At 39.9% G+C, this 71,678-nt stretch overlaps 6 protein-coding genes across 8 annotated transcripts in view; 2 read left to right on the forward strand and 4 right to left on the reverse strand.

The window, feature by feature from the left end:
- Positions 1–1,543: 1,543 nt before the first annotated feature.
- On the reverse strand, positions 1,544–4,810 carry cybrd1 (cytochrome b reductase 1). Its single transcript, XM_080413073.1, has 4 exons — positions 4,501–4,810; positions 2,578–2,786; positions 2,203–2,357; positions 1,544–2,054 (listed from the first exon to the last, which is right to left on the reverse strand). The coding sequence occupies exons 1-4, from the start codon at positions 4,685–4,687 to the stop codon at positions 1,796–1,798; spliced, it is 810 nt and encodes a 269-aa protein (XP_080269199.1). The 5' UTR covers positions 4,688–4,810; the 3' UTR covers positions 1,544–1,795.
- Positions 4,811–5,999: 1,189 nt separating this feature from the next.
- Positions 6,000–15,088, reverse strand: dcaf17 (ddb1 and cul4 associated factor 17; the record flags this gene model as incomplete). 2 transcript variants are annotated; one of them, XM_080456505.1, is made up of 14 exons in its annotated part: positions 6,000–6,453; positions 6,556–6,711; positions 8,679–8,762; positions 8,994–9,084; positions 9,378–9,487; positions 10,355–10,500; positions 11,652–11,754; positions 13,072–13,176; positions 13,263–13,352; positions 13,696–13,774; positions 14,246–14,382; positions 14,507–14,600; positions 14,711–14,814; positions 14,915–15,088. In XM_080456505.1, the coding sequence occupies 14 exons, from the start codon at positions 15,086–15,088 to the stop codon at positions 6,346–6,348; spliced, it is 1,581 nt and encodes a 526-aa protein (XP_080312631.1). In that variant the 3' UTR covers positions 6,000–6,345. The 2 variants fall into 2 exon arrangements, with proteins under 2 accessions (XP_080312631.1, XP_080312630.1); XM_080456504.1 differs by lacking the exon at positions 13,696–13,774 and adding an exon at positions 13,963–14,041.
- Positions 15,041–22,572, forward strand: mettl8 (methyltransferase 8, methylcytidine; the record flags this gene model as incomplete). Of its 2 annotated transcripts, none has more annotated exons than XM_080456508.1 (10): positions 15,041–15,142; positions 17,104–17,266; positions 17,611–17,702; positions 17,803–18,131; positions 18,263–18,312; positions 19,261–19,321; positions 20,397–20,536; positions 21,414–21,520; positions 21,678–21,743; positions 21,833–22,572. In XM_080456508.1, 9 exons carry the CDS (start codon positions 17,109–17,111, stop codon positions 21,982–21,984), a joined length of 1,155 nt encoding a protein of 384 aa, XP_080312634.1. In that variant the 3' UTR covers positions 21,985–22,572. The 2 variants fall into 2 exon arrangements, with proteins under 2 accessions (XP_080312634.1, XP_080312633.1); XM_080456507.1 differs by having other exon boundaries at positions 15,056–15,142; positions 17,124–17,266.
- A 388-nt stretch (positions 22,573–22,960) lies between these two features.
- Positions 22,961–43,985, forward strand: tlk1a (tousled-like kinase 1a). Its single transcript, XM_080456503.1, is given in 25 exon segments — positions 22,961–23,371; positions 23,373–23,398; positions 23,400–23,442; positions 23,445–23,451; positions 27,677–27,798; positions 28,236–28,307; positions 33,630–33,668; positions 33,780–33,855; positions 33,964–34,007; positions 34,588–34,683; positions 34,776–34,862; positions 34,991–35,083; positions 35,325–35,435; positions 35,565–35,701; positions 35,951–36,139; positions 36,449–36,515; positions 38,380–38,477; positions 39,590–39,671; positions 39,761–39,852; positions 40,084–40,173; positions 40,518–40,687; positions 40,873–41,008; positions 42,274–42,385; positions 42,476–42,583; positions 42,848–43,985. Coding segments are annotated over 25 exon segments (2,310 nt in total). The 5' UTR covers positions 22,961–23,329; the 3' UTR covers positions 43,019–43,985.
- A 150-nt stretch (positions 43,986–44,135) lies between these two features.
- LOC308105648 (Golgi reassembly-stacking protein 2-like) lies at positions 44,136–52,223 on the reverse strand. The gene is made up of 10 exons (XM_080456506.1): positions 52,075–52,223; positions 49,047–49,127; positions 48,725–48,928; positions 48,510–48,596; positions 48,260–48,390; positions 46,591–46,723; positions 46,303–46,429; positions 45,993–46,079; positions 45,717–45,830; positions 44,136–45,204 (listed from the first exon to the last, which is right to left on the reverse strand). Exons 1-10 carry the CDS (start codon positions 52,135–52,137, stop codon positions 44,948–44,950), a joined length of 1,284 nt encoding a protein of 427 aa, XP_080312632.1. The 5' UTR covers positions 52,138–52,223; the 3' UTR covers positions 44,136–44,947.
- A 9,098-nt stretch (positions 52,224–61,321) lies between these two features.
- The window catches only part of gad1a (glutamate decarboxylase 1a), a 15,493-nt gene continuing 5,136 nt past the window's right edge, over positions 61,322–71,678 (reverse strand). Inside the window, exons 6-16 of the mRNA XM_080457064.1 lie at positions 68,543–68,655; positions 66,227–66,342; positions 65,924–66,003; positions 65,682–65,736; positions 65,094–65,210; positions 63,965–64,029; positions 63,626–63,704; positions 63,062–63,211; positions 62,834–62,941; positions 62,292–62,381; positions 61,322–61,497 (exon numbers count right to left, since the gene is read on the reverse strand). Of these exons, the coding sequence (XP_080313190.1) occupies positions 61,324–61,497; positions 62,292–62,381; positions 62,834–62,941; positions 63,062–63,211; positions 63,626–63,704; positions 63,965–64,029; positions 65,094–65,210; positions 65,682–65,736; positions 65,924–66,003; positions 66,227–66,342; positions 68,543–68,655 (1,147 nt within the window). The 3' untranslated portion in view covers positions 61,322–61,323. The remainder of the gene's footprint in view (positions 61,498–62,291; positions 62,382–62,833; positions 62,942–63,061; positions 63,212–63,625; positions 63,705–63,964; positions 64,030–65,093; positions 65,211–65,681; positions 65,737–65,923; positions 66,004–66,226; positions 66,343–68,542; positions 68,656–71,678) is intronic.

The following is a 71,678-nucleotide window of genomic DNA, read 5'->3' on the forward strand; positions in this document are numbered from 1 at the left end:
TCTTACATAAGACCACTCAAAAAATTGATTTATAATACAGAAATGTAATTTATCTGAAAAGTATGTTAATTTAAGCACCAAATACTTTTGAACAAATTACTTAATCAAAGGGCTTGGCATGAAGGTGATCAGCCTGTGGCACTAGATGTTATGGAAGCCCAGGTTTGCTTTGATAGCAGCCTTAAGCCCATCTGTATTAGTGGGTCTGGTGTTCCCCATCTTCCTCTTCACAATACAACATAGATTATCTGCAGGGTTCAGGTCAGGCCAGTTGGCTGGTCAATCAAGCACAGTAATACCATGGTCAGTACAACAGTTACTAGTAGTTACTGCTACTAGTAGGCACTGTGGGCAGGTGCCAAGTCCTGCTGGAAAAGGAAATCAGCAACTCCATGAAGCTTGTCAACATACGGAAACACAAGTGCTCTAAAATATTCTGATAGATGGCTGTGTTGACTCTGGATTTGCTAAAACACAGTGGACCAACACCAACAGATGACATGGCACCCCAAACCATCACTGACTGTAGAAACTTCACACTGGACTTCAAGCAACTCTGACTTCTCCTCCAGACACTATGGGTCCTGGATTTCCAAATGAAATGCAGAATCCAAGTTGCATGAAGGTGTCATGGGTGCCATGTTGTCATCTGCTGGTGTTGATGCAATCTGTTTGATCAAGTCCAGGGTCAACACAGCCATCTACCAGGAGATTTTAGAGCACTTTGTGCTTCCGTATGTTGACAAGCTTTATGGAGATGCTGATTTATTTTTTCAGCAGGACTTGGTACCTGGCCACAGTGCCAAAAACTAACTGGTGTACTGACCATGGTATTACCGTGCTTGACTGACCAGCCAACTGGCCTGACCTGAACCCCATAGAGAATCTATGTTGTGTTGTGAAGAGGAGAATGGGGGACACCAGACCCAAAGCAAACCTGGGTTTCCATAACACCTCAATGGTGCCACAGGCTGATCACCTCCATGCCACGCCCCATTAATGAAATAATGTGTTAAATAGTAGCCCAGACCAAGTATTGCATGCATAAATTAACATACTTTTCAGATGGAGGACATTTCTGTATTATAAATAAAAAATTTTAGTGGTCTTATGTAATATTCTAATATTTTGATTTTCATGAGCTGTATGCCATAATAATCCAGATTAAAACAAAAAAGGTTTGAAATATTTCACTTTATTCGCAATGAATCTAGAATATATAAAAGTTTCACTTTTTGAATTATATCTTTTTTCAACAATATATATATATTTTTAGATGGATCTGTATATATCAAACAGCTCCCAGTGACCCACGGCACCCCTGAAATACATTGTTACTTTACACACACACACACACACACACACACACACACACACACACACACACACACACACACACACACACACACACACACACACACACACACACACACACACACACACACACACACACACACACACACACACACACACACACACACACACACACACACACACACACACGGAATGTAGAGAAATACAGAAAATAATAAAGCAAATAGACAACAGCTTATTCTTTTATGAAAATAGTATTTTTCTAGCAGTAGCATTTAGTAACAAGAAATGTTTAGGTAAACAAAAATTGACTGCAAAAAGAGACGCAATGCCAAAAGCATTTAAGGTGCTATTTAGAGATAAAGCAGCATTTAAGGTTCTATTTAGAGACAAAGCCATTTAGCAAGAATGATATCTGCCCTTTTGCCTTTCACTTTCCCTAAACCTTGTAGACGGAATGAGCTGGTGGGTTTGCGATGCATCACTTGTCCTGATCAAAATCATCAGATTTATTACTCCTTCTCCTGACGTGTTCAGCGTCTTCAGACAGGACTGGACCGAGTTTATTGTCGGCTTCCCCTCCCCCATGCAGAGAGTCCAGGATCTGCTGGGCATTCGGGCGTTTCCAAGACGATCGAGTGGCAATCCAGAGGACGAGAGCTCCAAACACCACAATAAGAATGCCCAGAATGTTCACAAAAGTAGCCTCTGGAGGGGAGTCCTTGTACTTTGGGTTCTGCCTTAATAATAAAGACCGCCACCCCACAAAAAAAGGTGTCAGTTTCATAATAATATATTATAATACATTATATTATATAATAATAATATAATATAGACAATGGGGTTCTGTTATTCTAGAAAGGTACTTTATTGTATGTCAATACTTACAGTCCAAAAATAAGTTTCTCTGTGATGCCCATTAAAGCAGTTGCTATAACACTGGCAAAGATGAACAGGCCACTGTAGATGTGAAGGGGCATAAATGCTGCTCTCAAGGCCACAGGAGTAATAGGTATCAAGTATATCCCTATACCTAGAACAAGCTGTTCATGGAGGGAGGAAAGAAACATTCACAAATTATGTGAGGTAGTAGCAATGTCCACTATCTTCTAGATTGAAAATGTGTTTTATCTCTCGTAATCACATCCGTAGCATTGCCCCAGTAGAAAATGGAATAAATTAAAGCACAGTAACACAATTAGACTAAAATGTATGATAACAAAAAAAGTCTAGTATAATGTAATACTATTGTGATGTAGCTACCTGTAGAGAGTATAAGATGACAGCGGCCAGTCCCACCCAACTATGTAGGCTGTACATATTGGGGATCTTTGCAGCATTATGGAAGTCAAATACTGCTGCTAGCGCTATCACGGTCAATATGAAGGCTAATAAGTGTAAGCCAGCATGAGTAAACTTCATCACCAGCTTACTGTACTTCCACGTCCATGGGAGTCTGTACACGATAATGGCTGAAAGAGAACAGATAATTTGTCATTTATCTAAAAGTAGCCTAAATGCGGATTATTATTGTCCCAATGACCAGACCGCACCAATGCAACTAGTCACAACTTTAGCTGACCTTGTATTGAACTGTAACTTAAAATACAAGGTCAGCTAATGGGAATAAAAAAACAACAAGAAAGCCATTGGCTTGTTTCCATTGGGGTCCTTTGTACTCAATTCATAGTGACATTAAATGACAGACAGATATACACTACTATGCATAACATCATAAAAACAGTTTAGTTTCCAGTGGTGGAAAGTAACTAAGTACATGTACTCAAGTACTGTACAAATAAATACAATTAGAGGTACTTTTACTTTACTGGAGTATTTCCAATTTTCTATACTTTTACTTCTACTCCACTACATCTCAGAGGCAAATATTGTACTTTTACTCCACTACAATTATTTGAAAACTTTAGTTACTAGTTACTTTGTAGATTTTGATTAATATTACAAAACATGCATTAACCAGATTCAGCCCTATGCATACTTAGGCTATTTGAAATCTCTAAGCGACGCGTTGTGAGCTTGTAGATCTGCTATTTTCAAAGCAGTTTTATACATTTGAAACTTGTGAAATGGGACATTCTGCAAAATGAGTACTTTTACTTTTAGCACTTAAGTATATTTTAATGCGAATACATTTGTACTTTTACTCAAATACATTTTGAATACCGGACTTGTAACAGAGTATTTCTACATTGTGGCATTGGTACTTTTACTTAAGTACAACATGTGAGAACTTCTTTCCACCACTGCTCCTTGCAAAACAGTTTTTAAGGACAGTCCAGTCCACACCAATGCAACTCGTTGCAACTGCCATTGGGGATTATGGTTTATTTATTTATCTATCAGGGACAGTGCACATTAATCAACATGTCAGTTTTCACATCCACTAAATGAGCCAGAGTTATCCAAAGGCTAAATTTCAGTAGTAAACATAGTTACTGTGAAATATGAGAAAAGACACCAGTGACAAATGAAGCTGAATTACCCATGATTACACATTTGGTTAGCTTTAAGCCATCTCTTAAGGTTGAACTTGAAGGTCAAATAGTTGGTGCAAGTAGTTGCATGTTGCAACTTGCGAGTTGCATTGGTGTGGACTGGACCAGTGGTTCTCAAACTTTTTCATGTCAAGGACCCCCAAAATGATATGTATTTGGCCGCGGACCCCCATCTAAAAATATTTTGTTCCAGGGACCACCAGAAGCAAAGATTTGAGTTACAAATGTTCGCTTTAAAAATATATATATTGAAAGATTTGCACAAAGGTTCAAGATTTTTCTAAAATAGCAGATCTACAAGCCGAGTGCCGCGCTATGAGCTTGTAGATCAATATTGTAGATGCAATATTAACACATTTTGCTGGGGACCCTCTGGAACACCCCCACGGACCCCTGGGGGTCCCCGGATCCCACTTTGAGAACCAATGGACTGGACTGTAATTAAAACTGTTTGCAAGGAGCAGTGGTGGAAAGAAGTACTGGATTGTGACATTTTAAAAACAAACGTTAGAGCTACATGAATGATACTTTTTAGGCTCTCGTAGGTAAACCATTATATATTCCGATTCCGTTTAAGAAACGGGTGAAAAATGAACGTCACATTATATTCACGAATTTGGGTTGAGAAATATTCCTTTTCACTATTAAAGAAAAAGACGAATTATCTCACCAATTCCCTGCAAAAATATCAATCCGGTAACGATTAAGACCGGATGCCAGTTGAATTCGGCCGATCCTCCATCCCATGCCAATCCTTCTTTAAACTTGAGCACCCAGATCAACACAAACGTTATACAGGCAAAACCAACGAACGCAGCCGCGGAGATGAGGAACACGAACTGCTTAAAATCCTCCATCGTCAACGACGATCAACACAGGAACTGGAGGAATTCTTCTGGCTGGCGGCTGCTGCTCAAGACATTCAACAAGTCCAGTCTACACTACTACAGCGGGTTGGGTCATTGGTGGTCACATGACAGAAGTTATGAAAAATGTTTGGATTAGTTTGCATATGCTGACGAGGCAAGGTTAGCATCTGCAATGTTTTGTAACTTCTGTGGCAATAAATTACACAATAAATTACACAACAGGATAAGATTTAATCAGAGCATGTCCTTTATGCATGCTCTGATTAAAGCCATTTCAACTGACCGTGACCGACCAGTAGACCATGGGTGCGTTCGGAAATTACGCACTGGAGCACACTCGCCTATTAGTTTGTATTGGCCAGTGCGCTCAGTGCTGTATTTTCGAACGCGCCCTTTGAAACATCATTCAAAAATGATAATACGTATATGGCAAGTACACTTTTACACACACACACACACACACACCTATTTTTTTAGATGCACATATACACATACGTGTCGTATCCATAGAGTTAATAATAAGGTCGTATCAGGGTTTCTCAAAGTGGGTGCCATGGCAACCTACCTAGGGTGCGTGACGCAAGCCCAGGGGTGCCGCTGAAAACTTTAACAATATTTGGAATTTATCAATATCACCTCCGTTTAACCACTTTGACCCTCTATACTTAATAAAAACAGACCTGAGTTGCAATGTACTTGGTGAGTTCTTTTTTTTACCTACAATAAATCCCCTCGCCAAAAATAGCCGATCTACAAGCTCAAAAGTGTGTGAGCTTGTAAATAAAGGTTATGATGCTTGTAGATCAGCTATTTTTGGCAAATGTTCGGCCCAGAATAGGGATGCTGGCCAGCCTGGCCTGGTGTTCAAGTGGTTAAATATCAAGTTAGTTATGTATCTGTCCTAATGGGGAGTGATATTCTCTCAAATTTTCAGACAAACTGCATTTAGGGGGAAATATTTACAGATTTACCTACTGTAATATGACAAATGTAAGCAAGGTGCTATAACTAAACAATGTAATTCAGGGGTGCCCTGAATGAAAAAGTTATTTACAGGGGTGCCCTGAGCCCCAAAACATTGAGAACCACTGACACTGATATGATACACACACTAGGCTATATATCATTAACATACAATGCATATTTTCAGATACATCAATCTTCTATCATAAAAGGTTTGTACAATATTAATTGTTAGTTTAGCTTTTTTGTGTGGCAATATTAGCCTTTTGAAGAATTCATACAGTAAGCTATATAAAATAAAAGGCACTCTCCCAACAATCAAAACTGCAATCCTGTTTTAATTTAACTCTTACGTGTACAAATGTAACCAAAAATGCACTTCCAATCTGTATTTCAGTTTGCAATAAAACAACAAATTTACAGAAATTTGTTTTATTTTAACAGTTGCTGCTGTACACTGGATAGCCAAAACATAGCTTTACTATTAACAGTGTGATTAACATAAATGCTGTAATGAGGAAGGCAGCTCCAAAGGTAATTGACAACACAAGTAGTAAAAAAAAAGCTGTTCAGAAAAAAATCTGCAATATAAACATCTACAACATCCTAATGATAGAAGTCCATTGTATATTTTGACATTCATTTCCAACAATTCCAACAATTTTCACTGAAGAGTTACAGCCTTACGATCCATTAGGCTGGAGTTTGTAGACATGGCAGCAGAAATGATTGTTCTTTTGTTCAATATGAACAAGTGTCTCTCTGTCAAAGTACAGCTCATGTTGGTAGGTCTGGAACAATAAAAATGTGAGTAAAAAATATACGTAAATGAACAAATACACAACAGACTTCAAATGTCTTTGCACAAGGCTGGAGAGATGTCAGCCACTCACCTCATCCCAAGGTTCCTCAAGAGGAACTGTTCGTAGCAATTCTCCAGTCTTGTTGTCATGAAGTCTCATACTAGCTCTTCCTTCACCCCCTTCGTCAGACACTGCAACCACTGCAAGAAGGTCCAGCTCATCCTCATACTCCAACATACGGAAGGTCTGTTAAGTAGAAGGTTTTTCTTTGTTGAGCGGGGTAATATTTAATGAGTCTTGGATTTTAAACTTGTGTAATAAAATAATAACCTCTACCAAAGTGGTAGGTACATTATCATAGAGTAAATAAACATCCATACATATTTCAAAATGTGTGGCTTGTATTGCATGTTTAGTCTACTCTATATGATAGTGTGTATGTGTATTATAAACGGTGTGTGTATGAGTGTGTGTGTGTATACATATATACTGTAGTAATGTGATCAAGATATATCTGTCAGATCATTCCGATTCCATTCTGATTGACTACGATTGGCTTTCAAAGTTTGCGGGAGTGGCCTGCTTTGAAAAAATGCCACAAATCATGAACCGATGGCCGTGAAACTTTGCACGCACACTCACTGTAGGCCAAGGAAGGAACCTCCACTCCAACTTTTTCAAATCGGCCACATGGTAGCACAATACAAAGGTCAATAACTCTGAAACTGTAGGTCGTACAATCCAAATTTGTTTTCTCCCTGGATTCTGTGGATCATCACGCAACTCTCCAGCTATTTGTGCCATATTACATTTTCACGTTATTTCAATTTCATGTTTTCTTCAAAAAACTATTTGTCCTACTACTACAGATTTTGTCCAAAACTCACAGAAATCGGTACACATTACCTCTGGGATCGTGCGATCAAGATGAATCTTGATACGCCCATTATAGGCATGTTATGACTCAGACATAACCATAAACAAACACAGATCCATGGTCAACCGGTCAACCGACTTCAAAGTAGGCGTGCGCATTGGCAAGGACTCGAGGGAGTGCGGTGCCCGACACCGAGTTGTTCGGATATGCGGTTGTCCAGAACCGCCGATCCGACCGATATGTCCATATATGGGCATATATGGATATCCAGTTGTCCCAAACCGCTGATCCTACCAATGCCAATACACAGGGTTTGGGCATATACTAATGACATCAGGGATCTCCATATATGGGTATAAAAGGGACACAGGTAGACCAAGCCCCCAGAACCCAGTGTTTGCATTGAAGCGCATTGGACATGCTGGCCATTCATAGGTACTGCAGATTAAAACGGCTGGGGCCACTGTACATGAACACGCGAAAACGGTTTCGACCAATGGGCTCGACGCACAAACTTGCGCACGGGGCTGCGCACCTCTCTGACGCAAAACGCGTCACAGTGGTCCCAAATAGGCTACACCCATCACATTTTCCAACCCGGAAGAAGGGGTGAATTCGCCTCATGCGCTGGTGAGCAACTCAATGCAAGTGGATGGGAGGGGATTTCGGGTGCCCTCTCTATTATTTGCCAGACCCAGGGGGTTTTGTTCTTGGCTTTGTCGGTCCCCTTTTGCTATCGTTTTCGTCCATATTTTCTTACATGTCCCTCTTTTTGATTGGCCAAGCTTAGCGTGACGTAGTTTAGAAACCATTCAGATTTCCGGCCATTCAGATTTCAACCACTAAGGGTCTGGCAGTACCAGGTTCCCTGGTTCCCTTGTTTTTAACTCTATGAGGTAGACAGACAGATACAGAGATCTCCATACAGTATATGGGCACAAAAGGGATACAGACAGACGGGTACAACGAGTACTCTGACAAAGCCCCCGACACTATGACTCAGACATATCGGTCAGATCGGCATAACGTAGGTGTGAGGGCCGGGCAGCGGCCCGAACTCTAGATGCAAGGGCTGCGTAGCGGCCCAAACCTCTAGTATGTCAAAAATGCTATATCTCATTCAGACTATGGCCGCCTTCCAGTTTGCAGGACCTTGGTAGGCAACCCCGTCTGGCGGAGACCTATGCTTCGAGGAGCACACTTTTCTAGTTAAATATTACAATAATATGTGTATTATGCGATGAAAAGACTTTGCTTGTACTTGAGGTAAAAAAGCAGTAAAACAGATTATTTGTGGGCCTCCAGTATCAGAAGAAAGATTCATCATGTTTGATACCTCTTGTGCTGGGTCATCATCCAGCTGATGAAATCTCCTTTTTACAGTGCGACCAGAGGAGGTGACAGTGACCATTGAGGTAGCCTACAGCAGATGGAGAGCAGGTGAAATGAGCAATTGTCATTGAAAATATAAGTACTCTTTCCGCAGTGCAGAGATGGTTCTGCTAGGGTTAGGGTATGTTTTTGGATTGAGATTTCACCATAATATCCCTAAAAGTATGTATTATATACTATGGGGATTCTTGTCAGATAATAAATGTAACAGACCGCCCATGTAGTATGGACAAATACAGTAACTTAGTAAAGCACTCACAGTGTTATTTCGACAAGCAGTAATGGAGAAGTCTTCAGCTAGTACTTCACATGGTAAACCACTCTTCAGCTCATGTCGAATTTTTAGCATGCTTAAAAGAAAAATACAGTGTTATTTGTTGTACATTATCAAAACTGGTATAATTACAGGGAAACCTCCCAATTAAAGCCAAATTAAAAGTGTGAATAATTTGATTATTAAATGCTCACAAGAAAACTAATTTCAAGTTTTTCCAACTGATGTAGGCTTTTAACACTTGCCAATTACGTTTAGTTTATAAGTGGTGTGGGTCAAGAAGATTATTATTAGTTTTTTTTTTACATAACCCCAAATGGACATTGGCACATGGCTCACTGCTCAATTGCAGGTGTATCTGGTACTCACTTAATGTTGCTAGGGCCAAAATGAAGGACTCTGCCTGAGAGATCCGTGTGGAAGTAGATTACATCACTCTCAAGGGAATACCCTTCCATTTCTTGTATTCCATTGATTGCCTGTAATAATGCAATCACACACAAAACTATGGTACATAAAATATCACAAATACGTAGTTGACAGTAAGAATACAAGATATTGACAAACATATGTGTGTGTGTGTGTGTGTGTGTGTGTGTGTGTGGGGGGTGACTATTCTGCAAATAGATAGCTATTGTGATGATATTGAATGTTTGGTGCTATTTTATATGTTGATGAATTGAATACCTTGGACCCCAAAGGAAACAAGATCGCAAGGACTTTTTTGTTATCCTTTTAGACAAAGTGTCTAGACATTTCTGTCTAATAAAATATTCAATCAATCAATTCCTACACACTTGATTTAATTTCCATTTGATTTTTGGGGTATTATTGTCGTGTTGTTATACATTTTGTATTGTTGTGTTGGCACGGTCTCTGCGGAACATGTCCCAAAAACATTTTCCTGCTTGCACCTGTATGAGTAAGTTGCAAATAAATCCATCTTGATTTTCATCTGTCTATAGATTTGGGACAGGCTTTTGTTGTTGCATATAGATCTGCAATTTTTGAGAAATATTGAACATTTGTGCAAATCTTTGAATATATTTTAAAGCGAATATTTTTAACTCAAATCTTTGCTTCTGGGGGTCCGTCGACCAAAATATTTTGAGATAGTGGTCAGAGGCCAAATACATATCAATTTGGGGGTCCTTGACATGAAAAAGCAACAATGATGTAAGCAACATACATTTTTCTGATTTAGAAGACATTTTTAGAATCAGCCTCAGGTCTTAATTTAAACAAATGGCATGTTTAAAAGTCTCTAACCAACTCAGTTTTTTTCATGTGCAAAATCAGAGTATACTCTGAATTTATGATGAATGTGAATAATATTGAAAGAATACCAGAGTGCCATCTGCCAATGAACAGATGTGGTGGGTCCCCTTGTATTTCTTCTGAGGCGGTGTATATATGTAGTGCCATGGGAAACCTCCAATCTCCACCATACCGTCTCCACCATATTGTAGCTCAAAAAGCACTGGAAGACATTCTGTGCAATAATGAGGAAGCAATTAATTCTGCATATTATAGATATTAAAGATTAAAGATAACCTAATTTCCTTCAATTGAACTCTCTGACAAAAGTGAAATTCGCATAATTGGATTCTGAAATTATATTCAAAATCTTGCTCATTTATATAAGTGTTTTAGGCCTGTTGCCACAAACCTTGGCGTCTTATTTGATACCAGCCTAAATTTTGAGAGCCACTTTAACCCATTTAGACCTGAGGACGATTCTAAAAACGCCTTCTAAATCCTGACCTAAGTTTTCTGAAAAACTTCAAATATTTATTAAAAAATTACCACAAATGTATGTTGCTACATACTGTACATAGCAACAAGATCCCCAAAAGGGGTTCCCGTCCTGAAAGGTATAGTTACAAATAGGGGTTCCCGCCCAAAATGGGTTAACAAACTTAACTTGTTAAGAGATGTCATCATCATCATCTCAGGACTATATCTAGGATCAGATAATTGTTTTGTTTTTAAGACACCAAAATCATCATACATGCTCTTATTTCTTGACGCGATTGCAATGCTATTTTCTATGTCTTATGCAAAAACACTAATTTGGCACCTATTGCATGCATGTCCCCCTAAGAATTCTTTTAATCTCGTGTTTTGTTTTTATATTAGATCCTTTCCATTATTTACAAGTAATTTTATTGCTGATTGTCTAAATGGTTTTATTTCACACATCTTCATGTTTTTGTTCAGCTTTTTCTTATTTTTAAATTTCATGTAACAGTTTATTTCTATAAGTACTCTGTAATGAAAGTATACAATACTGTCACTGTCAGGCAGAAACCTTGTATCTCCTTGTATTAGTTAGTGCCTCGTCTTATGAGTGTTGCGCGAAAATAGCTCACAACGTGCTGTGAGCACATTTTTAAAGTAAAAGTGGTTATGATCATGTATAGTCATATACATGTATGCCATGGGCTTTTATAAATATTGAACCAATGAAAAGTATTCAGAGCTTGTGACTAAATAATAAGTATGTTGGATGCATTGGAACACAGATAATTTTTTCGGACATACAAGGTTTCTGCCCGACAGTAGCGATATATCCTGTAATATATATTACAGGATATCGGAAAATGCACTGAAGGCCAAAAGACATAAGAAACATTGTCCTACCTTTTATTTGGATATTCACTGGAATACCACAAGGAGCATTTCCAACAATTTCCCCCCCATTGCAAGGGCTCTGCTCTCCAAGTGTCAATTTATTTGTCATGTACTAGGAAAAAGAAAAATATTAAATAATATACAGTACATCAGACAGTGGAATGAGTAGGCAAAAATTGCTAAAGAAAGAACAGGCATCATAAATCCCTATATTCATGGGAGCATCCAGTTTTGCCTTGACCACAATGGACTTACTGTACATCATTACAGTAAGTCCATGTGGTCAAAGCAAAACTGCATGTATTATGCATTACAGTGTAATGCTAGCCCCTTTCGGGACCCTGTTTACCTTTTTTATATTTGGGAAGGCGGTATCCAGGGTCCCTTGTCGCTCAAACCACTCTCTCTCTCGTAGTCGCGGGTACCACTGTCTGGTCTCGGGCTAATAGCTCGTCGCTTAGAAGTTGCAGCAGAGATTTCTCAAAGGTACCCACAAGAGCAATAGTAGCGCGCCAGAAAGCTGCATTAATCCGCACGGATCGGCGATGCCGTTTAACATTTTTAATAATTTAGTAAAACATAAGCTCCTCTCTCACACTCTGCTCCACTGCCCATGTCCCGCCTCCCCGCGGTGACTGACAAGCTGCGCGTCCTACGCATAACTCTATGGTCCGACGTTACTGCCTCTGATTGGAGAGCTCCTACATGCTTGCATGACAATCACAACGCGGGGAGGCGGGACATGGGCAGTGGAGCAGAGTGTGAGAGAAGAGCTTAAGTTTTACTAAATTATTAAAAATGTTAAACGGCATCGCCGATCCGTGCGGATTAATGCAGCTTTCTGGCGCGCTACTATTGCTCTTGTGGGTACCTTTGAGAAAGCTCTGCAACTTCTAAGCGACGAGCTATTAGCCCGAGACCAGACAGTGGTAGCCGCGACTACGAGAGAGAGTGGTTTGAGCGACAACGGACCCTGGATACCGCCTTCCCAAATATAAAAAAGGTAAACAGGGTCCCGAAAGGGGCTAAGTGTAATGCATGATTCAGAAGACATTGCTGTGCCAATATTTATTTAGAATGTTAAGGACTGTGCAGACTTTAGAAGCCTGAATTTCAAATAATGAACATGCAGAATGAAAATGGATAATTCCTCTCCAGAACTGGAAAAACTTGTACAGTACAGGTATTTTGACAAGCCTTTTACTAAACAGACCAAAAATAGCTTACCAAAAAAGTATATTCCACCATTTACCTTGTCTACCTTATAAATCTGTTTTCATATTACATCAATAAACTAGCACTGCAAATGTATCTTTTTCTGTGCTATTCTTTTGATTTCATAAAAAACTAATGTCTAAGACAATCATGTTTTAATTCAGTGAGAAATGTATGTCATTGGCTCTAAAAGGATTACAAATAAACTATGTACCTTATTTATGAGGTTTTCAAAGCTATACAGCTTCACTGACTTGTTTTCAGAGACAGCAAGGATACCTTGAGACAGATTAACTTCAGTAACACCGTTCCCAAATACCTGAAAACAACAAAATTGTAAGTCAAATATAACTCTCATAAATACATGGGGGGGTAAAAAAAAAGTGGGGAAAGGTGGATGCATACCGTTTTGTTGATCTCCATAATGCCCACAATTTGCAAGGGGAAAACATGGAAGATGGCGAAGTGCAACAGCGTATTCTGACTGATACCTGCCTATAAAATGTAGAGATGAAAAGAAAAAAATCACATTGGTTGCCATGCAGTTTTCCACATTATTTCTTTAACATCCATCCAGCTTTCCATCCTGGCCCTAGTGAACTTAAAATGGAAATTATAAAATGTTCTTGGTATGGCTATTCATGGCTAACTAAAACAATTTATGCCATTCTGTGCAATACACCTCTCTCTGTGACCCTTGGGCTCATGCCTTTGTTATTGCCATCGTTATCTTTTTCTTCTGGTTTTCTAAATGTCATTTTCACTGTATGCTCTCTAGTAAAGCAGAAGTACATTACATTAAAAAAGCTTAACAAAATTACTGATTCAGCCCATTTGCCTGTCGTGCTAAAGGTGTTGGTTTATTCAAAACTGACTTCACATAAAATCTCTCTTGAGGAAGATCCCATGCTAGGTACCTGCCAGGAACAGTAAGGTTGCCAAGTTTAGATAACAGGCAAGGAAATTCAGCCCATTTACCTGTCGTGCTAAAGGTGTTGGTTTATTCAAAACTGACTTCACATAAAATCTCTCTTGAGGAAGATCCCATGCTAGGTACCTGCCAGAAACAATAATGTTGCCAAGTAAGGAAATTCAGCTCATTTACCTGTCGTGCTAAAGGTGTTGGTTTATTCAAAACAGACTTCACATAAAATCTCTCTTGAGGAAGATCCCATGCTAGGTACCTGCCAGAAACAATAAGGTTGCCAAGTTTACCTAACAGGCAAGACAAGTTTATTTGTATTGCACATTTCAACAAGGCAACTCAATACGCTTTACTTAAAACATTTTGCAAAAGAAACATTATAAAAAGACATAGAGGACATAAAGTCAAACTGAATTGTTTAACTTCCAATAAGGCAATACAAAACTCAAAAGTGTGAAGATACCTAAACTTATAGTCTGGTGAGAGGTAAACTTTCTGGATGACTTCTCCTGTTTCAGTTGATAGACGACACAACCAACTGTTGGCTGTCAAAGCCAGGAGGCAGGGTTTATGGTCAGAGGGACTGGGCAATGTATTTTCCTATGGGCAAAAAGAAAGTCGGGTAGTAACTATAATCTGCAACAGACATTTATCAATTACAATTTCAGAGCTAAAACCAAAGGAATCAAAGGAATATTCAAAAGCAATGTGCAATTTCACTTACAAGTGGGCTCTGACACAACAACGCATCTTCAATTTTCTCAGATTTAGAAGACGGTTTGGACATCTTGTACAGCACCTGAGGCTCTGAATCAATACTTAAAAACAGAAGATTTATTGTGTGTCAAAATCTAAACGTTGTCCATGTTATTTGCTAAACCATAGAGAAACGACAACCAGAAGAGAAAACACCCAGACATATTCTTACCAGCTGTAGCAACTCTGGAAATTTTCAAAGTATAGTTTTCCAAACTCATAGCGTACAGGAGATTTTGAGGTTTTACTCCAAACCTTGATGAAGTTTTTGTTGTCCTGCAATTCAAAATAGACATAATAATTCAACATTGCCACAATTTTCAGGATATTAAAATAATTTAAACTGCACAAATTATAACGTTGTGCTGCTCATTACCTGGAGGACAAGATCTCTCATAAGTTTCAAATTTTGTATTGCTAAAGTTGCAGCATCGAAGATCCCCCTAGACCTTAGGTCCAAGAGCTCAGTGATACTCATCTTCTTTCTTCGTTTTCGTGCTGGCAGCACTAGGGGGCAATGAGAGCAAGCCGAGCGCTCATGAGCATCCATGTGACGGGGACAAAAGGAAACTTTAGCAGAACCGAGGAACAAAACAAAACTCTGGTAAGCACATTCGGAGACAACAGCCCCTTAACAGTCTGTTTCCAGCTTTACACTTTTAGCAGGATCGTTCAAAACTATGCGGCGTGGCTGTTCTACTGAAGTTTGTAACTACATTCATGTTTACTATTACTGACGGTCATCTCTGAGCAACATTTAGCATTCTCTTCTATTAGGCTTGCTCACAAATGTGTGACATGAGGCAACAACACATTTTAGCGACATATTCGGGTCACTAAATAAACAAGAAATTGGTCACAAAACAACGTAATATCATGTCCACCTCTAGCAGCTAGCTAGCTAATGGTAATAACAGACCACACTTCCGCTAGCTTTCTGTAGTCTCTGAAGCCCATTTCCGAGTGTGTCGCTGGGTTGTATGTCATATCCGTTTATGCGAGCCTTGCTACTGTTAGGCAAAAGTTATTCCACATACATTTTTGCAGTGGTGGAAAAAGTATTCAAATGTTTTACTTAAGTAAACGTATCAATACTGCAGTGTCGTCTCTAGCTGTTAAAGTAAAAGTCCGGAATTCAAAATATACAAAAGTAAAAGTACTCAATATGCAGAATATCCCATTTCACAAGTTTTCAAATGGCCGAAATGTATATAGGGCTAAAGTGGTTACTGTATGTTTTGTAATAAGAATCCAAATCTACAAAGTAACCAGTAACTACAGTTTTCAAATAATTGTAGTGGAGTAAAAGTATAATATTTTCCTCTGAGAAGTAATGGAGTAGAAGTAAAAGTACTGACAATTGGAAATACTCCAGTAAAGTAAAAAAGTCAAAATTGTACTTAAGTACAGTATTTGAGTAAATGTACTTTCCACCACAGCATTTTTGTGAGTCCTTTGAGTCTAGTTACAGTAGCAAGAATCAACACATTGTTTCTGCTGTGAATAGTTAGTACAATTATAATCTCTATTGGAATAACACTACCTCATAGATATAGGTTTAGAAATGAACCCTAAATGTACACACATTTGTCATGATCGGTCTATAGAAAAAATATTATGCTTTAATTTACATTAACCGTAAATGAAAGCATAATTAGAAGACATTCTGTCCTATGCTTTTTTTGTTTGTTATTTGCACATAATATCAAGTTTGAAATACAAATGAGCAAGTATAAAAACCTAGAAAAACCTAGAAAAGTGCGCTCCTCGCCGAGGAGTCAGCGGAGCACAGGTCTCTGCCAGGCCGGGTTACCTACCCGGGGCCTGCAAATTAATTTGTAAGTCAGCTATTTTTATTAGGTGGTATTTATGGGTGGTTTCCAAGTCAGTTTGTCACCATGTTACACCAAGAAATGACATTTTAGAATCTTAACTTAAGCCATTTGGATATTTAATTTATTTGCTCATAATTCTGTTTTTACTAACTTAAAGGTAGGGTAAGTGATATTTTTGGGTTAAAACAAAAAGTATTTTATTAAAAGGTTAAAGCAGTATATTCTGATAGTAATCATTGCTATAGAGTGTTTGTTCAGTAACAGGAGTCTCCCGTCTCTCCAGCTCTTTAACAAACAGAAAATAAATGTTCCGGTAGGTGTCAAAATCTCAGCCAATCAGGAGAAAGTACCCATTTTTAAGCTTCATTTTTATAGTGTTCCAATTTTGCCTGCTCATTTCTTAGTGTCATCACTTCCAATTTCACTTGTTTAATCTATATCCTGATTGAGTTCTCTATCCTGATAGGATAAAATTGGAAATTAAACTGAAACTGAAACAAAAATGCATTTTCTGTTTTATAAAGAGCTGGAGAGACAAGGAGACTCCTTTTACTGAACAAACACTCTATACAGCAATGAGTACTATCAGAATATAGAGCTATTTAACACTATTTTTAACCAAAGAAAATCACTTACCCTACCTTTAAATGATTATTTAGAAGACATTCTTTATGCTTGCTTGTTTGTGGTACTTGTCCTAAATTATTTTACCCGCTTTGTAAATTTACAGATTAAATGCATATATTTCAGAGGCTCTGTTTTGCCTCAGTGGCTAAAGATCTATGCAGATTCAGATTCCCCATGAGACTATATAGCACTGGAAGCAGACCTACTGCTCCCCTGGGAACAAGGATTTTGACCTGCCCAGAGGACACCTTCAAGCACAACATGTGGTTAGTATTGCAGTTCAGGATAAAGGCAGTGGGATAACAATATACCTTACTTTTCTGTGGGTATATATTGTTGTACCTTGCAGTTTACGCACCCATTGGTTTACAATATGTAATCTTGAATCTCTTGAATCTTGAATATGTGTTAGGGATTGGGTTTAATGCATCATAATCAATGTTACTGTGATAGCTAATTAGTTGTTTTTAGTGTATAGCCCAAATGTTTGTGGGCTTTGAGAAATAATAATAATCAAAACATTTCTGTACAGCACGACTGGTAAATTAAGAATGATTCACCACAATAATTGGGAGATAATATGCATTATATATACAGTATTATGTTTTAGGGATCATGTCAAGTGGACCGAGGAGGAGAGACAAAATGCCTGTCAAAAGGCAGAAGAAAATTCTTGTGTAAAAGTTCCACTAGAAGAACAAGGCAAGCAACATTTTCATCTCTCACATTTGAGTTACATGATAAAAAAAAAAAAAAAAACATCAACATCAACAATTAAAATGGATTCACATTACCTCCACAGGTATATATGACACAGAAGCTTACCAATACTGGGATAGATTTTATGAGCTGCATCAGGACAAGTTCTTCAAAGATCGCAAATGGCTGTTTTTAGAATTCCCGGAACTTCTTCCTTTGGGGCCTGAAAACATTGCCAAAGAAGGGTGTCAGGGTGGGCCCCAGACCTTATGCCTACAGCCAAGTGTGTCTGGCAGGGACACAGAGACCGTGTACAACCAGCATAAAGTTCCAACTGAAAGCCAAAGCTCCTGTTATAGAGAAGCTGTAGAAGGAGGTGCCATACAAACGACCTCTTTCCCTGGACAACATGCCACGTTTCGTACCTTGGAGGTTTACTATCTTTATTGACCTTGATTTATGATTTCTGTGACCCACAATGCTATTTCTATTGATACACACAGGCAGAGCATTATACGATACTGTGCTGAAGATGGTCTATGATTTAACATTTATCTTCACAGGTTGGATGTGGGGTTGGCAACAGTGTTTTTCCTATTGTTAGTTCAATTAAGTGAGTATAATTTTTGGTCAGATTTGGGTTATAAACTATAGGCTACAATTTATTTATTTTCTAGTCATTAAATCTACAATTTGTTAATTTAATCTCTGTGGTCTCCCTCTCCCAATGGAGAGATGTAATTGCAAAAATGTCCAAAACTACAAGACCATCTGCTTCAAATAACTTTCCTGACTTTGTCAGCCATTTGTTGTCCTATCCGACTCCAGATTTCTCAATGGAAAAGTAGGGAGAGACTACCTTATTATATTGTATTAACATAATCTACCATACAGATTGCTTAAAATAACGTTTTATTCATTAAAATAAGTTCCAGATTGTAGCTTTAAACATGGTTTCTCATTTCCATTGTTTTGTCTTGGTAAGCAGACATACAGAGAAAATAATGGATCAGAAATCTTTAATCTTAAAGGACGACTTCGCCCATTTTCAACCAATCTTCATATACATGGTTCTCACTAATGCTCATGATAAAATGGTACCATCTTTTTCTACTCTGTCTGTGTCTCATAGGAGGGCTGTGGACACTTCAGAAACACATCATTAGACAGTTTTTTTTTTTTCAAACAAGATTTCCTGGAATAGAAAGCCTGCCGTTTCTATTAGCTTGGATTCCCCATTGATGATGTCACTGGTAGAAGGATTTCTGAACTGTCCACAGCCCTCCTCAGAGAGACAGACAGGGTAGACAAAAATGTTACCATATTATAATGAGCATAGTGAGGACCAAGTATATGAAGATAGGTTGAACAGATTTATTCAATGTACACATATTCTAGATTGTTTGTGTATTTTTGTAAAACCCATTTCCTGTAGCCTGTTGCTTTTGATGGTGTTAATTACTTTAATTTCTGGAGTTGTTTCTCATGATTTTGATTGCATTTGTGTGATTTTAAGTGCTGCAACAACCAGAAGCTGAAGTTGTACTGCTCTTTTTCACAGACAAACTGGGGCATTTTTATACTGTTGTGACTTTTCCCCTCAAGCCATTCAGCTGGTCAAGGTATGTTTTTGAGGTATAAAGTAGGTAGACGGTATACTGTAACATCATCAACGTCATTATCTTCACCGCGCCGGGAGACAGAGAGTTTCTCAAATCTCTCTGTCTGCCCGTGTGTCTGCGTGACTAATCGAACGACTAAACAGCGACAACCTGTTTGTGAACGCTGCAACTAGGTCATGGAAGATATTAATATATTAAAATCGTCCATTTGACCTCCCCGTGAGTTCAGTGCAATCGTTGTGTACATAGATCCACCAGCAAACATAGATATAGCATTATAGTTACTACACAAGTCTATCAGTGTGTATTTACGTCTTCGTGCAGTTCCATCTTCAGCATCCTTCTCAAAAAGGAACCCTTCATCCCTCCTTTGCACATGTCCTAATCGTCTCAACCTTGCCTCTCTTGCTTTATCCCCAAACCTTCTAACCTTGGGGGGGGGGGGGTCTTTTCTGCCTTTATTTGCTGCCTTGTCACTCCTAATGAGAATCGTAACATCCTCAATTCTGCCAGCTCCACCTCCTGTCTTTTCGTCAGTGCCACCATATCCAAGTGGTAAAGCATGCCTGGTCTCACTACCGTCTTATATTGTACATCTTCCCTCTCACTCTGGTACACTTCTGTCACAAATCAGTTCTAGCGCTTTCCTCCATCCGTTCCACCCTGCCTGCACTCTCTTTTTCACATCTCTTCCACACTCCACATTACTTAGTTTACCCCAGGTATTTAAAACTCCTTAACCTTTACCACCACCTACTCCTTGCATCGTCACTGTTCCACTGTTCTACAGTGTGTTTTATCCTTTTGACAGATATTTAAAAATGTACAAATATTGTCTGTATATGCATTTTTATCAATAAAAACAAACAGAATTAATCAATGAACATGTCCCACCAACATTTTGCAACTTGTAGCTGTATGAGTGACAAATAAATCCCTCTTGATTCTGTGAATCTTCAATCCACCTGCCTTACATTAATTTCATGTATGTTTAAGTATTCCACCAATTTAATTTAATTCTAATCGAGTAATGTTTAAAGTGTTGTTTTTTCTCTTCCTCTTTTTGCTCCTATAGAACCATCCAGAATATGATCAGTCTGTTTGTAACGCATTTGTTCATGACATTTGTGAAGAAAATGCCTCCTTTCCCTTTCCACCGCAGAGCCTGGATGTTATTCTGATGGTCTTTGTGCTCTCTTCCATTCATCCAGAGCGGTAGGTGAAGGTTAGAAGACAAAGATAGGAACGACTAATGTCATTTATCGCCTGTCAGACCCCAGAACACCCCAGCCCCCACTCAACCCAGCAACTCATCACACCATCCCCACCCCCTTTCCTGTGGCTTTGTCTGAATGTCATCACTAAACCCGTAAAATCCCTGATCCTATATTACACACTGTTCATTTGCACTGCTTCATATTAATTTAAAATATTGAATCTCTCTCTCTCTATATAGTCATTCATTCATTCTTTCGTTCTTTCAATCTTTCTTTCCCTCCAGTTTGTGTGAACAGTCTGCATTGTAATAGTAGGGCTCAGGTGCAATGCAACTTAATGCTAATTGTCCATGCATCTCCATTTAGGAGCCAGTCTTCTGAGTGTTAATGACTGTAGCCTTTGCACTGTGCTGTTGCAGGTTGCTCTCAGTAACTAGCAGTGACATTTTACTTCATACTGAGCCAGTGAAAGATTGCAGCTGAATATGGACCAGCAGCTAGACAGCTGTCACCAGCCTGCTTGAATACATACTGGTGCTGATTTGATCCAGTTTTATATAGGCTGGCCAACTTAAAATCGTACCGATATTATCTGGAACTGTAGTAAGTGAGGGCAAATAATTAAGATGGCCTCCACTATAATTAACTAATTTATATTTTTGCATGAGATGTTGCTTCCCAGAAATAACTGATTAGCTGGTATTTTCGACCGGCTACATGAACAAGCATGAATTAGAATTTAGTCCTCCATGGATCTTACACTCATACCCTCATAAAATAACAAATGTTATTTACAAATTCCAGGCCAACCACAACCATGCAGCAACATACTTACACTGAATTTTGCCACTTTACATCATTCCTGTGCCTTACAGAATGCAAGGAGTTGTGAACAGACTATCTAGATACCTCAAACATGGAGGTACATTCCTCTTCCGTGATTACGGCAGATATGACCTTTCACAACTTAGGTTTAAGAAAGGTGAGTCTCCAAAGATACACACACACTGTTGCCAAGCTGAAAATATTGCAATGTTTGTCTTTGAAATATGACAGTATTCTATATTCTGTATTCATATGTGTGTACCTTTGGTACTGTATATCTTAATATACTGTGAAATTTTTCCTCCTCCCATCAGGACAGTGCCTATCAGAGAATTTCTACACACGCAGAGATGGAACATGTGTTTATTTTTTCACAAAAGGTGTTTTAAAACTCCTTAATTCTGAAGGATGCTACATTTTTGTCCAAAAACGTATACAATGCAGTACTAATAATGCTTTGTTTTTGCAGATGAGGTTCATAGTTTATTTTCTAATGCTGGACTGGAACAAACTCAGAATCTAGAGGATAGAAGACTACAAGTGAACAGAAAAAAGAAAGTACTAATGCATCGAGTCTGGATACAGAGCAAGTACAGGAAGTTACATCCACCTACATGTTAGCCCCCAAAGATTAGGAACCAGTCCAATGATCCAGAGCCTGTCTACAAACACAAATCTCTACAATTTAAGAAATGGGAGGACACTCAGAGTCACACGCAAAGGCACCAGATGTCGTTCCTCCCAAGAGTATACAAGCTTTACCAGAAGTAATACAAACTTTTTTTTATTGTTCTGTGTTTTGATGTTTGATAATTTTTCGTTTTCTTTTAGTTTTTTTTAAATGTTATCTCAGAGCGGTCCCCTTGAATTGTAAGAAATATCATTCATACTGTTATGCAAATGTTTTCTAATAAAACTTGAACTTGAGAACTTTACTCAACCACAGTATGGAACCTTAGCTTTTCTATTTTACCATTTTAAAGTTATAGCTAGATATTGTTATTTTGTCTCTTATTTAATGAATTTCTTTGGTCAACATTATTGGGGGGAAATGTTAATACAATCAATTCTTACAGAACAAAAAATTATAATTATGCAATATTGCAATTTTAGTGGCCTGCTGTCTTCTTTTAACTTTAACACTGAATTTGTCAGAGCACTTTTCCTTTCAAGTAACTCTCAAATGTGCTACATAGATTAATTGTATGAGGTAAGATGAATTACAAAACAGTTAGAAAATGTCAGTTAAAAAGTAAGAATCACACTATTTAACAGTATTATTACATCATGATTTGTGTGCGTGGGAACTCATTAAACTAGCTTAGTGCTTTACGAGTTATCCAGTTTTAGTAGACCTTGTATTGTGAATTGTACTTCCATACTGTTTCTCATGTCTTACTAAATAAAGTACATCAATCAATCAATCAACCAATCAACAGTAAATAAAGGCCCCGTTATTAAATTATATAGTCATTAAAAGGCAACAAAAAAAAAATCCATCATCCTCGCGATAAAACTTTGCACACGATGTTGGTGACGTTTCAGGTCAGTTCACTGCTCACCATTGAGCTACTGCTCACACAGAGCAGAGGTATAAGCCCGTATACTTCGTCGTGTGACTGTTCCGCACGCCGAAAACAGCCGCTCTACAAGCTCACAACCGGTCGCCGATGCGACTCGTCGGGGGCTTATAGATCGGCTATTTTCTGCGCGCGACACCGTCGTACGGCGGGGCATAAAGCAGGCAGTAGAGAGAGGTAGCCCGGGAGGGATCTAGGACGCACTGCTGAGGTGTGAAGAGGTTTGTGGGCGAAATAAAAAAGGATATATTAGTTAATCCGACTTGACGCTAGCAGCTGCGCCCACGACTAATGCCAATGGTCAATTAGGGGATTTCATACGTACCGAGAAGCATGTTGGGGAGTTAAGCAAAAAAAAAAAAAAATCTATACAAAAAAGTACCTTGATGAGTGTCAAAAGTAGTGGAAGTTTGGAGGGGACGCCATCTTTGGTCCCAGCGCTCCACGTCCCCAACACGGATTGTTTTTTCATCAACATATCACGGCGGTGGTGAAGGCGAGAAGGAAGGTATGGGGAAACGTCACCAGACGCACGAGTCGTGTCTTTATTTTGGCTCTGGAATTCATTTTGTAACGTATAAAAAAGAGGGTGTTAAAATGACGAGCTGGTGGTCTAGCAGGCTAGCTGGGTTGTAGCTAGCTATGTGAATGCTAACGTTAATTTATACCTCCTCGCGTGACCGTGTCGCTCGACAAAGATATACACATTTTCAATTTGTGAAAGTGTCGACGTTCGTCGCGTCGACACTTTTTGCGGCTTTGTATGACTAGTTTCTATTGAGCGACACAGTTGCGCGACCGGTATAAACTAGGCAATGGTTGTAGTATCGCGTCAGCTACAAAGTCCATATTAAAGCCCATTGGCTAGCAGCTAGTAGCAGTGAAGCTATGAAGTAGTACTGTGGTCAGTCAGAGGCCAGTGCAATCATCTCATCATAATCAGACAATGTGCATAAACAACGGACAGGTTAACTGCCATGACCACTGCATCTTAGGCATTGCGATGCCATGGCTTGATCTGAATGGTGTTAAGCAATTTCGCATGGTGGTTGGCGTTTTCATTGGCATGGTAGCTAACTAAACCAAAATAGGCTCGCGATTAGCTCCGATCTAGACTTATATACTAGGTTAACTGTGCTGTTTTCTTGCCAATCTTATCTTAATACATATAATGTACAGTACACACCGGGTGTGTGTGTGAGAAGAACTCTCAACACAGAGAGATCACAGGGGTAGGTAGGTGTGTTGCTATGAACAGCTACTGCTGCTGTGCTGGCAGCTGTAATCAGTGTCTTAATTTGACACGTAGGGATAAGTAGCTGAACTCTGGATTCCCCCCTCACCAAAAGTCAGGTCGCATACATTGGATCCGTGCTAGTCTAGATGTCATATCCTTTGTGTTGTTGTGCACTTAGGATTGTGCGGCATACATGTGCCATCTACATACACGCAAGCATGAACTGATGTTGCCGTTAGTGGTGCAATTATTGAATTAAATTGCCCTGCTAACAATTTTATACACGGAACAACTTTCAGTTTTAAATATAAAGATGGCGAACTTCCACGATCAAGCTGATGCTGGCTGCTTGATAGATCCTTGGCACCTATCATCCATGCATTGATGGATTTAAATCAATCGAGGCTGTCTCTACGACACAGTGAAATCAATTACCTGATTGGCCAACATTGAGAACATGACTTTCTTTTAGTTGTGTGATTGATGTTTTTGTTAAGCCCAGCACAGTTGTGATCACATTCTGCTGGCTCATGGCCAAGAGATTTTAATGACTTTCCAAGTGTCTGTCATAAACAGGTGGTCACTCTGCTGAACAGCAACAGCATGGAGTTAAAATGACATCGACAGCAAGAGTCCTAAGGGTTCAACCGCTTGCTTCTGCAGGGGCTTGATGATAGTTGTGAATGTGTTATTCAAACCCAATTCATGTTTGATAGACTGTCATCCTCCTGGCCAGTAAACTCAGGGCCTTAATGTGTATTGCATTTCAGACATAAATAAGTGAAATGAGCATCATAGACTCTGGCATCAACTGCACTTATAGGGGGATCCTGAATGTATTGTTTATATTTTGTTGTATGTATGAATGGTTTACATTTTACAGTATGCTATTAAGTGATTATGGGGTTAATTTGCACCCATTTTAGTATATTCATTTATCAGATTGTTATATCATTTTTGCTAAACCTTAAGGCTTAGCTGATGGGACTTAGCTGGTGACTTAGCTAATAGGACAAAAAGTATTATGATTTTGAGCTTTTGTTTTTCTTCTAAATTGGAGGCTGAGGCTATTAATCATGTAGTGGAACATAGGTAGCCTAATAGGGGGCCTCATGCTTGTGAATTGCCAGGGTTCACTTTTTAGTATAAAGTAGAGGACAGCTATGTCAATAATGCATAACTGGACATCATTTCAGAGGTGGCAGAGGCCTCTGTGAAAAGTTTTTGATTTACTACTAGACATATGTCTTACTGTGATTTGTTATTGGTTGGTGATGTTGAACTTCTAGTGATGGCAGGAGAATAAGCTAGCCATCAAATAAAATGTATGTATAACAAAGAGTAAATGTTGGGTAGACCTACAATTTTCTTCAGATTTGTTTGGATGAGTAACCAACCATAAGTCATAAGTCATGTATGACAGCAAGGCATGCAAGTTTTATGCTAGTTTGCTGCTCATTGCCATTCTGGGAATATAGAATCTCTCCATTGCAGTTCATAGATTGTGTCCTATTGTCTGTTATAGTGAACAAGATACTTTTTGATTAAGAATGTGATTATTACTTATGGGAAACGCAGTGTTGTATTATTAATCATAGGTATAGGTAAATATAGGCTATTGGTAGCAACATGTTATACATGGCATATTTTGGGTAATAATAAACAGTGTGTTATTACGAATGCTTGAACAAATTATTAAAAGACCGGTCTAAAAATCCAATTACTTTACATTAAGTCTGTTCTATGCAGTTGTGGTCCCTTTTTTATTTATTATTTAATCATAGCTTGCATAACTTTGGATACTGTCTCCCTTGAGTGCTGTATTTCACAGTATTCGTAGCCTCTAAGATTTGTTGGCTTCGGATTTGTTCTCTAGAATTAACTGTTGTCCTTATCCATAGAGTAGATATTTCACTGGATCACATTTTTAATATGGTTGTTTTAAAACGGTAGGATAAGGATAAGCGTGTCAGAAATATTAAATAAATTAACTGGCAACTTTCAAATTCTTTTTTGTAGCAGGCTTGCAACACTGATAAATAAGATTTTAAGCACCTGCTTGGTTGCCTCTCTGTTACTAATCTGTGTAATGATATTTTACTATGACCACAGTCATTAGGTGGAGTATTTACTCTGGGTCTGCTGCATCATACCTGTGTTACGTGACATTTCTCAAGTTACTTCATGTTGCACTGAAATAGGCCTATCTTATGGCCACAATCTGTTATGCAAGCCATAACATTACAGCAATGTTGTCTGCAAGTTGCTTATCTTTTATGTTGTTGCTTGTATGTCATAGTATAGGCTAGCTGATGGATTTGACTAAAGCTCTTGATTCTGGGTTTTTGAAATAAAACCTAATTGTGACATTGAAAATAAGTTGGGTCCTGTGTATGTGAATAGACACATTTTCATTAGATCTATTGTTGTCTGATCATGTAGCAGAGAGTTTTGGTTCCAAATGGCATTATCTGGGATTTCTATGTCAACTCCCTCGAGCCAAATTGTACTGCATTTATTATGTCACCTCTGCCTCACAGATGACTGAGCTCACATTATTCTTAGGCGTATTAGTCTACATGTTGGTCTAGCCTGCGTTTCCAAATCTCCAGAGTGCGTTTGGTTGTCTCTTGGATTTCTGGTCCACCTGCAATGTATTCCCTTTGAAATATTTTTTGACGTATTTAAAAAGAAAGGCCTGAAACCTCTCTGTGCTGCAGCAGAGAAGAGATGAGCAGCATTAAATGAGATGCCTGAATCTTGGCTTATTACTCAATGTCTGTTAGCATGGCCTTTGCTTCACGAACACACAAAGTAGCCTATTATTTATAAGGTACATGCATGCATGGATGGTTCACCAAAAGTATAATGATGCATCATCAATTTTTATATACTTTCTTTGGTCATCATCAGATAGCCTCTCGCCACTTCAAAATATTTCATAAGCCCCTACTTGCCGCACTGTGTGGATACGTGCTGAGGCACCCTAGCCCTTTGTAGATTCAAAATGGTGCTCTCATTAGAGAAGAGGTTATGTCAGTAAGCACTGAGTGATCAGACCTCCTCTGAGGCTGCTGTGACGCTGGACCCAGGGGAGTTATAGCCACCTCACAGGGGAAGAACTGGCATCACTGCTGTGCCAAGCAGTTGTAAGATTGCTGTTGCAGTCTCTTGCCATAAAACAAATCATGTTTGATTCCTTTTTACTCTTTGACTTTGACTTAATCACGTTTTAAATTTACACTGTGGTAATGTTTAGGTTTTTTAACCCACTACTAGGAAAAGATGTTGAGACAAAAGTAAAATCAAGCCATACTAACAATACATAAACTAATATAGAGATAATTCACTGTACTGATATAACATGAAAGTATTCCAATTTCTTTTAAACATCAGCATGTACTTGGGAGTGCATCTTTTCAAGAGAAAACATGCCCTTGAGTTAGTCCAGTCTTTAAAATATACACTCAACAATGTAAATTGTCGCTAACCCCAGGCACCATGGAGGAGCTGCACAGCCTGGACCCCCGAAGACAGGAGCTGCTGGAGGCACGCTTCATGGGCGGCGTCAGTGGCAGCACGGGGGGCAGCACTGGTAGCACCAGCGGGGGAACCAAAGTAAGTGAATGCGTGCACTGTCTACCCAACTGCGTTCATGTGAAAATTGCTCGTCAGTGAGTTTAATCATTAGTCCATACTAGCCCGGTGCCCAAAAGGCATCGGCCTATTATGAGACCATGCAGGTCAGGGACAATGTAAGAGAACGATGCAAGTTGGGAATACATGCCCCACCCGGTTATGCAATACCCGTTGTACCTGTTGTTAGAGTATCCAGTGTGGTACCCGCGGGCTCAGGCCTACTCGGGAACGATGCAGGTTGGCCAACGGGCTGGCTAATCGGGGAAGCAAGACATATATTTGTGTTTGTCTCTCTTTTTTTTGTTGGTCTGACTGTATTGCCACTTGGGACAGACTGACACACATTCAGTAATGAGTAGATCATGATTTTCTTTAAAAATAAATTACTTAAAATGGTCGTCTCTTGTCTCTTTCAGGGCTTGACAAACAACGAATGTTCAAATCACAGCTTTGGCAGCCTGGGATCCTCGAGCGACAAGGAATCCGAGGTATAGTTTGAATTGTAGACCATACATGGAAACTTCTGACATTGTCTCATGACTGGAAAAGACCACTCCCTTTGGATTGTTTGATAAGGTGGAGTTTGTGAATAGGAATACAGTGTTTTGCAAGTGGAGAGAAAACAATTTACTACAGTGCACCTCAAGGGGAATTTAAGAAATGTGGGGGTGGGTGGCGGGCCATCAAAATGGCAGTGTTATTGTGAGAGCAGTATGTCACTTCTTAAAGGTAGGGTAAGTGATATTTTTTGGTTAAAACAAAAAGTATTTTTTTTAAAGGTTAAAATACTATATTCTGATCGTAATCATTGCTATAGAGTGTTTGTTCAGTAACAGGAGTCTCCCCGTCTCTCCAGCTCTTTAATAAACAGAAAATACATTTTTCGGTAGGTGTCAAAATCTCAGCCAATCAGGAGAAAGTACCCATTTTTAAGCTTAATTTGTATAGTTTTCAGTTCCAATTTTGCATGCTCATTTCTTAGTGTCATCACTTCCAATTTCACTTGTTTAATCTGTATCCTGATTGAGTTCTCTGTCCTGGTTGGATAAAATTGGAAATGAAACTACAAAAAAAAAAAAAAAAACTACAAAATACATTTTCTGTTTTATAAAGAGCTGGAGAGACATGGAGACTCTTTATATGGACAGGACACTCTATAGTAACGAGCACTATCAGAACATAGACCCATTTTGCAATTATTTGAAACTTTGCAAATCACTTACACTACCTTTAATAGTCCATATTCACACGGTGGCCATTTTGGAATTTAACATTGCGTTGCTGTGGCAACTGGGGTGGCAACTGGGGTGGCATTTCATTGACTTAATGGCAATATGGCCGCCGTGTGAATATGGTCTATGGGGTTAACACAGTGGGTATATACTGTACACTTGAATAGATCTTTATGCTTGATGTACCCTGATTAACGGCAACACCATGATCTTGCATTTTCTGACCCAGCTTCCATGATGCTCTCATTCGCTTGTCTAGCAGCGGATACCTGTGCTGCTAATTCATGCCGATGCTAGCATTCTTTGTGACAGTACCCTCTGTACTTGTAGATATGGCTTATGTAGGCAGGGTAAGTTGGAGACATGGTTGTGGGGGTTGATGGAAGACTCCAGCTGTGATATTAACCTTAATGGTCCTGAACCATCACATCATGGAACGTGTGCCGCTACAGACTGTAGCCACTTTCACAATGGCCGACATGTACGGTGGCTTACTGTATTGTGCGCTTTCTCATAGGGCTCCCTCCCACCCTTCCTGTGTCTAGTTCACCCTCCAAGCTGGTGCAATAAGTCACTGATGGCTGGGTCTCTTAAAGGGGAGAAAGGAGGGAAAACGGAGTCTGGCACAGTAAAACGTGTTTGGCCTCTTCTGCCACTGAGCTGCTGAATGCGCACACATGTCACCTACACAGATGCCCCCCATACGTCACACACTCCCTAACGATGCTCTCCAGTGACACACTCAATCACACCAGCACCTGTCAGCAGATTCCTCGACTGCACAAGGCTGTGGCCTGATTCTCTGGGCCTCGATCCACTTTGTGGGAAAATGTAGTGCTACTTGTTTGTACACGCAGCATGAGATTGTTGTAGGGCTGCAAAATATATCCAATTTTAATCATGATCACGATTTTGGCCTCCCACAATTAAATAAACATGATCGACTGATATTGACATTTAAAATGCGCTCTGCTCAGTCGGCTGCAAACCATATTAGGCAAAAGCAATGGCCAAATCGGGCCATAGTACATTATTTATTGATTATTGGTACCGGTCATTGTCAGTCATTTCTGTCTATGTTTAGTTATTCGTCATATCTGCCGGGTGCAATTTTTGTTTACAAAGCTTAAAATGCAAACAAAAATGTAATTTAGATTTATACTGTATACTCCCTTTCACACGTGCACTGTACAGTATTATGGACGTTGTCCAGACTTGAAACGGAGGGGCTGTATGAACTGTATGAACGCAACATTCCGGCTCAGTAGGATCAGACATGCAACAGACTTTATGCTGGCAGGACCCTTGACTTAAGTCCGGGTAATGTCTGATTTGACTCAAACCACTGTGAATTTACATTTAGCGAGTGGACGTGTTCTATTGTCGAGGAGTGAAGAGCCTCCCCTCCTCCCAAGGTATTTGGAGAGAGAGACATAGTTAATTGAAAACCAGTTTATTCATTCTGCTTTTTATAAGCGTTGAGTTGGAAATATTCACCCATCAAACTTCCATGATCAGTGGCTCGGAAGCGAAACAAAACACAAACTCTCATTATAGATACGAGCTACATCTTGTCTGTACAGAGACCAATGTTATTTTTCCACCTCGGAGGACTGCTTGTTTCGATGAAAAGTAGGTTGTAGCTCGTTGTCTGAGAAGAGCAAAAAAGGGGAGTCTCCGCACACTGATTCGGTCGCTCGGACCTTCATCAGGCGTGCCTGATGAAGGTCCAACTGATTATTTTATTTTTGCTGTAAGTGAAGACTGTGCAGGGCTCCCCCTTTTTGCTCTTCGTAAGTTCATTACTCCTACGCACCTGTCCATTTCAGTAGGTGTGCAAAAGGACTTTTTTTCTACTGTAGCTCGTTGTCTACATTAGGCCTACTATGGTAGGAACTAGGAATGATGCTTCTTTTGGGTTTTGCATGGGTGCAGGTCTGGATCTGTGCCTCTTTGCGCCCTATTAGTACATATATGTGAAAGTGAGACATTTCTCTTGTCAATTGTGATCTCAATATATTAATTTTGGCCATAACCATCCATTGTGTTATTGTTTACTATTTTTATTGGACTCATTTAGCCTCTCGTTTGGATTGAAATTGGTTTATGTGAGTTATGTATGAGATTACCAGCTCTGTGGCCTAGTGGTCAGTGGCCGCGTTTCCCAAAGAGATTCGCAGAGATGCTGCGTAGAGATCCTGCGCAGGTTGTACGACGGGTCTTACGTGCGTCCACACAGGCTGCGCAGTACCATAGCAGCCACGTAGATTTCAGGTCATCCGTAGCCTACGCAGCTTGCGTAAGAGCCTGGGACCCGGCGAAACCTACGCTCTACCCTCATTAGTAGCAGCTGGTTGTGCCCAACGTGCTATCGGTTCCCACGTCCACGGCGTTACGTGTCTGCTAAAACTACATTCGGGAGACAGAATGGCGTATCCTAATCTCCTCCTACTCCTGGGAGAGGCGTAGCCCTGAGTGCTGTCCTACGCAGCAGTTTGTAACGAGCGCCCTGGGGCGCTCGTAACACCCATCGTAGCGAAATAGATCTATGAAAATACCGACCACACACACACATATAATTTACACACACACACACACACACACACACATATATATATATATATATATATATATATATATATATATATATATATATATATATATATATATATATATATATATATATACATACACACACACACATACACACATACACACATACACACACACGCTGTCAACGCACTGCGACATGCCGTGTCTATAGCTTGCAGATCTGTTCTTTTGGGTAGGGCGGGCGGCTGCGCTGCTTCTAGCCCTGGTTCAGAGCGTTAGTGAGTGCTCAAGAGTAGTGAAAATAAACAAAACCATTTTGCTACTCACAGAAGCAAAGGCTGTTTTGTGTTGTTGAAAGTCTATTCTCGGAGGTGGGAAGCCTCTCAGCACCCCACCTACTCTGTAAAATACACTTTTTGGGCAGAAAATAAAATATGTCAGCGAGACGGAAATTATTTTTATTTACTCCACAGTGCCCTCTACAGATTTTGGTTAATGGTAAGTTCAATCCTCCAGATTGTACAAGCGCAGAGCGAGGGGTCTTCCAGGGCGTTAGAGGGAACTCACTAACGCTCTGAACCAGGGCTACGCTGCTTCGTCCTCTATGCATGAACCCGAAGTTTACAAATTGTACTCTCACGGATGATCCGATCGTCTGATAAAAATATTAAGCATATGCCAAGTTAACTAAAGGTATATAAATGATGCTGAGCTAAACATGTTTCCTTAATTTCGAAGTTTTATAGTTAAACGTTATGATTAAAGTCCCCAGTTCCTCTCTCAAAGTGACAGCTCTTGCGCTCGCCATGTTTATGAACGGTTAAAAATCTTTTGAAAATAGCAGATCTACAAGCTCACAACGCCTCACAAGCTTGTAGATCTTCTATTTTCAAAAGATTTTAATACATATTAAATTTGGGAAATGGGACATTCTGCATATCTTTACTTTTGGTATTTTAAGTATATTTAATTTACTTGCATAATGGGGACACTTTAGTGTTTTATTTACCTTGCAGATGTCACCTCACCGCTGTAATTTAATTCATAAATATATTATTCAAAAGTTGTATTTGGAGTGGACTGCTTCAGGACATCTGACAGTTGGCTCTGGTATTTTTATGATCCATTTCACTTTCGCAAAGGGTGTTTAAACTGCTGTGTAGCGTAGGACAGCACTACGTAGCTTACGTAGGCTTTACGTAGACTTCGTCCAGGAGGTCTTTACGTGCATGTTGTCTCGCGAATGTAGTTTTAGCATACACGTAATGCCGTGCGCTTGAGAACCTACGACGATGGTGCCTCCTGAAGCCAGTTTAGATGGCACGTAGGGCACACACAGCTGCTACTAACGAAGATAGTGCGTGGCGGGGTTGCTACTGCGCAGCTGCGTGGAGGCTCTTACGCAGCTTCTAGGCTACGCATGAGCTCAAATTCGTTTGGGAAACCCGGCCAGTGTCTGTTCTGAGATTGGGAGGTCGGGAGATCAATCCCTGGCCTAGTCATACCAAAGATTATAGAATGGTACCCAGTGCCTCCCTGCTTGGCACTGGGTACCACGTCAAGGGCTGGATTGGGGGTAAGTCCCTGCGAATGTCAGGCTGTACTTGAACATCAAGCTGCCTCACGCTACAGAAACGGGAGATGGGCTCCTGTCTTATGGGGCACATGGTTTGGGAACCGTTGGTTCCCAAGGTCACTTATGTATGACATTTATTATGTCGATGCAACATGTACAGACTAGTGCCTGATCAGAGTCCATTCGTTTACTAAGAAATTTAAGAAATGTCAGTGTGCAGCTACTTTTTATATATTATTATTTATATATTTATTTTGTTTGGCTGTCACTTTATCCATACAGGTGTGCATTTCCTCTATTTAGACTGCAGAGCCCAGTAGTAACTGAATTGCCGAGGTCTAAAACACGCATCATGGCCTCTGTGATCAGATCTATTGTTTACGCGAAGATTTGACTGTTAATATTAGTTTTGGCATTAAAGGCTCTCACTCCCTTCCTTTCCTTCATAGGGGTCAGATGTGAAAAGGGGAAGTTCTCCTGCTTATTCGGTGAGTACAATTTGCTTTTAATTTTATTTGAGGAGGAGTAGCTACAGTATATATTGACAAAGAGTCAAAAGGATTATACAGTAATGGTTGTTGAATTGAATTCTCCTAAAGACTCCTGAGAAGAAGCAGTCGGAGTCATCCAGAGGCAGGAAGAGGAAACCTGATAGCCAGTCAGAGAGCAGCCAAGGTATGTTTCTCTTTGTCAAACACGCTTTTAATATGGTTTCTCATCATTGGAGTATGACATAATGACAATATTTATGTAAATTACAATACTCTGCCTTCTCTCTCATAGGAAAATCTATTGTGCGAGGACCCAAGATTAGTGATTATTTTGATGTGAGTCAAAGTCTTTTATAATTCATACATAAAAAGGAAGTGCTTTATGAATGTTGTGTGCCATGATTAATTTCCCCGAGTCCTGTCAAATGTCGCTTTTCCATCTCCAAAAGAACTCTCATAATATGGGATCGTGGTATAAAAAAGTTTGAGAACTCCTGTTTTAAAGACAATCCCCCAATGCAGTCTTCTAATACATTAATACATGTGTAATACATTAAATTACACATAGGAGACATCCTCACAAAGAGAAGATTCAAATATTAAACAATAGCGTGTGGCCGTAACAACAACGACAGTATTCCTCTTCCATGGAGTTTGTCCATGGATGTGCGTTTGTCTGTCTTGATGCTAGTGAGCATTCTCTGAACGGTCAGCAGTGTTTACATACTGTATATCATTTGGGATCGCCTCAGCCCCTCAGGTGGTACTGAAAAGGTACCTGTTGAAGGTAAAAAGCCATGGCGAGCCGTGACTATGCAAGCGCCATAAAATAAAAACACTGGTATAAAAGAGTCTGTGTGCATATGATGTTGCAAAATGTCAGGCAAAGATCTCACTTGTCCTTGTTGACTTTTAGTTCCAGGGAGGAAATGGGTCCAGTCCAGTGAGAGGTCTCCCCCCTGTGATACGCTCACCCCAGAACTCACATTCCCACTCCGCTCAGGGTTCATCTGTAAGTGATCACCACAGCATTCACAATCCACTCTGTCGCTCCATTCCATATATCCTTTACTTCATGCAAAGCTATTGCTCTCTTTGTTGCAGGTTAGACAAAATAGCTCATCTCCTACAAGTCTATCTTTTGGGGACCATACAATGCATCCAAAGCAACTAGCAATCAAATGTGTTCAGGTAAGGATGAGGATATTTGGACCATCTTTTCAAAAGATAGCTCCATTCTTCATATTATCTAATTGTTGAGATGCTGAGAATGTTTTGCAACAAATTCTTACTTGTGCTGCTGTTTTTCTGCCTTTCAGACTGACCTTACTGGGTTGAAGTTGGCTGCTCTTGAAAGTAACAAAAATTTAGACCTGGAAAAGAAAGAGGGAAGAATAGATGATTTGCTAAGGGTAAGGAAATGGTGTTGGGTTCCGTTCACCAATTGGCTGTGATCTACTGTTGTGACATAATCTACTTGATTGAATTGGGCAAGCTTTCTATTTAAAGTTTGCAAACAATTGCAACAAACTATGTGTACATACATAATGTGGTTGTCTCCACATTATGTATAGCTTATTAAGTAATGAAATAATCGGTGGATCAGGAACATAATTGTTATGTTTTCTTTTTTTATGTTTTTCTGCTACCTAGGCAAATTGTGATCTCAGGAGACAGATAGATGAACAACAAAAATTACTTGAAAAATACAAGGAACGCTTGAATAAATGTATCACCATGAGCAAGAAGTTGCTCATAGAAAAGGTATGTGCATTGTCTTGTTACTGTGTGTGTGTGTGTGTGTGTGTGTGTGTGTGTGTGTGTGTGTGTGTGTGTGTGTGCGCGCAAGTTTATTTGGTACCTATAATCAGATGATGTTGTGGTGTTTTCCAGAGTACCCAGGAGAAGCAAGCATGTCGAGAGAAGAGCATGCAGGATAGACTACGTTTGGGTCATTTCACCACTGTGAGACATGGAGCCTCCTTCACAGAACAGTGGACTGATGGCTATGCTTTCCAAAACCTTGTCAAGTAAGACCCTCATTAATAAGATTGTCGAGGTTTCGATTTTTCTAGGAAAGATTTGGTCCATTACTCTTAGGAAATGCTTTAATCTTTTTTTTTTTTTTTTTCTAAAACGGTCTTATTTTGGCTTTTTCCAATCAGATGCTTTGCAGAAATGCTGTACTCTTATTATTTTAAGGCGTTAACCGCGAGTGGACTAGATGGTACAAAAACAGTATTGATTTTGTCCCCTTCTAAACATTCTTTTATCCACAGACAGCAAGAGTTGATAAACCAACAGAGAGAGGAAATAGAGAGGCAGAGAAAGCTCCTTGCCAAGAGGAAACCCTCGTCCTCCAACAGTTCCCAATCACCAACCACAAATTCTGAGCCAAAGCAACGCAAAACCAAGGCAGTGAATGGATCGGAAAGCGATCCCTTTGTAAAGCCCAGTCTACCTCAGCTGTGAGTTCAGGCCTTGGCAAAACCATGGCTATAAGACAAATCTATAAGACACTATCCAAGCAACAGCATACTACATATACAGTATTTACATTGTTCTTGGTTTATTGTTGAATTGTGATGGTGAATAAAGCAACAATAAACAACCCTGTGTAATAAGGTGGCTTAGTAAAGATGACACCTGAGCTGAAGAGGGAAAGAAATCCCTCTAGCCAAATTTTGACCAAGCAGCCACAGGGTGGTTGCGTTTTTGTAAAGTAAATGTCTGCACTGGAAGATATTAAGTGTTTTTCATATCACTCATTTCCAAAGGTTGACTCTAGCTGAGTACCACGAGCAGGAAGAAATATACAAACTGCGCCTTGGACATATCAAGAAGGTTAGTTGAATTCTGAACCTAGCCACTTTAAAAAAAATAACTTTATTCTTGGAGCGTGAATGGAGGTAGCACCATAGAGGGCCAACATTGTACCAAGTTAAAGAAGCGTGGGACCTGAAAGTGTTAATTCACTACATTATTGAACGATCCATCATCATGACCGTGTGTCATGATGACGTTAGTTCTATGAACTAACTATTCTCCCAACAAAATGCTATGTTTGCGTGAGTGAGCTCTGCTCTTGGTTCTGAACGTTGACTGTACTGCTGGTCGGTGATTTTACCATGGATCCTCGATCAACCTCCAACGTTCATCTTGGAGATTTTGCAGTTTCTGTCTACAGACGCAGTGGACAGTGTGTACTATCTCTCCATGAATTAATTGCCATCTGGTTGTTATAGTCGCTCAGACAGCCTTTCTTCGAACTGTCCACGGTACATTGCTGTGGTCAGGGGTGAGAGATCAGACGGCGAGCCGATCACACAGTGAGGCTTGACTCCTGCAACCTGTGCACAACTGTTGTGTTAAGTGAAAAAAACATATTATTTTTACATGCATGTCTAACTACGATGCACGTTATACAAGTAGTGTTGAGCTGTGGTGCGTACGGAGGGAGAGACACTGATGGACTTGAACTTGTTTTCTCGGTTGAGAGCATGGGTTATAGTGGGGGATAGAGCCTGTTGCTTTTAAGGCAAAGCTGTTCAGTGAATGCTTCCCAGAAGAGCAATGTTGACGTAACTGTAAGAGGTTAGCTGAAAAGAAATATATATTTGACATGCATGGGGATGGAGTGTCCATCTATGATGCAAGTTATAAGGGAGAGACCGACAGAGACAAGAGGTATACCGATGAAGTTGATTTAACTCTGCTAGATGAAAGTAAAATTAGCCGGTCTGCCAGCCTGCAGATGGATATTTATTGTTTCTGTTCTTCCATACACACATTTGATCATCTTCAAATGCCTAATCTCACATACTTGGTCACTTCTCGTGCAAGTATTAAGTCAGTCGCATGACATTAAGGAGGATGATGTGTGAATTACTCTTTCCCTGCTCTACCCTGCCTATGCCTGCCATTTATATTAATTTTAGTATTGCCAGCAATATACTGGCATTGTTGTGTACCGTCCTAGTGTAGCGGTTAGAGCACACGCCTTTCGTGCGGATGGTCATGAGTTCTAACCCTGCCTGGGGTCGACGTCGGCAAGGGCATGCGGTCGCAACAGGTTCCTAACACCAAATCAAATGGGTTCAGATCTGAGCCATGTCTCCTGAGGAGGCGTGTCTGAAGCCTGTTCTGAACGGTAGTCTGCAGATGTGGAAAAATGGATGATGATGGCTGTGTAAACACAGCTTTATATTGTTTGTATTCCATTATAGATGGACATAGTGACATGAAGTTGGATAGATACCTTTATTGATCCCATGGGGGAAATTCAGGTGCCAGAGACGGAAGTAAAAAGTTAAGGTACAGTAGGTACATGGCATAGAAGTACAGTAGGTAAATCACAATAAGACATCCTAAGACATAAGGCATGTTAGGACTTTAGGTCAATGAACTTGCTAATCTTTATTTTAACAAGGGCAATGGTTTAGAGTCAACTGAATGCATACTCAATTCATAGATCAAGTCTTTAGTGTGGATGAGGATGGAGTGAACCTATAGACTGAAGTATTTGTTGTTTTTCCACATGAATAAGCATCAGTGGCAGTCCCTCAGCAGACCGTACCAAGTGTCCCGTTAATATTTAATACAGAACTAGTCATAGACTAGATGTGGGTTTTGATGAGGTCCTGTTCCTTGTAGTCAATGTTCTGATGTTCCCCTTGTGTGTCTGTTTGCGTGTTTGAATCATTTATAGGAGGAGGCTGAGATCCAGGCAGAGTTGGAGCGTCTGGAAAGAGTGCGCAACCTTCACATTCGGGAACTGAAGAGAATAAATAATGAAGACAGCTCACAGTGAGTCTGCGTCTCTGCACTGACGTCAGGTCTGGCTGTACTGTACGCACAGGGCCGACAGTCAGCGGTCATAGTGATATTATTATTATTTAGTAGTATAATGCCTAGGGACCACAGTTCCTCTTACTGGGAAGCCTGTTGGTGAACGTGGAACCCAGTGTTTTTCTTTTTACATTTGTCAAATTTTGGAATTACCATACCTACACAGTGTTATACTACCTACTCGGTGTAAATTTTACTCTTGGGAATGTACAAATGTACGGTCCATTTGGGGTTAATCCTATATTACAATTGGCTTAAGGGAGGACCGGCGGACCATGGCCACGTCGCTGACATAAACATAAACAAACCCCGTACACCCATATTTAGGCAGGACCACGGCCAAGTCTGGCCAAGACTCAGACATAACCATAACCCCATACATAGGAATGTCACTATGACTCAGACATGACCATAAACCAGATATGCCCATACATAGGCATGTCATTATGACTTGGACATAACCATGATTAAACCCGATATGCCCATATATAGGCATTTATGGAGATCCGGTTTTCCAGAGCCACAGATCCGACCGCTATGCATGGTGTTCTAATTGTGGTGTTTATTTATGTATTGTCTTGTTTGAATGTATGCATTGACCTGAGAAAAACTATTTTCCCTTGATGATAATGTAACCGCGGATCTAACTAATATGCTCATATAATATATGAACATGCCCATATTATGGCCATGCCAATATACAGGGTATGGGCATATACTAATGACATCAGGGATCTCACATAATGGGTAATGGTATAAAAGGCACACAGGTAGATACAGAGATCTCCACATATGGGCACAAAGGGGACGCAGACAGACGGGTACAACGGGTACTCTGACAAAGCCCCCGACACTATGACTCAGACATATCTGTCGGATCAGCGGTGCGACGTACGTGTGAGAGCCCGAACCTCTAGTATTTATACAATATCAGAGTAACGAATGGATAAATGAACACTTGAGGATTTACTGTGTTATAAATGGACACTTGAGGATTTACTGTGTATGTTTTTTTTTTCTTATAAATTCTTATTCAAGTCTTTATCTGTCTGTCCCCCTCAAAACAAAAGATTCAAAGACCACCCAACGCTGAATGAGAGGTATCTGCTCCTACACCTTTTAGGGAGAGGAGGCTTTAGTGAAGTTTACAAGGTAAGTAATTGAATTCATTGTATCATAAATATTTACTGTGGGCTTGTCTTTTGGTTATTCATTTAAGCAGTTTTTTCTCCTTTTTATAGGCTTTTGACTTGATTGAGCAACGCTATGCTGCTGTGAAAATCCACCAGCTCAATAAGAACTGGAGAGAAGAGAAAAAAGAAAATTACCACAAGTAAGACTGAACACGTAACCTCATGTCCATTAACTAATGACTTATGTTTTTGAGTGTGGCAATATATGCAGACAGTAAATTATGTTCTTTGGCTTTGATAAGTCCTTTAACACACTTCAAGTATGTTGTTTTGCTACACCATAAGCTTAGCGTCTGGCTATTCCATCAATCTAAAGTACCTGCACCTTTCAGTACAAGCCACTGGTAACATTACCTCCTCCTCATCTTCAGACATGCATGTCGAGAATACAGAATACACAAACAGCTGGACCATCCCAGAATTGTCAAACTCTATGACTACTTCTCACTGGACACAGACACGTAAGTCACTCTTACCTTCCTATTCAGAGAGTTTCTGTATTCCACAGTTCAGCAATGTGGGGAAATTAACACTAGACACCAGCCAAATGTGGGTACATTTTCACTCTGGCTGATAGGGAAGTCTACCAGTTACTTTGGCAAATAACCAGCCATCAGTCAAGGATTCTGTTCTATATTTAAAATAAATCCTATTTGGTTTGTAAAATAGTCCCAAGTGGCTGTTGAAGTTTGGAATCTATCAACCACTGTGGCTGTTGGACCAGAAAGTTGACTTCCTGCCCATGGCTTGTTACTATTCAAAGAAATATTGTGAAGATTTATTCAATCTGTTCTCTGTGCAATAGTTTTTGCACCGTTCTGGAGTACTGCGAAGGCAACGACTTGGACTTCTACCTGAAGCAGCACAAGCTGATGTCTGAGAAAGAGGCGCGGTCCATTGTCATGCAGATAGTGAACGCACTGAGATATCTGAATGAAATTAAGCCCCCCATCATCCATTATGACCTCAAGCCAGGTATGCTCACTCACTCACGTGCGCGCGCACACACACACACAAACACACATTCTCTGATTCCATACCAAACAAGGTTGTGTTAAAATGGTGATCAGTCAATGGGGTGAACAGTAAACTAAAGCTGAGACTATAATTTGTTTCCTGGGTGATGATTTGGGTCTTTTTTTTTTCCTTCCCTCTTAAAGGCAACATTCTGCTGGTGGATGGCAACGCTTGTGGGGAAATAAAAATCACTGACTTTGGCTTGTCCAAAATCATGGATGATGACAACTATGGTGTAGATGGGATGGACCTGACGTCACAGGGTGCAGGCACCTACTGGTAAACGAAACAGTCAACATGCATGTAGATTATATTATAATACACTAGCTACTTAAAAAAACAGCATTTTTTTTTTTGTTTGTGTCCAGACCGTTTCTGGTTCTCAAACTTACTTGGGCTTTCCAATATATATTACGGGCCCCTACACAATTAGATTCAAGATTTGTATTGTGTACAGGTACATGAGAGTATAAGTATTTGGTTTCAGGTTCCTCAACACAGCCCTGTAGCAGTAATAGTAAAATAAATAATAATAACGAAGAACATCGGACTGATGTCAGAGGTCTGGTTATATTGTCATAGTGACGTGGGTGTGGTATGTTTATCGTGGCTGTGATTATTTTTTTTTTCTGGCTGAGTCAGACTGATGTCAGAGGTCCGCCGGCCCGCCCTCCCATTAGCCAATTTTAATATAGGATTAAAAGGATAATGGGGGAGGGAAGAGGGGTGGGGAGGGTGATATTGATCATTGCACGTACTCCCACGGGCTGGGGTGGCACCTGTTGGCAGAGAGTGTTGGGCGGAGGAGTAGGACAAAGGCCCTACGTCCTCCCGGTGGGGGCTCCTCACTGGCAGGTGGTCAGTAGGAAACACTGACACTTTTTTGTGGGGGTAAAAAAATGATTGCCTACTCTAAATTTAAAAAGAAAAAAAGTTTCTGCTCTGAAAATGTGTATTTATTCTGTGTTGCTTAGGTAATTTATAAAACATCTCATTGAATGCCAAATAACAGATTTAATACTACTAGCCTACTTCCCAGGGAGCAAAAAAACCTGTGACAGAATTGTATGTCCTTAAATTATGTAATAAGAATTTTCATTGTGCCATTTTGTTTATTACATTATAAGTTAAAATCAACCCCAAGGTTATTCCCATTCACGGTGTAAATTGATAATATACACAGACCTACACAGACCTGCTCAATCCATAGAATTTTGTCAACAAACTATTGAAAGTTATTATATAATATATATAATATTAGTGCCCGTCACTGCTACATAGTCAAAGTGGTGTGGATAATGAATAGTATGGAGTGTTGCTGAATAAACAAAAAACTAAAATATTGCCATAATGTTGGTTGCAAAAATATGCCCCAACCCTTGTGCCTACAGTACATGACGTAGGCACCAGAAATGTACCAGAAGTGTATTACTGCTTTTGGCGACCCCCTGACATTCGCTGAATGTCCCCTAGAGGGCAGTACTGCCTTATTGCGAAACATTAGCCTTGACTGACTTGCTCTTTTCTTTTCTCTGTGGCTGCAGGTACTTGCCTCCTGAGTGTTTTGTGGTTGGTAAAGAACCACCAAAAATCTCCAATAAAGTGGATGTGTGGTCCGTGGGTGTTATCTTCTTCCAGTGTTTGTATGGAAGAAAGGTAAAGATGAAGTGTTATCTTTTTTTCTTTATACTTTACAGAAAAATAATTTCTTTAATGTCCATAACAAATCATGACAAATATTTTCAGCCATTCGGCCATAACCAGTCACAACAGGACATCCTGCAGGAAAACACCATACTAAAAGCTACCGATGTGCAGTTCCCCGTCAAGCCTGTCACCAGTAATGAAGCAAAGGTGTGTGTGTGAGAGCAAGATGTAATTCTGAATATGAATAATACCATCATAGTAAATGGTCTTTCTTTGTTAAAGGTGCAGGTAAGTTACATTTTTGAGTGTTCAGTAACGGGTCTTCCTCAGATTTAACTTTTTAACAAAACATTGTCTTAACCAAAACATATCACTTACCCTACCTTTTAAATGTTTGATGAAACAAAGAAATTGCTGTAATGACAGATGTCGTATAAGCTGAAGTGGTGAAAATTGCGTCTCCTCCCTTAGGGCTTTATAAGGCGGTGCCTAGCCTACAGAAAGGAAGACCGTTTTGATGTTCACCAGCTGGGAAGTGACTCCTACCTGCTCCCTCACATGAGGAGGTCTAGCTCCTCTGGGAATTTGCAGATGAATGCTGGTGGTTCAGGAACAGCCACGTCCAGCATCATCTCATACTGACTGCTTTGCACTGTGAAGGAAAGATGGACAGACGGATGGACTGACCAACCAGCTGCTCCCATGACTGCACAGCTCCTGCACAGGTTTGGGTATAAGGGGAGGAACAGCCAGGCTCCATGCAGCTATGTATGGAAGGAGCAGCGCATTTGGGACAGAGTGGTGAAGAGGTTTCTGACAATTCCTCTTCGGACCCGTGCCAGGTGTCTAATTGGTGTTTACCACGATTTGGATCAATGGCAGAACTTGAATTTATGAAAGGATGTTTTTAAAAGAACATGGGTAAATGGACCTTGTGAAGGTCTAACAGAGCACTGAAACTGATAAAGTAATCTTGAAGAAAATGTGACTGGACACTTGGTGAGTTTGGAAAAAGCCTTAAAGGGCTGAAGGGAGACCTGGCAGCCCGCCGTTTAGTTGACTTAACATGGTCCTGCCAGGGTGCAAATGATTGAGCTGCTAGGAGTTCATTTACTGTTAGGAGAGGACAGTCATAGTTTATGTAGGTCTACAATGATTTCACTATCAATTTGGCTCTTATGTTTGTTTTTGTTTTCAGAAAGTGTTAGGCTTTAAATTTGAGTTACACTTAGCCATGAGAATGTATTGTTTAGCATACAAGTGGCATCTAGTGTCCTATAGGCCCAGGCAGCATACTAATGTTTAATGCACAGAATAACCAAATGTAGAAAAATGACAATGTACAAAATCCTATGCAGGAATAGTAATAAGCAGATTAATTGAGAAAAATGTGTATATGCTGTACAGGAGATAATTTTTTCAATTTTGAATTGCAGCAGTACCATTCTGTACAAATGTTTAACATTTCCCCTGTAAAATTTGTTTCATGGAGTGTTCATTTTGCTGCTCTTGATGTTCTTACTTTTTAAAGGGCTGTATGATCCATTTTGGGTACAAATTGTACAGTTCTGTTAAGAGTAAATAATGATAATAAATACAGTAAAGTTAACTCATTGAATTTTTATTTTCAAGCCGAAACATATCATTGCACATCTGCTCTTATCGATTCCTTTGTCCTGTAGTATCATATTGTCATTGTGCCTTTCCTTTTCTCATTTGTGAACTTACACTGACACCTTGTGGTTTCCAAAGGGACTGTTTTGTTTCAGGCTAAAATACTGGCGTTTTCAACAAGAAATATGTTGAGCCAGAATGTGAAGTCCAGTTGTGTATGCTCGTACATTGCTGCATGACCAAACATTTCAAATTATCAAACCTAGTGAGTAATTCAGGATGAACCTTCATAACAAAAGGCAAGAGACGAGGTAGAGAAAATACATCCTTTAATCAAGATAGGGATGTGTAAATATTAATTTACAAATCAATTCATTTTTTGTACAGCACTTCAGTACAGGCTACAGTGCTGCAGCACACAAACTGCTTTTGTGTACTCATCTATAAGTTAATATACCCCCATCTTCCCCTGAAGACGTAATTTTATTTGCACATTTATGTGTAACAGGTGTCATGGTTGCCTGACTCCCAAATTTACACTCAGTTTATTTTGAAAATTCATGACAAATGCCAGTGACTTGTAGCTTTATGTGCCAATGTTGTGGCTCATTGACATGATGCCAGTGACAAAATACTTCGATTTTTGACCGCATACTAATTTTAAAATGTCTTCTTTTAAACCCCTTAACTAGAAACCCTAGATGAGCCAGGGGATTTGATCAAAAATAAATATTTAAAGTGCCCATTGTAACTTTGAATTCAACAGTAACTGAAGCTTTATGTTGGTGTTGTATAGCAAACCATCACCAAGTAACGCTCTATAGGAGCAAGTAAGTAGCCTTGGTCACTAATGGTTCCTAAGCCATGTGGCCCATAGGAGCAAGGCATTCATGACAAGGATTCATACAGAGTTAAGAGCAGGCAAACCAGATTGGGAGATATGTCTGCTAGGAGGCCTCAGGACACTGCAACACCTGTTAATTCAGATGTAGCCACTGACAGTGGAACCGAGGTGTTGCTCAGTGAACTATTAACCATGTGGCTCGTGGTGGAACAATATGTGTCCTGTATGATGGCAGGTGTAGTGATCGTCGAGTCTATAGGGGGCAGAACAAAATCTGATGGAGACAGAGTAACACCAGGTATTGCAGGAAGCTGAGAGGGCAGCATGCCTGGCAGGGTGAGGGGAGGAAGAGGACCCAGTCGTGGGAAACCTGTGGAATACAGCAGGAAAGGTAATGTACACCTGGGAATAAACTTAAGGAACTTGAGGAAATAAGTCTCACACACACTGGCTCCATAAGGATAATTCCTTTTAACAGGACGTTCTTGAAAGTCCTTCATTTCATCGACATATGCTGGCGTGGCCTGGATTCGTACCTGGGGCAACCAGGGCCTCTGGCTCCCTAGGCGGGCTCACTAACCACTCAGCTATGGCCACCCCTATATGCATTACCTACGTGCCTACATGCATTTTTAAAAAACAATAAGGTTTGTAGGCCGAAACGTCATCATTAAAGTTGCAGCATATAGGGCCAGAGTGTGCAACACCTTTCCTCTCTTAAACCTGTTGCAATACAACATGACATCATTGACTGCACAATCAGATTTTTTATCCAACCTGCTACATTCATGCCAGCAATGCATGTGTCCCTAAGACTAAGTCATTCAACAGGAGATGGTAAAATCAATTGCACATTTTAACAATCTGACGTAACGATAGTACCTGCTTGTGGTAATCCGCCAACTCCGGGTAATGATACTTTGCCCAAATCTGGCAGCATGAAATTTAGATTTGGCAAATTGGGTAGAGGTGGTAGACCAGGTAAAGGCATCATACCTATGTTGTAAAAAGAAGAAAAAAGGCAAGACCACTGGGTCAATATGTCAAATGCTATGAGGTGTAGCAAAGCCATATTGTAGAATATAATTTATATCATATAGAATAGAATCTGGCGTTTGGCAACCAGAGCTGTATAGATTTTTTTTTTTTTTTACTAACCTGGTAATGTGTTGGAAATATAGACAGGAGGTGGAGGGGTCAAGGATGAGGTGTCCTGGGTAGGCAGCGTTGGTATAGTGGGAACTCCTGCATTAGGGACAGAATTGCAATTACCATTAAATTACATGTTTTATATCCATGTTAAACATCTATATTTTTTTCTGTCAAGGTTCTCATACATGGTATGACTATGTACTACACCCTTTTTTATTTGGAGGTCTGTTAAGACCGTAAATTATCTTGCTTGCTAAATGTTGATCCTAACAAAATTGGTTTGAAAGATTTGAATATGTGAAAGGCAGCAGTATACCCGTTTGCACAGCGCTAAGGATAGTGGGTGAGGCTGAGCTGACTGACAGGCCCGCAAGATGCTCTTCTAATCTGGTGACATTAGTTGCAGAAGATGGCACAGCAGGGCTGATCGCTGAGAGCTGCACCTGAAAAACAAAGTGCACTTTTGATACAAAATACAACTCTGTGCCTGGGTTCAGCAGTCCTGCAGAAACTCCAGATGACGTTTCCTCAGTGTGGAAAGAATGGAACAAGGGACAAGCTGACAATGTCATAATGGATGATCAAACTACATTATTTTGCATACCTCTGTAAAGCCATCCTTGAGTGGAGGAGATGGTTCACTGGGAATCGGTGCAGGGAAATGTATTTTCTTGCCTTCTTCAAACGGTAGTGTAGGTATCCTGTGCAAATAGCCATAGCCAATCCCACATCCGAAGCTATAGACACAACATCCACAATGTTTAGGAGACAAGACAAACATCCTTATTTGTATCTTATTCTCCTTTTTCTTTTAAACAATGTCAAACCGGTGTCCCTATAGAGCATTGAATGCCATTATAAGCAAACATTTTCAAAACATAAATGGAAGCTCACAACACGTCACACACTCAGCCTAGCACTACCAAGAAATGGCATATTATACCAGCTTGTGGCAAACTAAAACCCTTGAAATGTACCAGCTTGTGGCAAACTAAAACCCTTGAAATGTACCAGCTTGTGGCAAACTAAAACCCTTGAAATGTATACTGTCATAACTCTTGCATCTTACTAAACATTACCAAACAAGAACAAATGACATGCATGTTATTGACAGGGATACCGTTTCCGACACTTTTATTTGTAAATCTGTGTATATAAAACATTATCTCCTATCGAATGACACCAACATTGTTCATGTTCAAGCAGTTTGTATATTTGATCTATTTATCGGCTAAAATGAATAGTTTGTGTAGAAACGAGCTGCGGCAGTCCTGTATGACTGTCCTGCCCGCCTCGGGATACAAGAGAGTAGGCACTAAGGACGAGTGGGCACCTCGATGTAAAATGTGCACTTTAGTTTTTTTATATTTGAATAAAGGTTTTAAGTAGCTGATGTAAAGTATACATGATTTGAACATGCACGTTACATCATTATCAGACTTAAGTGTAGGCTTAGCTATACCCTTCAACTTCTTTATGCTCAAAATTATTGGATATACAAGTTTTGTAGCAATTGCAGAAATATTGGACCTCAAATATTCAATCATGTTCTAATCATGTATACTTCACATTACTTTTTTTTTTTACGGTTTTATATATATATATATATATATGTTTTAACATTTTGACCAAATAGCCAATTTTACATCGAGGTGGCCACTCCTCCTTAGTGGCCACTCTTCCTATTATACCGTCCCTCGACCTCTGCGGAAGGCAGTCTTTCGCGCCTAGACCGGCCATGGAGCGACGGACAGACTCCAGGACGTCTTATCACAGTTTTAAGCCAGCGAAAGTGGCCTGAGGAGCGCTGTGGTCGGCTACTGTGAACAGAATAGCTCGCTTACAGCGGTGGTGATCCAGAGCGAGGAATCTTTGATCGCCCCTCCAGAGCATGGAAAAGCAATAGCGGACAATGGGATTCAACCATTCGAACCAATAGTCAAAAAGTAACGGGAACGCCCCCCTCTTTTAATTAAAACCAATCAAAACACCACAGGCACTCCCCTTTTTCGATGTGTTTCTAGACCAGCTTGCTGTACAAGCTGCTAAAAAGCCACACAGATGATAAACCTCATTGTGATGTCATAACTGCGGACAATGGGATTCAACCATTCGAACCAATAGTCAAAAAGTAACGGGAACGCCCCCCTCTTTCAATTAAAACCAATCAACACACCACAGGCACTCCCCTTTTTCGATGGGTTTCTAGACCAGCTTGCTGTACAAGCTGCTAAAAAGCCACACAGATGATAAACCTCATTGTGATGTCATACCTGCCTTCTCCACCCCAGTCACAGTTTGGAGTGATGACCACCTCCCGGCAGCTGTCTGTGTCAGTGTTGTAAACATAGAGCTTTAGTCCCTTCCCATCGTGAGTTTCAATGAGGGAGTACAGATCTTCACTCTGTTGAATAAACACAAGTTAAAACATACGAGTTTAATCAGTATGTCACAGAATTTGTCCTTGGGGATAAATGTAGTTTCATCTTATTTTATCTGCATCCTGTTGCAACAGGCAGGTACCTCATTCATTACTGTGTCCGCTCCTATAATATAGTCAGTGAAGGGTCTCAAGCCAGCCAGGGCTGCAGGGGAATTGGCCTCTACCTCCTGGAGACACAAAAGCATACAGAATAGCATGCAGTAGAATTCTTATTCTAAGTTAAATAAGCATCAGTTTAAGAACATATTTTAAGACCATGTCACCAGCAGCCAAAACAGCTAGAGAACGCACTCACCAGAACATGCCAAACATTTTCATTAGCTCCTTCAAAGCTGCAGAAGCGAATGCTGACCCCCAGGAGACCCTGGCCTCCCCACATGTTGCTGGGTGTGACAGTTGTCTCTCTCAACTCCAGTGTCTTGCTACTGTATACCAACATCTTGACTGGTTTCTCCACATTGATCTTCAGCATTTCTTTTAGGGTGTCATTGTCTCTGTTCTGTCACAGATTAACAAAGTCATATTGTTAATAATGATATTACGTGTTTACTATTTGCAGTGGCAGCTCTGACAGCTGCTTACGATCAATTGGTGAAATGGTCATTTAAATTGTTTACCAATCTATTGTCACAGATAGAAATAATGAAATCAAAGAATGGCTCCAGTCCTGCACGATGACCAGGGGAATTCTCTTGCACCTGCAAAATAACAAGCATTGTCAAAATAAACAAACTAGATTACTTGTTAAATGTAATCCAAATAAATAATAAATAAATAAGAGCAAAGACAGGAAATGGGTATAGATTAAAGAAGGGGGAAAGTTTCAAGTTCCATGTGATAGCACCCCACAAGCTCTTAAATTTATTTTTAATTTTATTATACTATATGGCTGGTGCCAGGTTAACCCTAGCCTGGGCACCATTCCTTTTCGGGTATATGATCCGGTCGGGAGCGGAAGTTAAAAAAATAAAAAGTGGCCGGATGGGCAGAACCGGAAAGACGTCTCACCCCAAAATAGGTCCGTCCTAATAAAATCCTTGATGCGGCATAGTTTAGCTTATTTTTTAAATGTAAATGTGCGTGCACTATCCGGAGACTATTTAGCGTCTGTATTATCCCACGGGGAAATTCTATTCCATTTAAATAGGGATTGGGGAACCAAAACACAGCGGCACCGCAAAACCGGATGGGCAGAATCCGGAAAGAGGATTCTTTTTTTTTTTTTTTTTAGTAGGCGTGGCCTAGACCGGATCATATGGGTCTTTAGTAACAGAGACCAGGCTTTCCTCCGAGGTGGAAAGACTGGTGATGCGAGGTTAGGTTAACCCTAACCCCCACTGTCTCTAACTACCCCCAAGAGACAGTGGGGGCAGTAGCATGCCACTTGGACACAGGCCGGGGTCTGATCAACCTCTGTGTAACGAAGAGGTCCTCCGTTACTTATATTTGGCACTATTTATATATATATATATATATATATATATATATATATATATATATAGCATACAACTTATTTTGCACATATATATTGTACCAGTATTTATTGAATTATTTATATTTGCACAGCATTATGCACTTTACTCTTTTGCACAGAATATTTGCACACAAAGATGTTTTCAGTGCAATATAATATTTGGCAATATATATGTAATGTTGGATTAGGATTTTAATACTGCTTATGTCTGTCTGTTCCAGGGTGTTCGGGCAAAAGAGTCCCCAGGGTGCCCGAGCACCATATATGGGTTGGGACTGGACCACAGTAGAAGAGAGAGGGGGGTTTTGTGTTGTGTACTGGAAGCTGCTAATAATGTGATATGGTTTGGTTTGCAATAGGGTGCATAAGTTATATGTATTTACCAGGGGTATTGATTCAGATGTTTAATGGAATGTGTGGTTTAGATTTGTTGCATGTTTGAGGTAACCTGCAACATGGTAGAACCCACACTTGATTGACTCACACTTGATTGGCTCAGCTGAGTGTAAAAGGCTGCCAGAAACCAACACACTCAGTTTTAGTTAAATATTAGGACATGGTGGAGCTGCCGACCACCATGTCACCTTTTGCTGCTGGTGCCTTTATCCTGTCTGTGAACTTTGGATGAATAAAAGCACCTTTGGTTGCACTCTACCTCCTGACTCTGTGCTGTTTCCAGCCGCTTATTGGGCCAGTCCTTTACACTCGGTCAGGTCGCCTGGAGGAGGGTGTCTGTTGCAAGACCCGAAACACCCAGTGACTCCAGGTAACAACACTGATGATGTGTCCACGTTTGTGCATCAGTTGATGTTATTAACTATGCTAAATTATATATTCAAACAAAAATTCTCTAAAACATTACCTAACTTTATCCATTTATCACATGATGTCACACATGTCGCCTATGTCAGTGGTTCTCAAAGTGGGGTCCGGGGACCCCCAGGGGTCTTTGAGGTGGTTCCACGGGGTCCCCAGCATAATTAGTTAATAGCATCACAATAATTTTAACCAATAACCATATTTTATACTTCGGCTATTCAAAAATAGCAGATATACAATATATTTCGTGCTATGAGCTTGTAGATCTGCTATTTTCGAAAAATCTTAAATGTGTGCAAATCTTTGAATATATACATTTATTTATTTTTAAGCGAGAAGTTTAACTCAAATCTTTGCTTCTGGAGGTCCCTGGAACAAAATATTTTGAGATGGGGGTCCGCAGCCAAATACATATAATTCTGGGCATGAAAAAGTTTGAGAACCACTATTATTCAGTAGGTACGGAACTGAGAAGATTCAGACTGTTGAGGCTGACAGTTCTGGGATGCTAGCTGACATGGGACACCTGCAGCCCATAGGATGCAGCCACATAGATAACGTCAAACACCTAGCAACCAGTGGTGTAAAGTAACTAAGTACATGTACTCAAGTACTGTACATACAATTTTGAGGTATTTTTTTTTACTTTAGTGGAGTATTGCCAATTTTAAATACTTTGTTTTACTTCTACTCCACTACATCTCTGAGGAAAATATTGCACTTTTACTCCACTAAAATTATTTGAAAACTTTAAGTTACTAGTTACTTTGTAGATTCATATTACTATTATTAAACATACATTAGCCACTTGTCTTGAGCTCTATATATATTCCGGCTATTTGAAAATAGTGAGCTTGTAGATCTGCTATTTTCAAAAGATTTGTGTACATTTTGAAGACTTGAAATGGGACATTCTGCATAATGAGGACTTTTTTACTTACTAGCATATTTTGAAGTAAATTCTGAATACCAGACTTTTACTGTACGTATAGCATTTCTACATTGTGGTACTGATACTTTTACTCAAGTAAAAAAGGTGCGTAGTACTTCCACCACCGCTAGCAACCCGTTCACTGGTGAGTGGTGGTGATGATCGAAGAGGTCAGTGCGAGTCGCATCTGGTTAGCAGACACAAGACGGTCACACAATACAGTCATGTATCAGGGGCCAGCCTAACGTCTGTAAGGCTTATACACTAGGAAGAATTACAACAAACATTCACCAGTTGCAGGCAGTACAGCTGGCGTTGCACGTTTTGCTAGGAACAGAGCTAGCTGGTTTGCTAACAGTTTCAATTAGAGATGACCAGGTGTGGTGACTAAACTGAACGTTTTAAAAGTGACCGTTCTTACTCTGAGGACGTGGTAACCTTCCGTCCCCCCGCCGGGGATGTCGACACTCTGCGAGCCACCCATGTCAGTGTCCACTAACACTCCCTGGATGGATGTCCGTACGGAGGGCTGCTGGCTGGCTGGTCTTGACAGCCACTTCACAACAACCACTGCCCTTGTTGCCAGGTTTTGTGAGAGAAACAAGCAAGTAACCCCTAGAGGTCTATGAAAATAAGCCCCAAAAAGAAGAAGCGAGCCCGGCCTTCGCCCTTGGCTATTTTAAACGATTAATCTCGAAAAAAAATATGGTTTAATTTTTTGAAACATTTTTAACAACACAAATCTTGGATGGGGGTCCCTCCCTGGCATAACATATTTTCAGCTGGGGGGGGGGGGGTCTGCAGACAAATATATATTAATTTGGGGGTCCTTGACTTGAAAATATTTGAGTACCGGTGTATTAAACAACATTTAGGAAGCAAGACCAAATTAGCAACTGCACTTTAGAAACAAGCCCCCCAAAAAACGCAACCCCCAACTAGGCAGCCACCAACAAACAACCTTACAGAAAAACAAGCCCAATGTCGCTTATAATAAGCGGACATGGCAACACTGACCACTGCAGTCTGTGTGTGTACACTGTTTAGTGGTGTGGTGTGTACAGTGTTTTCCTGCGGTTCGCGGATCCAAGTACTTCCGGTAGTGTACACCCTGACCTCTAGATTATTTTGTGATTATTATGATTTATATATTTATTATTAATTATATATCCCACACCCCACTTTTGTGAAGTTGTTAAAGCTATTTCATTTCCCTCTCACACACGTGAATGACATTCACAGACACAATGGGAGTGACCATTGAGGATGAGCAGGTAAGGCCTTCTCATTGTCCCTAAAACCAGGCTGAAAAAAAAGGTGATAGAGATTTAGAAGTGGTAGCTCTACTCTCTGGAATGACTTACCACTGTCCTTAAAAAAGTGCTGAGTCAGTCGATGCCTTTAAAAGGATCCCTGGCTAATAAGCCAAATATGCCTTAATGCATTATAATTGACCTCTATAACTAACATGTCAAATTAAAAACACTCTAAATATTTTGGTTATTTTAGAAATGGTTCATTTTGTACTAAACTTCCATCACAACAGTTGATGATGTCATTTGTCCATGTGTGGTCCAGTTCTATGGAATGTTATAGCATGTCCTAATTAAAAAATCACACCCAGTGTGAAGTGGGCGGTGTGGTCATCACAGTGGTCATCACAGTGATGGAAGCTCACTTAAAAAAAAAAGTGCATAGTCCTATTTATAGGTTATTAATTTCATCATGTGTCTCACTAGCCAATCACAGTGCTGAATAGTCAGCCAATAGAGTCAGCCAATCACAGTACAGCTAGGGGTGTACTAATGCTAGGGGTGTAGGCCTACTGATTATGAGCCAATCACAGTACAGCGAAGGGTGTACTAATGAGGTGTCCCAACCCCACTTATAGGGGCGGCTACACCGCCCAAAAACAACTTAATACTTCCTAAGGTTAATATGAACATCAAAACAATATTTTCAAAATGTTTTATTTGCACATGCATTCAATATATTCCATAGGGCTGGACCACCACACATGGACAAATGACATTATCAACCTGCAACCGGTGTTGTCCCGCTTCAGTAAAAGATGAGCTATTTCTAAAATCAATACAATATTTAAGGTGTTTTAAATTTTCATTATAGAGGGCAATTATAATGTATTAAGGCACATTTTACTTATTAGTCAGGGATCCTTTTAAAAAGCTGCTAAAAACTCATTTGTTTCTAAAACATTTTGGTTTGTAATGTTTATTTCTATGTATTGTTGATTACTAACTACTGTTTTGCTGCTCTGTAACTTATGTTTTATTGATGCTCTATTTCACTGTGATTCATTTTTTATTGTACAGCACCTTTGCAACATTTGTTTTGAAAGGTGTTCTATAAATACATTTACCTTACCTTACCTTACCTAGGGTAACAATTCCACCCCCTCTCTCTCTCTCACATACGCATGCACACTAATTTGTCTTCATTTATAATTCTGTCTTATTTAGGTACATTTTTGCTCGGGAGGTTGTAGCCTGGTTCTGCTTGTGAAAGGAATACTGATTAGTTTAGATGAATTGAGTACAAAGGAACCCAATGGAAACAAGCCATAGTGCTTTCTTGGGTTTAATATCCTCTTAACATTGTATTGAACTGTACTTCCCTGTGCCTGTCTTTGCAAACTGTTAATAAAGTATTCAATCAATCAATCAAAAGCATAAAAATCAACTTGCTTGACATTTTTTGTTGTAAGGTGATAAGTGAGTAATGAGCTGCCTACCTAGTAAACTATCACCATCTTTTTTTATCCATTAGCACAGCCTATCAATGTAATTGAAAACTTGAAAACTTTATTATACACATCTCAGCCTTTGATTTGATCCTATCATTGTTGGAACACAGACTGGAGAGAATGAAGGTGCTAGGGATCAAGTACTGATAAGCAAGATCATCATCGCTATCATAAAGACTGTGTATGGATGAAGTGGATTAATGAATATGTAATTGAGTATCTCTATAGTGCAGCAGGTCTTATCAAATAATTTGAAATAAACTTGTCCAAGAGTGTGACTCTCCTCATCAATCATGAGCGATCCTGTCAGTCTCAGTTTCTGTGAGTATTAACCTTGATACCTCTCTGGTCCAAGCGGAATGTTGTGATGCTAGAAGATTCCATCCTGCCCAAGGGAAGGAAATCTAGCATGTTTGTGAAATTTCAAGCAAACATCTTTTCATACTATGGTCTAAACTAGAGTACTACTCACAATCAGTCATTATTTACTGCATCCTATCACAGGGGAATGTTTTTATTTTTTTACAAACTTGTACAGTGGGTTATCTATTACAATAAATTCTGTGAGAAATTGTTTAATCTAACTTCTTGTAAATAGTATGTAAATAGTGAGTAAATATAGTATAATTTATATACCCTCGCAATCAGTCATCTCAAGTCACAACACTTATCACATTGTGTTTTCTTACAGCAATAATCTTCATTATCTTCACATAACTTAAAATTAAAATGAGTGCCTTAAACAACAGACTTGAGGCTTGCCAAAGACTGAGCCAGGGACGAGGGGCCAGCAGCCCTAGTCCAGTGTAAAAAGCCCACACACTGGAAAAGGATGCAAAAATTGATTATTCAATTACATGGTGAAAACTAGTGACATAGTGGGGGGAAAGCATCCATTCATCCACTCTTTTTTCACTGTGTACTATGTAAATAAATAGCCACATCTATTGCACCCGAAGAGCCTCAACATTTTTGTCAGAATGCAGGCTTTTTCTATAGCCAGTGAGTTTACAATAGCCGATCTACAAGCTCACAATTCAAGAATTCATCACATGTTGAGAGCTTGCAGATGAGCTATTTTTGATTTTATTTAATTTTAAGTAGTTTTTAAGTTGTTAGCATGGTGTTCATCGATACTGAAAGTATGTAGTGAGGATTCCTTAAACCTTGATCTCTCATTGGTCAAGTTCTTTGAACCTGTTACTTTCTGTCAGAGAAATATATGTGTGAGAAATATACAGACTGCAGTGACACTATCCCCCACAAAGCAGATAAATAAACTCTGTATTTCACAAGTAGCTTGCTGACGCCTTAAGTCTCTACAATCATCGTACCGCTCAGGGCCATTCTGTGTAGCTTTCTCAGATTTATGCCTATCCAGTTCTCCAAAGAATTTACAACTTCAACAGCAAGGCAATACTGTACCTTGAGTACATTTAATCTGTTAGTCTCGCGTTAGCTCATGTTAGAGTTCCAAGATTATAGATCGTCTATTTCTGCCTTGGGACACCGTAGTATGACGCATATGTTGTTAAATGGCTAAAATGCACATGCATCTTTGTATCATCCAAAGGTAATGCATAAAGTTGGTAATGATTAAAATAATTATAGTTATTTTTTTAATAATCAAAGCTCTCTGAAATGTGATTATTGACCAGTTTTGAAGAGGAAACATTTTGTTTGTTGTCTGTATGAATCTTAAATCCACTCGAGAGATCCACATTAAAATTCTTAGCTAATATGAAAGACCTAGCAAGAAACACTGCGAATCATAGATCAAATGAGCTGTAGCCACAGTTGCACTTAAACCATAGCGTCCCTATTCTCAAGACAGGTGAACATTATGCAAAAATAGCAGATCTCCAAGCGTTGCGTTGTGATACGATGTGAGCTTTTAGATTGGCTATGTTCTGTAAAGTGATTTGATGTAGAGCGGGAGAAAGAGGGGACCAAGTATAGACCCCTGAAGGACCCCTGTCAATGAATTATAGGGTTTAAGTGTTTTTTAATGGCTTAGTAATATGCAATGTGAAAAGGTTATACAAAGACAGCCTGTTCTCAGGCATATTGTGTCTTGTGGTGTTGTGCTGAGAGGGACAGATAAAGTGCTAAGTGAGGTAGAAAAGCTTGTGTTAAAATGACAGCGCAGCAGAACACAGCACTGGTACAAATGGTTATTATGGCATTATTGATGTTGTTTATCATTTTCAGTTCAGCATCCACAGACACTTATAATAAATCCATGTCCTGCCCCACAACTCAACATTCAGAACAAGAATAATGACATTGCGCTACTGTCATCATACCACACATGTAGAAAACTGTGAATGTTTGAATGGTCTTAGGGCAATACATTACATTCTTGGTCCGAGGGTGCATGGGCCTTTCCTTTTAGAGCACATGAGGCAATCAGAACGCCCTGGTTAGATGCAGTGCAATTACTTCTGGCGTGAAGCGTATCACGAAACATTTGAATGACACAAGTTATTGTCTCTAGTGGACTATTAATCTCCTGCCTCAGAATTTGCTTTCTGCCTAGACTAATCAAGCCTTGGACCATGCGGTCAATAAGAGGAGGCTATTTAGATAATTGTAAGCCGTTATAATTACTTCAGGAGTAAGAGTCCCTTAACTGTGTGACAATGGATGCGTTTGTCAGGTGTAAACACAGAGTGAGATACAGTGGGCTTCTGGCTGTCTTGAAGGGAAGACATCATGAATAAACTATGATATTCTTTCAGTGGCATACTTATTGGCTTCAAAATCTAACTAAGAAGAGAAAGAATTATACAGAACCATGGGGGGGGGGGGGGTTTGAAAGACTTGTTATATGTAGGTATGTGTGTTGTATGGAATATGCCGGTGCATGTGTGTGGTATAGAGAGACAGGGGGGAAGGGCTGGCAAGCAGCCCCGAGTCAATATCATCATCACCATTTCATTAGACTTGCCTTGCACAATGGGAACGTCAGTATCTATCAGGAAGCTAATGTGGCAGTGATTCCCAGGGGTAGGAGATATATCTGGTACATCAGGAAGCCAATGACTAGATTCATGGATGTATAGCAGGGGGGAGTAACACAGCTGAGAGAGGGGATAGAGGCTGGGTGACCTATGCTTCATTTATACTGACTTTAGTTGCGCTCTGGTGTTGCTTGCCAAATATAGCCAACCTACAACCTCATAACTTGTCGTGCTATGAGGCGTTGTGAGCTTGTAGATCAGCTATTTTCCGTGTGCGACACGCGCATGCAACTAGTATAACTCAGGCTTATTGTGTTGAGAGAAGAACAGTGGAGAATAAACTTCACTCTTTGATCTTGTGCTGGGAAGACAACGGTTAAACATGAATGAAACAAAGAGAGGTCCACTGGGATAATGGAAAGAACACAAATTGGACAGACAAAACTGTATTCAATTACATTTCCTGCTTCAGTTCAGAGTACCCAACTTTAAAGCTATTCTGGACGTGCGTGCTTGTGTGCCTGCTCGCGCGTGTGCGAGTGTCGCCTGTGTGTTCGGGGCTAATCTCAGAAACCACTGTCTGTGTGTGTATGTGTGGGGGTGCATGCCTATCCGTGCATGCATGATTATGTGCACGTACTTGCATGTTTGTGTGCGTGGCGTGCGTGCGTGCGTCCGTGCATGTGAGGTGTGAAATGGAGGGTGCTCAACCCAGTGCAGAGACTGATATTAAGGATTTCACAGTCTGGTGTTCAGAGTGTGTGTGCAGACACAGAGAGGAACTGCAAAAACAGACACCCGGTCAGGCGTGGTATTTTTTTAAAGGCTTGCATTGCATTTGTTCAAAGTTTAATAATGCTTGTAATGAGAATTGATGGTCTTCCTCATAGTTGATTATGGCAATGAAGTACGATGAAATGCAGCAATTAAATATTGATTTCATGCTCATGATTAGACATCAAGAATAAGGTCCTGCTATAAATCTTTATTTATGATTGAAAAAACAAACAAAAAAACATTTTGAGGTTAAGAAACCTGCTATATGAACATGATATAATGTAAACATAATAAAAAGGTATTTAATAACTTTTACCGGTATATAGTGATTATGTAACATTCTTGACCATTTATTCATGTCTTTGTAGTTACTAGACTGTGAAAGCCATAGGAGATATAGGCCCAGCTTCATTAGCATTCAATTATTAAAAATTATTGGACACCTGCCTCCAAATTATCCATGTAATTATGCATCTGCACAATTAACTTTAGACAATATTATCATCCTCCTCTGAATAAGAAGGCAAGCCATGGTTATGTGGAAAGAAGTTGAGGACTGGGTTATGATTTCCATTATCCCATTATGCCTGGTTATTTCTTCAGTCCTCTGTTTCCTGCAACTTTACAAAGCAGCCAGTGACATCAGGTCCATAATGATCGCTGCACTCAGCCATGAAACAAAGGAGCCGTGTGTGGTGGAGGATGGGAGCAGAGCCACTGAAACAGCCAGCCCCTCTATGGCTGTGTTCAAATAAAACGCATTCAGGCAGAGCCTTGAAATTGGCTCTGTGGGGAGAAAAAAATGTTAAGGGAGCCCAGACCCAGTCTAATGCATTTTATGATAAATATCTTAAAAGTGTGAGTAATGAAAGAAGTGTAAGAATCAGTAGGGACCATGACATTTCAGCTGTAAGACGATCAGCCAATAAAACGTCCCTCTGGGGTGATTAATCTGAAGATTTGGACACCCCACAAAAATGCAGACATTTACTCCTAACGGGCTCTTGTCGCTGGTTTGATATGATGATTTTACTACAACCTAGAGAATATTAGGCTATAAAACGATGGGAGATTATTTTACCACACTTATATGTTTTCTATTAATTTCCATGTATTTGTGCAGTTTTTCCACATTAAGCACATGAAGACATTGCACACAACACATTTGTAACTTGTAACTTTACAGTAAATATTCTCCAAAATGCTGTCCATGTACTGCAGAAACACTGCATAATGTTAGTATTCTCAAAATGGTTTGTGCAATCAATGTAAAAGGAGCATGCAAAAGAAACTGTACATACATTTATTAAGAAAGAAATTATTAGTAGCCAAACATTGTGCTGTTTGATATGAGTAGCATTTTATTTCAACATTATGTATAAAGCAGACTCAACTGATACACATTTATTTGTAATGTTCGAGGCGTGACTGATAGCATGAACTCTGTTCCTTACAAAACGTAAAAAAAAGTCCTCACAGAAGATGTAAAGCTAATATCTTTATTAGTGCTGCAAATACAACAGTAATACTTTGCAAATGATGGCATGAGGTTAAAGTGCCTACATCAAAATTGACGAGGGATACTGAATCCCACATTCAGGAATGTACAATAGTTGAGTTTATTCTTACCACAGTAATGAACACTGTGCATTGTTTTGTTCAGGCAAATAGCGGAATGACAAATAATTCCTGCCACCCACATTGTAATTTCTCAGGGAAAAGAAAATGATGCATATACTCAACATGTTAAAACAATCATGTATATTTTAGTCTACAGTTTTAAAATGTACAGTTTAGTAGGTTATATATATATATATATAGGGTTGAATTTTCCCTCTCATTAAACGAAATACTTTAGTTCACATAGAGCCAATGCCCTTTAGGATATATCACATTTATTGTACAAACAATCATCTGTCCCTTGAGTAAAAGCTGCCCCCAGGTCATGGTTTAGCATTGTGCTTTTCATCTTTAACAAAGCACCAGCAGTAACGGCAGCACTGCTAGTGTCCAGCCTCCAACATGAAGCCTTTACAACATTCAGTCAATGTGACTCACAATGACATTGCACAGATACACAACATAGATTGCACTAAGGTTAAGGGTGGAAGGCTAAGTTACAAGTTCCTACACAGATATCTTAATCCATCCTTATGCTATAATAAGGGCCATGTACACATACATATTTGTAACTTTACCCTTCTTTGGTTCACAAATACACTTAAATAAATACCTCAATGTTATTCAAAACATTTTGATAATATGCATTAGAGTCTCCAAATATAAATGAGGCTACATTACAAATGGAATAGAATACTTGTGTGACCTATTCACATGTATAATCTCTCTCGATATAAATAAACTCAATAATCTATTGCATACTATAAGCTGGAATTTAAATATTGGATTTTCTTACTGTAAAACTAAGACACATTTGTCACAAAGGCAATGTAACAATATACACAATCTACACAAAAATTCATTAGCTCTAAAAACAGCGATCGAATACAGTACTTGTTACAATGACTGTGGTACATATTCCCACTTACGTAATATCAAAGGGAAAGAACAGCTAGGATATAATGTGGCTGTGCATTTGGATCGATAGTTACATAGACAACACGCAGCACCAACAGTCAGTACATCAATGTATATTACAATAATATTGTATTTGTAAATTTCCATTGTGCTTTGTCACAATGATTTTTTCATTCAGTTTTCCAATTCTGATTTTAATGTCGACTAGCGTACAATAGTACAATATCATATTCACTGTTAACGAATCAGTCGCTCACCACTAGGTATTCTCATTTTCCTCCCAAAATTATATGGTGCAAATGTTTCAGTCATAATGTCCTGATGGAGGTCTATGGATGTGCGCTAACAAACGCCATTGTGCTCATGTGGTTCTATTTATTTGGGCCTTTTTACTCTGAGAACCTTGAACAAACATGGGTGTGCAAACCTTTTGAATATAGCCAACTGCTAAGAACATAAGAGACAAGGGGAACAGTGGTGTACTATGTGCGTTTCCTGCAAAACCTGTAAGCTAGAATCTCTAGTATGTCTGTGAAACAACAGGAACATGATGCCAGGCTCGAGGCCTTTCATAGCTGGAATAGACAAATATTTGAAAATGTCTCTTTCACCATACAGGTGCGTCTTTTTACAAGTCCTGGCCCATTCGCTCAATCTCATCGATCAGGAAGTCAATATCTGACCTGGTGGCAGCTGGGTTGGAGATGACCATGCGAAAAAAGTTGACCTTGTTTCCTTGAGGCTGGTAACCCACCATGGTTGTCCCACATTCCATCATCATTGCCTTGATCTTGGGGGCAACCTGTTGTTGGAGAAAGTGAAGTGTACACTGTAAAATCCTGGCTGAGAGTCAGATTAACTCTGTAAAAATGGACCCTTATACTAGAGTTAAAGTGACACTCAGGATTTTGCTGCAGGGTTGGATTGGCTGTGGGAGATGTGGGAAATCCATGCCTCTGCTTTTGATAACCCCTGCTCTGGTCATTCATTTTTATCACCGGATAGGTTTTATTCATGCTTCTGGTGAGACCGAATTAAATACATGCATTTCCTTTTGAGAAATGTAGAGTGATAGATGTTTATATTTGATAATATCACAATTTGACAGTTTATTATTTTTATATATTTTAATTTTATTATTATTATTGTTGTTTTTTAAAAATAACGTGTAGATATTTGTTGTATAGGGCTTCAGTGGTTAAGAAAATGTCACTTTCCATCAAGTACGGGTCAGACTTGTACCCTGGCACCCCAGCATCCATATTCTATTTAATGTTGAGTGAAAACAGAAAATACACTAATATAGAGCCCTGAGGGACTCCACTCATCAACATATTGGGTTTAAGTGGTTAACCCAAAACACATACATATTTATGCTCTCTTTGTTAATATTATCTGCTCCTGAATCATAAGCCTATATTATATTACATAGTATGACGGTGTTCCTTTCCATGCTTGAAAATCGGTTCTTTTAGGCAAGCGACACCATTGTGCGATGGGAGTACAAATTTACCTTAAGGAGTCAATTGAATTCATGTGAAAAGGGAGGGGGAGATCAGAGGAAGTCAAGCATACAGGCCATCTAGGTGTCATTACCTTGTGTAACCTCTCCCGCCTCTCCTCTCCATCAGGCATAGCACGCAAGCTAGGTGGATGGTACCAGAAGCACACATTAGTGTGCTGTGGCTGTCAGGAATAAATATAGAGAAAAAACATGATTACAAAACACGTTTTCCTTACAAACTTTAAAGTCAAGGAGACTTTAGTATATAGAGATGTTGCATGAGCCAGTTGATATGACTATCATCATAGAGCCAATTGCCAAATCTGCCATTTAGTCAAATCAACTATTTAGCGCAGAACATTTCATTATACATCAGACAAAGTTTCCAACTGAGGTAAAAAGAAATACCCACGTATAAGTATCTGTTTCAGAATCCCAGCAGCATATCTCAGCACTACAGCACCACAAAACTGTTAGGTCTTATACTGCAGTGGGCTATGCCTCAGTAATGAGTTCTGATTTATATTCATCAGATAACTTGGTGCTCTGACATTTTATTAGCGTATTCTAATGGAAGATATTTGCCTCCTCTGGAAACGAGGCTGGGTAGAAAATGGAGGGAAACTAATCTCACCTCTCCGTCAAACACCATCTCGTAGCCCTCTCGGTTCTTGATTTTATTATAGAGGTACGCTGACAGGTCCAGGCACTTGTCAATATGCTGTTCAAACCCCACCGTGCCCTTTAGGAGATAATAAAAAAAGAGAAGAATGAATATGAAGCAAAAACGTATGTGGAAATTACAATATATAAATAGCAGTATGTTTGATGGGAGAGACAATGCAGCTGATAAGAGGCATACCTTTGCCTTCCACATGAGCCAGAACTTGAAGATATCAACGTGCCGTCCACACTGAATAGCCTTGTCGCCTGTGTCGTATGACACATCATACTGTTTGTCTGGCTGAAAGAGGTAGCCGGCGCACATGGAATTGCAGCCGGCTAATACTCCCTGCAATAGTCAAAAATGTGGTGAGATCAACAACGACATAAGCAGAGAATTACATCGCAACATGTTTGTAGATCTTGTAGAGCTTGTAGATCTGCTATTGTCGGTGTATACATTATACTAAAAGTATAAATTATACTAAAGGTGTGTGCGTGCGTGTGTGTGTGTGTGTGTGTGTGTGTGTGTGTGTGTGTGTGTGTGTGTGTGTGTGTGTGTGTGTGTGTGTGTGTGTGTGTGTGTGTGTGTGTGTTTCTGTGTGACAGAGAGCAAGAGAGAAAGTGACAGAGAGAAAGTATGTGTGAATGGCATGCATGCATATATTTGTGCATGTGCATGCTTGCATGAATGCATACAGTGTGTTTGTGTGGACGTACTGAAGTGCATAAGTGAAGTGTATAAAGTGCAAAACACTCTCACCCTTTCTCTGACAAGAATGGCAGAGCATTGCAGTGGGACTCCCATCATCTTATGAGGGTTCCAGGTGACTGAGTTGGCCCTGCATAGATATCGAACCCCAAATAACAAGTGAGCATTCTGGTGTCTGTCCAAGACCATATTATATACTGTATATAAAACACCTCACAGTACCCACATCGACCCTTTCAGTTAGATTGAAGTTTATGTGGTCATGCAACTAGTCATCCTAGATCAGCGTTTTTTTTTCTTTTTCTGTGAAGCTTGAAGTGGCACAGAAAAAAGATGGTGGTTTGTGCTACATATTCTGGCAAATACACAGTTACATTGTCTGGGTTTTACCTTTCAATTCCACTGAGCTTGTGTCTGTGTTTCCTGGACATCAGCAGACCTCCACCCCATGCACCCTGTGGAGTACACAACATTTAAACCTATTAACTTTCAACTAGAAAGGCGGACTCAGTGGAGCGCATATTCCCGGAAGACTGGGTGGCCTATCCAGGGTTGTGTAAGTCACGGGTTGCAGCTATCAGGACCTGAGGAAGCTGCAGGTGTAAACGTTTCTACCACATACAGTTAAACTTTCCACATTTGTGACACCCCTAATAGTCAGATTGTGATTCCAATTTGGGGTTGACTGGATGTTCTGTTCATGATTTATGGCTTTTTTTTATTACAAAAAAAAAGAAATACTGTAGGCCTCTCCCACTCATTTTAGAAACCAATAACAGGCAAACAGTATGGAAGATCAAAAAGCTGTTTGACGCTCATTGACACATGACTTCCATGATCAGGTGTAACTAATTTGGTTGAAGATTGGTAGACGCCCCGCCCCCTATGGGCCAAGTCAAATCACTTTTGGCTTTGTGTTGTGTAGAGGAGGCCCCTCAATATGAGATTCAAAAGTAAGTAAATTATAGCCGACCGGCATTGAATATCAAAACTCTGTCTGATGCCTGTTTATCACATGACTCCATAGATAATGTGTTACGATTTCTCTTTGTTTTGGACAAAATCTGCATGAGTTGAAGCAAAAAGTGTGTTTTGACGCAAATGTTAAATGGCCGAATATCTAGTCAAGCAGTAATAGGTGCAGCTTTATTGGGAGTTGTGTCATAATGTAAGGAATCCTGGGAAAATATGTTTAGTGTTATAAACCAAAACATAAAGCGCCATTTAGGACAACATTTGGGGTGGAGGTACATCCTTGACCTACTATCTGCGTGCATGGCCCTGATCAGTCCCGCCGTTTCTGAGATTAGCCCCAGACACCACACACACGCACCCGCAAACACGCATGTGCAGTACCCCACCACACAAAGACACACAGATGGGAAATGACAATTGATGAATATAATGGGAGTAGTGATGACCACCATGATGTCCCCAAAGGTTTTGGATATGTACACACACACACTCACTCACAGTGTTGTTTATTTTGCACGTATGACAGCGACTATACATCACTCACGTCCACATGAAGCCACATGTTGTGTTTCTCACATATGTCTGCTATCTCGTGGATAGGGTCGAACGCCCCATACACAGTGGACCCAGCGGTGGCGTTCACAAACATTGGGACGTATCCCTGCGGACCAACAGGATCAGAAAAAAAACATGGTTGGTTACAATTCAAATTACAATTCCTTGTTCTGTATGTGATCAGTGACTTTAAAGGAAGTGGTTGAAATGCATTCATGAGATAACTCACTGTCTGCTAGTCTATGAAACCATTGTCTGGCCAGAATTGGACTGCCATTTCACGCAGCCTGAACACTACTTTGCCGTAAGAGAATTTAGTTCTAGAGACTGTGCTTTTGGAGAAGCAGGAAATCGGTGATAACATTTGAGCAGACAAGAAGCATTTATCTTATGGAAATAACCTTGCTAGTGTTCATGCATAGATCACTATTACCTTATTCTACAAGTTAACTCTATGGTTCATTTGATGAATTGTGTGCAGTAAAACAATGATCAAATCAAAATACATAATAAATGCTTCTATAGGGCAAATATATGACACTCCCAAACTGATGATTTGATACATTTTAAAATTCACCTTCTGCTTGGCATCAATGACCTTGGCCTCCAAATCAGCAGGAATGACTCGCCCCCTGTGGAAAAAGATAACAATCCGTTTTTTCTTCTTCTTCTTATAGATAGATAGCTTTATTGTCTTTCAGCAATACATAACATTCATAATTGAAAACGTTTAAAAGAAAAACACCACAATAAAATCCCAGTCAGTTCATTCTTCTTCTTCTTTTCATCAGATTGTCTACATTTGTTTCATGTACAAACCTCTCATCTGTGCGCAAAAGAATCAGGTTCTCTGTGCCAAAGCCAAGGGCTGCACTGGCTTTCTTAATGGAGTAGTGACTCTATAGATAGGAACAGATGTATGGACATGAATACAGGATATTTAGCCTTGTAGTCTCAGAACACAGTTACAAATCAATTTAACCACCTGATAACAATGTTACAGCAGACAGCAACAACAACAATAATAATAATAATAATAATAATAGTAATAATGATAGTAATAATTAATAAATAGGTAAAATCGATCATACTGTAGATAAGTAAAACATTGGTGAGACTAACATGCTCCGAGGTGAAGAGAACCAGTCTGGGGGCAGCCGTCATTCCTTTGGTCTTGACCTCGGGGAAGTACTTGTATCTGGCGATCATCACGCTGTACATGTTCGATATTGCTCCTCCTATGGAAATCAGATATAGATACACCTTTAAATTCAAGGCATTTTCTTTCTTTTCCTTTTTTCAGACAGCTGGGGCAGTGAACCCACACAGGGAAATTCTGTGTTCATTCTACACTCTCTAAGTTAAATGAATACTTGTGCAATACTATTTTGCACAATAAACAATGAGGTCAGTTCAATATGTTCTGTTTAACTTTTCTTGGGCATCCAGGTGGCATGGCACAGGGGTGAAGCACCTGCCCACCACCATGTAGACTGGGGTTCGATCCATCCACTGTGCCTCCGTCTTGGCTGGGTGCTCCAGCAAATTTGCTGTGTTCACCGCAGGGGAGGGGGATTTTTGTCTCTGCACTTGAGACTGCGACAGGTTGAACGGGTGCCTGTTTTAGTAGGGAGCAGAACTGGGAGGGATAGCATGTTCCTCTTCACGCATTGCGCCCTCCACACACACACACACACACACACACACACACACATGAGCCCTCCTCAGTGTCAGGTGAAAATAAGTGGCTGGCGAGTGGCTGTGTGTTGGAAGAGCCACATGGTTGTCTACCCACTCCTCAGACCAACAGTAGGGGTCGGCAGTGACATACTACACGGGAGGAATTGGCAATAACTAAATAGGTAGTGTGATGTGGGTGATGGCTGATTTAAGCAGTCACACCTGGCCTGAGTCCAAATGGGTCTCTGGGTGTTGGTACGGTCAGAATGCCGCATCTGATCACAAGCCGATAAGGCAGATGCGCCCATTTCCGTCCGTTTCTTTGTTATCTTGACTTCCGGGGCTTTGAGCAACTGGTGGGCAGTGCCAACAAAGTGCCGGTTTTCTGGATGTGTAGCTCGTTTGACTAGTGCTACAGTGTATTTGTAGAAGGACAGAGGAATGCATGCAAGCAACACAAAAACATGCACGCGCAATATGAAATATTGATATTATCCATATTATAATATCCAGCAATATGAAAACATTAGCGCACCTGATCTTGACAAATATGAAAACACCATTACATCATTATGAATATCATTAACCACATGAACCCTAGCATGCCTATTCTAGGGGGAACATTCTACAAAAATAGCCGATCTACAAGCTCACAACTCGTCGAGCTGACGTGTTGTGAGGTTGTAGATCGGCTATTTTTGGCAAAGAAATTTGGTGTTGACGAAGAAATGTAGGTCCGTTTTTTACTGAGAATAGAGGACTTAAGTAGGCTACATGTGAATTACATCAATGATTATGAATGACAGATTCATATGGTAGACGGGTGCAATTTAGGACAATAAAGCAAAGAGATGTTTCGTTTTTTGTAGCCCACGTTTGTATGTGAAACTGTAGAATACAAACTTCTCGTTTATTTGGTATAATACTTTATTATTCTGCTATTCTTTATTATGCTCACATAAGCTATTCAGACGGGGGCATTCCTGTCGGTAAACTGTGTAAAGTATTCAGGCCATTCAACAACAATAAAGATGTTTACATTTATTGAAATACGAGCGCATATGTCTGGCCGTTTGTTTTGGGTTATCTGCCTTGCATTCTTCCTGCATTTGGAGTGCTGGATCACTGAAAGAAAACTACAAGTGAAAACCCACCCAGTGGAGTGAACGCACGCGGCATGGCGCATCTGTCCCATTGGTTGGTGCCTGTCACTGCCGGGTCATCATGGTTCACCAATGCTGAACCCGATGCATCGGACTTAACGCTAGTGCAACTCCGTCAACTCAACGCATTGGGATGGTCTCTCCGGTTTTTCCCATATAATGGGAGTGGATGGAACCTCCGACCACCAAACGCAAATGTGTGACCGGACCTTGACCGGACCATGTGACTGCACACCTGTTGTGCATCGATGCACAGCAGGATGAATCAGTCTTCCCCACACTCACTTGAGAGGGAGCCTCTGTCATGACAGCATTTACATCTGCTCTGGCTTGTAACATCTTGCCACTCTCTACAATAATGTGTTTTAAACCATCAACGTCCCTGTGTCGGAGGAACTTAGCCATAGAGGTGGTTGGTAGCATCAACCTAGCTACAGGTAGATTTTTATTTTATTTTAATAATATACATAAGTAAGTTTCTGGTCTCTGATAAAGTATGACACAGTAACAATGGACAGTCATATTAACATATGTGCATAGGCCTAAAGTTTAGTTATTCTCCCAATTAATGTCCAAACAATAGTGCAGTCCTTACCTGGTGAAAATATCCCATCACCCTCTCCATCAGGCCAGCCAATAATCTCCCTCATCTTTTTCAGTGTCAGCTGCTCCATGAGTACAAAGACTGGGGCTATCTCATAGGTAAACCTATAGGGAACACCAAAGGGTTAAAACAATATTATTTTTGCCAGTAACAACTTTGCTCCTACGTAAAGCATAAAGTTAACACATACTAATTATGTGATCAATTTAGGACAGGATCAGAATACCATTTATGGATGTTATTTTAACCTATTTGTTTGGTAGAGTATGTTAACTAATACAATATAAGTAACACAGCTGTGTGGTGGTTGTATTTGGTCTCCCTACTCTTCTACTTCTTGACAAGTGGAACTGCCTGAAGTAAGTAGGTGTTCTCTTTTTAGCTCAGTGGTGCATACAGTAGGACATTAGCCCCACTTGTGTGGGGGGACAGGGATTTGAATCTCGGCCTGGTATCACAAGTGCAATTTTACGACCGACAGAAGGAAAGCTGAGAGGGAGAAGCTTCAGGATAGGAAGTCTTCTGGTGGGAATCCATCAAAGAATCTATGGGTACTATAGCTGAATGCCTAAACCACGAGATTCATCAACGGGCAAAGTTCTTGATACATTAAAGGATGTAATATTCTATCCTTTAGTAACTGACTTCAGAGCAGAGTTACATTGGTTGGTAATGGAAACAAATACAGTTTTGAGTCAGAGATCAGCCATAGCTCTGTTACATTGCACTGATGACTTCCATTAAGAATACTGTGTCCGCTTTAAGTCTCTGACTGTTATGATTCATCCATGGCCATCTAATGACGCCTATGTTCTTGATATGAGATACATCTTGTTATCCTAATACATGTACATCATGTTCATTATTGATACGAGATGCATCTGTCTACAGTAAGGTCATCCTTATTCTTATCCTATTACGTTCTGTTCTTTCTATGTCTCATAACTTCTGGTCACGTCATGTTTCCATGCCCTATATATGTATTTCCCTATGTGTAATAAACTTGTTAACCTGTCGCGTGATACTTCCTATATGTGTCATCTTGTTCTCCGCGGGCCTGCTGCTTACACAGAGGAGTACTTCAACTGAATTATCACACACCACCCAGTACTGTTAGGACCACACCGAGGGTCTCCTAAAATCACAACACTGACTAACTGAGAGAAATTATTCCATATGAGCATTGTCTGAAGCCTGTCCGTTAATGCACTTTCTCTCAATACTTCTACCTTGAACGAGTTGAACATTATCATGAACACTGAAAAATATAAAATATTTAAAAAATATAATATGCCTATCGTTATAATGAAAAGATCATTTGAGGTTGCTTGAATCTTCTCATTATAGTAATGTTAATTTGGTTTTATGATAGCAAAATAAAAGGTTGTTTCAGTGTTGCAAAAACACATAAAAATGTTTCCCTTAGAGCAGAGCACAATCAATGTAGAATTACAATGTTGTAAGGTTCATCTATCTACTCCTATCCAATATTTTTCTAATTACATAAGTATCTGTGTATTCATGCAATGAAGGTCAATGAATCAGTGTGGAACAATCCTAGTGCACTACAGCACTGATGTTTTTAGCTCTCTTGCTTGGCAAAAGCCCAGACAGTGAAGGAGAACAAAGTCTGATGCTACTTAACTAGCATCCCAAATTAATTTCACCTCACTCACTCAAGTAGATGATGCTCACTAATTCTGATGATAGAAGCCCTTGACATGATATGTCAGCCTATTAGTGTCAATCGATTCCTGCCAGCAGTAATTAGAGTTGATGGAGTAATTAATGAATGTGAATTATAAATATGTAAACAACCTCCACCCTCTAGTTTGAATCTCCCACAATGACATTGCCCACAGCAGAAAGCCAACCACAGCTGAGATAGCTTCAGAAACAAATTGATTCTGGGCTTTATCAAAGCCATTAGGCAATGATAAAGGACAATTTAAACACGAACAAATGGCGCATAATAGAATTTTAAAAAGGAGGAGGATTGCAAAGCATTGACAGGCTAAAGTGGGGAATCTCCTTCAACATTGCCATGTCAGGACTGGGGTAAACTGAGGGCAGAGCGAATCCCTGACTTTGGGAGGTCATTAATATAGGACCACAATGGAAACAAGCCCTCAGGGCTTTTTGTGTTAACCTTTTAGCATTATTGTATAACTGTACCTCTGTGTACTTTTTGCAAACTGTTAATAAAACAATCAATCAATTTATTTAATGCAACTTCAGGACAGTGTACGGATGAAAAGGTCAAGCCCATTACCACACAGATCACTCATACAACGCTGCTTCGGTATGCTTTGTTAAATCATATAGTCTCCTACCGTTTCACATTTAAGTATTATGTTAATATGTAATTGGAACCATCTTCAAACCATCTGAGAGATGGACATGAACATCTTTACTGAAGCACACGAATGCCGTCATGTCATGAGATCAAGTTGTTTGTTATGATTATCCCTTGCCTATGTTGTGGACTTCAATGGAGATGGGTTACATGAATCAAATGTAAAAAACAACAACATGCTATATCAAACAAGCTTCCATACAAGATAATCAGTATTGGAAGCTTATATTAGTTAAATGCACGCTTCTAAAACAGCATATCCTCTTTAGTTGCCCCTCAGTTGCCTTTTGAGTAGCAATGGTCACAACGTTGTTTTTTTTGTGTGTGTCATCGAAGTTACAGCGTGAACTGGTTGGAGAGTCTTATGATACAAAATACATATTCTTTTCTCAGCATCTGTGGTCTATCATGATTCTGTGAGAATATTATTAGCCAACTTCTATATACGGTTCATCATTATACCTTATTCAGGACGCCTCCCTGGATAGATAGTTTGCATGCGTGCGTGTGTGCATGTGCATGTGCACGCGTGCATGTGTGTGGTCTAAGGTCTATCCCATTGAAAGGGGAAAGCAACACTAAATATCAATGCTGATTGTGCACATGATCTCAGGGGAGGGGCTGTCTTTTCTTCTAGCATTGTTTTCTCCCGGGAACTATCATTACAAAAAACTAAAGCGCTGTGTAAACTGCATGCAAATCAATATGCAATTTGGCTTGCCTGTAGGGCTGTAGTATCTGACTACAGTCAGAGTGCAGGTCAACAATAAT

Source organism: Gymnoscopelus braueri (genome assembly GCF_963280865.1).
Source record: "Gymnoscopelus braueri genome assembly, chromosome: 18".
Lineage (NCBI taxonomy): Eukaryota > Metazoa > Chordata > Actinopteri > Myctophiformes > Myctophidae > Gymnoscopelus > Gymnoscopelus braueri.

What these genes read in the sequence shown, in the direction of transcription:
- cybrd1 (XM_080413073.1), bottom strand. Translation starts at nt 4,687, where the DNA reads ATGGAGGATTTTAAGCAGTTCGTGTTCCTCATCTCCGCGGCTGCGTTC. An exon ending in GATATTTTTGCAGGGAATTG is followed by an intron (nt 2,787 to 4,500) that starts GTGAGATAATTC and finishes GTTCTCTTTCAG; the next exon opens with CCATTATCGTGTACAGACTC. An exon ending in TCATCTTATACTCTCTACAG is followed by an intron (nt 2,358 to 2,577) that starts GTAGCTACATCA and finishes CTCCATGAACAG; the next exon opens with CTTGTTCTAGGTATAGGGAT.
- LOC308105648 (XM_080456506.1), bottom strand. Translation starts at nt 52,137, where the DNA reads ATGGGTGGCTCGCAGAGTGTCGACATCCCCGGCGGGGGGACGGAAGGT. An exon ending in CTATCTGTGACAATAGATTG is followed by an intron (nt 48,929 to 49,046) that starts GTAAACAATTTA and finishes AATCTGTGACAG; the next exon opens with AACAGAGACAATGACACCCT. An exon ending in GACTGGGGTGGAGAAGGCAG is followed by an intron (nt 46,724 to 48,259) that starts GTATGACATCAC and finishes TTGTGTCTATAG; the next exon opens with CTTCGGATGTGGGATTGGCT.